The sequence below is a fragment of the Elgaria multicarinata genome, chromosome 4 (genome assembly GCF_023053635.1).
Source record: "Elgaria multicarinata webbii isolate HBS135686 ecotype San Diego chromosome 4, rElgMul1.1.pri, whole genome shotgun sequence".
NCBI classification, from domain to species: Eukaryota; Metazoa; Chordata; class Lepidosauria; order Squamata; family Anguidae; genus Elgaria; species Elgaria multicarinata.
In genome coordinates, this window is record NC_086174.1 from 7,713,337 (window position 1) to 7,785,425 (window position 72,089).

General features: G+C 45.7%; 1 protein-coding gene across 1 annotated transcript; it reads left to right on the forward strand.

The window, feature by feature from the left end:
• Nucleotides 1–12,075: 12,075 nt before the first annotated feature.
• On the forward strand, nt 12,076–59,520 carry LOC134398125 (golgin subfamily A member 6-like protein 22; the record flags this gene model as incomplete). Its single annotated transcript, XM_063125370.1, has 3 exons — nt 12,076–12,111; nt 57,709–59,028; nt 59,191–59,520. Coding segments are annotated over exons 1-3 (1,686 nt in total), but the record flags the coding sequence as incomplete, so codon positions are not given.
• Nucleotides 59,521–72,089: the final 12,569 nt, after the last annotated feature.

Consider the following 72,089-nt stretch of genomic DNA (forward strand, 5'->3'; position numbering starts at 1 on the left):
CACAACTTCCTTCACAGGACTTCTGTTGCCATGCTTTACCTGGAGAAGGGTTCATCTGCTTAAGAACAGGAGGGAGAGAGCCAGGTGAAGAATTGGAGGCTTCAGCTGACAGCCTTCCCTAGAACCACTAGAAGAGCAACCTGGCCCCCTCCAGTGCCATTCCTGAACTCCCCTAAATGCACAAATCAGAGCCCAGGATCATTCATACCTCTGAACGACGTGGGCTCAGATGCGTGCAAAAGGAGACCACAGTGTGGGCCTCTCTAAAAAAGCACACTGACTGAAGTAGCCAGCTTTGCTGATTAATGACGAGCTTTGCTGATTAACGACGAGCACAGCTGATGTGAGCTCTCTGCTGTAAACTACGGGTGTGCATGGACCTCCCCGATCCGCCCCACGGGCCGATCCGAAAATTTACCAGGCCCTGCCGCCGTCTCCACCCATGTGGCGACGGCACCAGAGCCCGGTAAGGGACCAAGGGGGAGGGGCCCTTACCTGCGTCCATCCACGGTCCCTCGGCTTCTTCAATTGAGCCCGCGGCTCAACCAGGAAGTCTGGGCCGCAGCCTAGACTTCCTGGTTGAGCCACGGGCTCAATTGAAGAAGCCGAGGGACCGCGGACGGACACAGGTAAGGGAGGGGAGGGGGGTTTACCGGGCCCTGCCGCTGTTGCCGCATGGGCAACAGCGACAGCGGCAGGGCCCAGTAAACCCCGCTTACCTTTCTGGCGGAGCTCTGGATCGAGGCGAAGGATTCGCCTTCACCTCAATCCTCTTCGCCACACTCCGCCGGCCCCCCAATCCTCTTTGCCTCTGCCTTAAGGGCAGGCGACGCCCCCCGCTCTGCTCCTGCTTCTCCGGTTCGAGGAGAAGCGGAGCACATCCCTGCTGTAAACAACAGCAACTTAACCTCTGTGATGTGGCTTGCTTTTCTGGGCCTTGCAGATTCCTAGACAATCACTGACCCACCTGGACTCCTCCTCCAACACCTTGCTGACCAACCTTGGTGCTCAGTATGACTTGACTCCTTTGGATTGAACTCTGGACCGCTCTGAACTCGCCTCTGCCTTCTTCTGTTAACCTTAGCTGGAGTCTCATGTATGACCCTGGTCTGGCCTGGTCAAGGCTCAGATAGTCCCAGGAATAACAAAGATATCTTTGTTATTCCTGGGACTACCTGAGCCTTGACCAGAGCACTTGCTGGTCTTGAAGCAGGACAGTTGTGAGGATCAAATAGAAGGACCTCATCTCTGTTGCTTTGAGCCTCTGCATCTCCTTGGAGTCAAGTAGAAGAAATGGATTCACTTCATTTCTTCCCAGCAGATTCTCAATTTCTCTCATTTTTCCTTCCCTTTGGGCATGATCCACTGTGGCACTTCTTCTCCTTGCTTCACACAAGCTACAATGGAGATGCAATCAACCAGTCAGACTTGCTGGCTGGGGAACACAGGACTGCTCAGTACTTCCAAGCAACCATTTCTCCCTTGTCATGTGAACAAGGGAACACATTCATCTATTGGTGCATTTGAGAATTTATTGTGAACCCCTTTCACTTTCATGGCCCCTGCCAGTAAAGGTGGGACTGGATTTTTATTTGTGATAATTATAAAAACCTTTCAGGTGAGATGCTATTCTCAGGTAGGCGGTTCAAAGCCTTTCAAATTTGTAAACCGCCCAGAGAGCTTTGGCTGTTGGGCGGTATAGAAATGCAATAAATGAAATAAAATAATAAATAATAATAAATACAACGTTTCATATACTAGTGTAGATCCCCTCCAGAAGGAAACCAAATTGGAAAAGACAGGTTGCTTCTGTTGGGTCCTGGAATGGATCCTGTTTTTTATCTTTTCCATTATTTCTACAATTTCTTGCAAGCCTGGAAGAAGTGAGGAGTCAGCAGAACATAATCACTTTGCAGGTGGACACTTATTGAATTATTGGATTATTGCATGGAGTCATTTTCTGAGATTGTTCAATTAGTGGTTGCATCATTTGTACAGGACTGTCTATATAAGAAACTGTGTTTGTGTCTTCATTATCTTCCTCATCTTACCCCAACTTGATGTGTGCTGTATTGATGTGATCGTCTGTGAGTATTTGTAACTTGTGCTCCCATAACTAAATTATAAATCTGTCAGTAAAGGATTTACTTTTAAAACTTACAAGGAATCCTTTGCCTTATTGGTCTTTGCTGCATCCTAACAAAGAGCCGTTGTTACTCTGCTATTCACTGGTTCAACCTGTAACTTCCAACACGTTAGAAGCCCAGTGATTATCCAACAGCTTCATTACAACCAGTTCTCATTTCAGAGGCAGAAGTGTCCGCATTCTCAAATTTTGCTAAACCGTCATTCAGCACTCGAAGTACCTCATGACTAGATAGGATGCAGCAATTAGAATATAGCTGTGCTGGCAAACTCCAGGTGCCGAGTGATTTCACTACCGGTATGACAGAATCATCAACAAGGAATTTCCAGGTTTGAAGGACTGCTATGTTGGGGAACAGAATAGTCCTGATTAAATTTTGCTCATGCTGTTCATTTAGACTATACTGGCTAGATGGCCCCTCTGAACAAGCGTTTGTTTTAGTTTGTCACTCACTAATATTTTTGATACAGTGGTATGCTCTGTAGCATTTATTCTTCAGCCCTCTGAAAAATGTGACACCGAGAGGAGAGGCTGGAGAAGGTGCCTAAAGATAAAAACAGAAGAGCTCCTCGACTCTGAAGTCAGTTGGGAGCACATTCCAGGGGGAGGGGACTATAGCGTTAAACCCCACGTCAGTTCCCTAATGTATGTCTAGGATTTGTAAGGCTGTAGCTGGACCTAAGGTTTGTCCCTGGATCGTCCGGGGGTCAAACCTATTAATCTAGGAGACACACAGGGGATCCAGGGCTCAGGCAGGGGTGAACCCTGGATGATCCCAGGATAAACCTTAGATCTAGCTGTGGCCAGAGTCGATTGTGTTTAGAATGTTGTCCTGATTGTGTAGAGATTGAATATCTTAGGAGCGGGGAGGAGGATATATAAGGGAATGACTGAGGTGATAGGGGGTGTTTTTAAAGTAATTTGGTTCAGGGGAGAATTAGAGATCAGGGTAAAGAGGATGGCCTTTTGAGTGTAGTGTGCAGATAGTCAGTTGGTGTCTATTAAACAATCCTGATAATAAAGAAAGTTCAAGAGTGGAGGTGCGAGAGAAAGGAAAGCGTGTATGAGAAGCGAGAAAGGATTGGATGAGAGGTTTTTAAAAAAGCTCTGAAAAGTTTTATTATGAAACAAAGTTTGTGAACATTGAAATAATTTTTTGTTCAGTTTTTTTTACTACCACAAAAATCCCATGCGTCTCCTTAGCATTTATCACCTGCGTTATATACATGTAACACCCGTTCTGACATTAATTCACCATCAGCACATATAATTCACAGCACATTATTTTATTCCTGAAATCATTCCTGTTTAACCCCGTTCTCCACATAGTTTGTAGAAAGGTGGTGTTTGTCCCTCGCCTCAGGCTCATAAAGTGGTGGCGCTTAGCTTGAGCAGGGAGTGTCCGTGGACAGGCCTGTTGTAAAGAGCCTGTGTCGTGGCAGGGATGCAATGCGAATGGCTCTATTACAGGTACTCTGGAGAACGCAGCACTGTCAGAAATACTTTGCCTTTTAAAAAGGTTTGCTTTTCATCTTTCGCTTCATTTGCATGACATGTAATGTCACTTTAATATGTGAACAGGATGTGTCCATTTTTAAAAGGTGTGTAGAATGCATTTCTGGCCAATAAATTTATTCCAAGAGTAATCATTGAGCCTGTTCAGATGACATGCCAATCCATGGTTAGGCTGCTAACCCCTTTGCAGCGAATGGTTAGTGAGTGTGTTTAAATTGTGGTTATGTAGCCACCACGGTTAGGAATGGTGCACATGGCACAGTAAGCCATAATGTCTAGATCAAAATGCCTAACCACTGGGGCTTAGCATGTTGTCTGAATAGGGTCATTATGTATATTCTGATTCTTCTGCATTCAATAAATTCCCTCTCTCTCTCTCTCTCTCTCTCTCTCTCTCTCTCTCTCTCTCTCTCTGTGTGTGTGTGTGTGTGTGTGTGTGTATGCATTATTGGCTGACCAGTGTGAAGTAGGGTATGCACAATAGGTCTTCTTCACCTCAAAATTCAAGCCAGAGCTTCATTGAGAAGATTCTCTGCCCCAATTTCAGAGGGGCTCCCCTTTCTGCCCTGTCAGATTACCTGTCAGAGAACCACCCCTTTTCGGATAACTGCTCTAATCAATAGAGATTAATCAAACACATGCAGCTCCCTCATTTTTAAAGATACAGAGAGAAAACATGGCACAGTGATATCACTTAAAGAGGGCTTTACCCCACCATGTTTGAATCAGATCGGTTCATGCTTTGATTTTTAGGAATTTTTAAAATGGAAATTAATAAAAATGCTTACATCTCCATAATTTTATAGGTAAAGAGATGAAACTTGGCAAGGTGATAGTAATTAAGGAGTGCTTTAGCCTTGCCAAGTTTGAATCAGATCCATTCATGCCTTGAATTTTTAGATTTTTTTTAAAAATTCCCCACTCCTGCCTTCTCCAACCTGATGCCCTCCAGAACTATTGAACAGACTCCCCCTCCTATACTCGAAGCCCAGCCATTGAAATAAAGAGCCTGCCTGTGCCTTACTCAGGTGTAGATGCTTTCTCACTCACCATGCCAGCCAGCCCAAAAGCACTTTCACACTGTGGAAATGTGGATGATTTACTTCTATGAGTCCAAGCAGAAACACGCTCCCTCTCCCCACCCTCACAGTCAGAATCAGGAGCCAGTTAGTGTTTCCCACTCCCTAAAGCACTGCGATTGGAGGAGAACACGGTCATGGACAGCACTGTGGCAATTCCTAATTGGTTAGTCACAGAAGTCAATATCAATGTTACCCCTCACCCCACACAACATCTTCCAAATATGGAGATATTCAATTTCAATACACACACACAGAGCAAGATATTTTTGGAGACTTTAGATGCTCCGCTCTGATATTAACTGATGGTTTTGGAAGTGGCCAATCTCCACTCTGGAAGATTGAATGTTCCACGAGTGTTTGTGGTTACCAGATAATTCTGGGGTGGGGTGCACACTACTACCGAATTTCTTCGATTCTAAGACGCCATTGATTGTAAGATGCACACTAATTTCAGTACCACCAACAGAAAAAAAAGCTTTGATTCTAAGAAGTAATAAACGCACCCGCGATTCTAAGATGCACCCCGTTTTTAGAGATGTTTATATGGGGAAAAAGTGCATCTTAAAGTTGAAGAAATACGGTAGTTCCAAGACATGCTAACTCCAAAGATCCCTAAGAAGGGTGTAACTCAGAAGCATGTGTACCTCAGAAACAGAAGCACGTGTGCATGGTTGTGCCTATGTCCAGAGAGGACATTTGGTGACAACCCCTTCTCACTTTATACGGGACCCCATGTATTTTCCACAGAAGATTCTACGCACATCCCTCCCAACGGTAAATATACAGCAACTTGGGGCCATCGCTTGTAGATCACTCCTTTAAATTTAATCCAATTTAATTTCAAAGGACTAGATTAAAATCTAATTAAGTTGCAGCTCATTTAAACTGGATCATAATTCTAGGGCCTCATCTACACTAAGCAGGGTATTTCACCATGAAAGTGGTATATAAAAGGCAGGAGCCACACTACTGCTTTATAGTGGTATTGAAGTGCACTGACAGCTGTTTGGCCCCATTGACACAGACCATATACCACTTTCTTACTGCTATATCCTGCTTGGTGTGGCTCCTGCCTTTTATATACCACTTTCATAGTGTGATACCCTGCTTGGTGTGGATGAGGCCTAGATTTGTACAACCTATGTTTAGTTCAGCATGTATTGTTGGCATTTACATGATCGGTTTAGCCTGTGGCCGTACAGCCGAGGAGCTACGTGGGCAAGTGAAAACCTCTGGCTACAAAGGGCTCATAGGATTAAGCAGACAGAACTCCAGGCAAATAGGACCTCTCGGGAGAGTTCTCTCACAACAGAATTGGGTCATCATTTGTAGCGCACACCTTAAAAATGCAGTTTCAATTTCATGTGCTTGATCCATGTTTAATTGGTTGATCAGTTGCCTACACTGATATTTCACTTCCTGATTTCATGCGAGGGTAGCTTTGCTTCACTTCCACAAGCAGAGCCCGGTGAGATATATCAAGAAATCCGGCTTAACAAACATGTTTGTCGATCCAAGCTGCTTGTCATTTTCACTCAGGCTTGCAGCGTCTGGAATGAACAAAACAGTTGGATGATGAATTTTCACCAGAAGGACCTGCCTCCTGTTCTGGAACGTGGCGGAAACCTCCTTACTTGGTCCAGGCAACTGTCGTTGTAGGTTTGTCTGTACAAAAGAAACGGAACATCATATCACACACCGATGGGCTATTGTCCTGCTGAGGAAGATGGCCACAGCTTTAGATAGACAGACATGGAGGCGAAAGACCTGATTTGGCTGAAAATCTGTTCCATACTGTTGCCTGTCCCAAGGCCTGAGTTACAAAAATCCGAGGAGCGCATGGTCTCATACTTCCAGAGAACATCCTGAAGTCCTGCCTCTGATGCAAGTTAAGAAGATCAGACCAAGAGCTTATCAAGCTGAGCATCCAGGAGGGGATCTACACTATTCATTACACCGTTGTTTAAGTGCATTGTTGCGTCCTTCCTTGCTACGTTACGAAATGCAACTTGAGCCCAGTCAACCGAAATACCTTTTCTTCTATCGTTTTACCCCGGCACACTCTTCTTTAGAACGTTCTTCATTATGCTCATACCGGCTCTGAAGTAAACCTCCTCCTTCCTGTGACTCTGAGCTTTGCTAGACCTGCCGGGATAAGCCGGCAGGGAGGCGGGGCGACGCGTAGGGACGAGGGAAGCCCTGCAGCGTCTTAAAGGGGCCACATGCGCCCCGAAAGATAAGTGGTTTTTTTAAAAAATTAAGCCTCTGTCCCCTCTTTCACCGCCCTCCCTCCCCCTCCCTCTCGTCGCGTTGTGCCAGCTCTCCCTCCCTCTAGCAAAGCCCTCACTTGAAAGACTTTGAAAGACGGTGTTGAAAACAACAAAAGGTTGGGGCACATTGTTAGTATTAAAACGATTTTAATGGAAAGTGGAACGGTTTTAAAAGTCAGAAGAAACGTAACAACAACAGCATCACGTGACTGCTGACGTCATCTCTGCCAACTTGTTACGTTTCATCTAGACAAGCGTAGATTCCCTCCAGGACTGGCAAACACATTTTGTGGGGGAAGATTACAAATATTCTGAGATGAGGGAGATATCCCTTTTATCAGGATTAGTAACTGGACGGTACACATTAAGAAAGGTTCAGATAACTGGAACTAGCTCAGAGAAGGGCAACCGAGATCATCAGGAGACTAGAAACTAATTCCTAAGAGAAAAGATTGCTTAGGTTGCAGGAAAAGAACAGGGTTAAGTTGCAGGAAGGCAGATTTTGTCGGAGCAGTGTGGCAATGGAACCAGCTGCGTACAGAGGTGGTGCGTTGTCAAGAAATCTATGTACTTTTTGAGATTTTACTGCTGGGAACAAGCATTTGGAGACATGCATTTGTTCAAACTACCTTCAATCTTGATCATAAGGTTTTCTAGGAAGTGAGGCAGATGGCTACTAGGAGGAGGGCCTTCTCCGCTGTGGCACCCCGGCTGTGGAACGAGCTCCCCAGAGAGGTCTGCCTGGCGCCTACACTGTACTCTTTTCATCGCCAGCTGAAGACTGTTTTTATTCTCTCAGTATTTTAACACTTAATTTTAACTTAAATTTAAATTTTACTGTTCTAACTCTGTATTTTAATCTTATATCAATTTTGCTGCATGGTTTTATCCTGGTTGTGCTTTTGATACTGTATTTTGTATTTGTGTTTTTAACTTGTTGGTTATTTTATTATGGTTTTAATTTTTGTGAATCGCCCAGAGAGCTTCGGCTATTGGGTGATATAAAAATTAAATAAATAAATAAATAAATAAATAAATAAATAAATTCTAGTCTCCAGGCTTTCAGAGCAGATTTTTTGCTGAAATTAGACAGGCTGATTTCAGCTGGGTTGCAGGGAGAGCTTTTCACTTTCCCCTCCCCTCCTAGAAGCCAAAGTAGTTATCCAGCCTGACAGTCATTGGCTATGGAAGCTCATCTCACACATCTCAAAGGCCTGGGGATGACAGCATAAAGCTAGGAAGCTCACTGTTGCCACTTGATCTTCACGCAGATCTTCACTTTCTTCTTCATCTTTGAATCTGGTCTTCAATCCCGTTTTCGTTTCGATTTTCAGTCTTTGTCTGATAACTGGCTTTGGGGCCTGGAACTTTTGGATCCTGTCCTAAAGGAAGACCCTTACTTTGGTAACACATAGGGTGGGAAAGGTAGCATTTTATTGTTTGGCCTGCAGCATTGCTACAAAGGGTTACTCTATTGTTTACTTATTTTTTCCTGCTTGCCTTGAGTTTCGTGGATTCCCTCTGATATTAGTACATGTTTTGTCTTATTGCTTTCCCTCTTCCTTATTGCTAATAAATTCCACGTCTATTTCAATGTTCAACTCCATGATCCTATGAAAGCACTGGGTCAGAACAGCCCATCCAAGTTAACAGCCCCAATAATCCAACTGGGAGGCTATCAGAGCATGGAGAATTGAAAGAAGGCTATTTCGCTCTAGTTAGCATCCTCACCTAAGCTGATAAAAGCTGCCCTGGGCCACTGAGGCCACCTGTGCCTCATGAGACAGTGCTGGATCTAAGAGCAGCTCCAACCTATGACTGGATCCCAGTCATAGTTTGGTGATGAATATGAGCCAACACTGTGACGTGGCTGCAAAAAAGCAAATGCCATTTTGGGATGCATTAATAGAAGTATAGCTTCCAAATTGTGTGAGCTACTGGTTCCTTTCTATTCAGCCATGGTTAGGCCTCATCTTGAGTATTGCATCCAGTTCTGGGCACCACACTTCAAGAAGGACGCAGACAAGCTGGGGCATGGTCAAAAGAGGGCAACCAGGATGATCAGGGGTTTGGAAACAAAGCCCTACGAAGAGAGGCTGAAATAACTTGTCACAGAGGAGGGCCAGGATCTCTTGTCGGTCCTCCCAGAGTGCAGGACACGGAATAATGGGCTCAAGTTACAGGAAGCCAAATTCCAGCTGGACATCAGGAAAAACTTCCTGACTGTTAGAGCAGTACGACAATGGAACCAATGACCTAGGGAAGTTGTGGTCTCTCCCACACTAGAGGCCTTCAAAAGGCAGCTGGACAACCATCTGTCAGGGATGCTTTGATGCCTTCATTGAGCAGGGGGTTGGACTTGATGGCCTTATAGGACCCTTCCAACTCTACTATTCTACGATTCTATAGAAACAGTTGACACCCCCCTCTTTCTCTTTTCTGAGTCTGAGTCTCACTTTCCAAACAGAAGAACTCCTATTGTGTCATCTGGGTTTGAAAATATTCTGGATTTGAGCATTGCATTGCCATCACTTACTTGCACAGCAGAGTGACCTATATCTACATATGGCTGAGAGGGTTCCGTACGGGCATCTCAAAAGTCCTGGAGGCTGGCAGAATCCTCCCAGCTCTTTGCAGTAATCGGGTTGGCCTGGGTGCAAAAGAAACATTAAATGTGTTATTTGAGAAGAAACGGAGCCGAAAGACTGATTTGATCGACAACATCTTGCCAACACATTTAAAAGAGTAATATTAATGTCGTATAGCACTATCAAGTATTCGAAGTGCTTCACATATATTATCTAGTTGCATATTATTATTCCAATATTATTATTCCACAGACTGCAGATGGAGGGGGCAGGCTGAGAAAGTGTGACTCAAAGAAGTTCATAGCAGGGGGAGATTTAAACTTGGCACTTCCTGATTTATTTATTTATTTATTCATTTCATTTCTACGGCCCTTTCTACACCTAAGGGTTATCCCAGGGAAATGGAAGGATCATCCCTGCCTGCTCCAGGGATCCCCTGTGTGTCATTTGGATGCACAAGGACGATCCCGGGACAATCCTGGGATATAGGGCTGGTGCAGACATGCCCTAAGTCTCTGACAGTCGAAGCTCTCTGGGTGGCTCACAAAAATCAAAAACATTAAGTACAGCATAAAATATAATACGAAAGCTTAAAACCACAATATAAAACCACAATACAAAAGTACAAGGAGAACATTTATTTATTTATTTATTTATTTATTACATTTCTATACCGCCCAATAACCGAAGCTCTCTGGGCGATTCACAAAAATTAAAACCATCATAAAACTACCAACAAGTTAAAAACACAAATACAAAATACAGTATCAAAAGCACAACCAGGATAAAACCATGCAGCAAAATTGATATAAGATTAAAATACAGAGTTAGAACAGTAAAATTAAAATTAAAATTAAAATTAAGTGTTAAAATACTGAGAGAATAAAAAGGTCTTCAGCTGGCTACGAAAGGAGTACAGTGTAGATGCCAGGCGGACCTCTCTGGGGAGCTCATTCCACAGCCGGGGTGCCACAGCAGAGAAGGCCCTCCTCCTGGTAGCCACCTGCCTCACTTCCTTTGGCAGGGGCTCATGGAGAAGGACCCCTGTAGATGATCTTAAGGTTCGGGCAGGTACATACGGGAGGACGCGTTCCTTCAAATAACCAGGCCCCAAACCATTTAGGGCTTTGAATGTCAATACCAGCACTTTGAATCGGGCCTGGACCTGGACTGGCAGCCAATGAAGTTGTAAAAGGACTGGCGTAATAAAATCAAGCAACAATGCAGAGATTAAAATAGAGATTTAAAATGCAGATTTAAAACTAGGGATCTGATCCGCTTCTCTTCGGTTCAGAGAAGCAGGAGCGAGGCGGCCTAATTCGCCTCCGGAAAAGGTGGAGGCGAAGAGAGTCAGGGGGGCTGCGGATCGAGGCGAAGAGGATCGCCTCAATCCGGAGCTTCACCTGCAGGTAAGTGGGGGGGGGGAGGGGGTCTCATCTGGCGCTGCCGGCACCACCATCCATATGGCGGTGGGGGTGCCAGGTAAGGGAGCAGGGAGGAGGGATGCTTACCTGCGTCCATTGCGGGCTTCAATTGAGGCCCCGGTTGAAGGCGGAAGTGAAGGCCGAGGCCTCTTCCAGCTTCAACCGGGGCCTCAATTGAAGCCCATGACAGATGCAGGTAAGGGGACGGGGTGGTGGTGGCTTATCTTGCGCCGCCACCGCTGCCGCCGTCCATGTAGCGATGGTGGCGAAGCCAGATCTCGCTCCGCAGAGCAGAGCGTGAGACGGGCGGAGCGGCACGAAGAGAATCGGGCCCGATCCAGATTTTCCGGATCGGGCCACGAGGCAGATTGGGGGGTCCGTGCACACCCCTATTTAAAACAGCAGGAGTTAGGCAAGTAAATTGCTCAAACAATGGGAAATCAAAAAGGTCTTCACCTGGTGTCGGAAAGAGTATAACGTAGGTGCCAGGTGAACCTTTCTAGGGAGCTCATTCCTCAGCCAGGGTGCCACAACAGGAAGGCCTTCCTCCTGGTAGCCCCCAGACTTACTTCCTTTGTCAGGGACTGATGGAGAAGGACTTTTCAAGATGATCTTTGGTTACAGGCAGGTACATATGGGAGGATGGAATCCTTCAGATAATACAGTCTCAAGTCATGTGAGTCAGAGCATAGTCTGACTTTGGCAATCATCATCATCATCATCATCATCCAGCACCACCTGTCCAAGTGCTCAATGAAGTACACTGTCTGGGGCCTCTGGAAAGTGTGCAATTCCCCCGGCACGTCATTAGCTCCGGAAAGTGCACGTTGCCTTCCTCCTGCCTCTTCCCCCTGTGCCAATCATGGCCTTAAAAGCGTTCTTAATCCAAGGTCCATCTTAATCCAAGGCCATGATCAGCATGGGAGGGGGGAATGCAATTTCCTCAAGGCGGGGGAAATTGCTCATTTTCTCCTCCCATCTAGTGGAGGGAGAAAATATGCAATTTCCCCAATGCTAGGGAAATGATGTATTTCTCCCATTGCGTTAGCGATGGCTGCCATTAACACAGTGAAGGAAAAGGACAAGGTACGTGACAGCCCATGTGGATTCTCGCCCCATCGCTACTGCTCAGCTGTGAAGTTGACTGAATAATGTGCTCAAGTGACAGGAAGCCAGATTCCAGCTGGACATCAGAAAAAACTTCCTGACTGTTAGAGCAGTGTGACAATGGAATCAGTTACCTAGGGAGGTTGTGGGCTCTCCCACACTAGAGGCCTTCAAGAGGCAGCTGGACAACCCTCTGTCAGGGATGCTTTAGGGTGGATTCCTGCATTGAGCAGGGGGTTGGACTACATGGCCTTAGAGGACCCTTCCCACTTTACTATTCTATGATTCTATGACTGTGTGAGTTTGGGCCAGTCACTGACTCTCAGCTAACCTACCACACAGGATTGTTGTTGTGAGGATAAAAGGGGAGGAGGAGGATCAAGTATGCCACCTTGGGCTGCGTGGAGGAAAGACAGGATAGAAAAGTAAAAGATAAAAAGATGAATAGATTGCTAGATAAGAGCTGGCTTAAAAAAACCATAATTCTCTAAATAAATAAGTAAGAATATTATGTATCACAATCATTCAGTTTTATTTTTAAGTTCTCTGACTACACTCACACACAAGCATGCACTCACACACACCTTTCTATTGACACTTTCCCAGTCCAATTTGCCTTCCTACCTGTGGCAACGTGGAAGGCGAGAATGACCAGAGCCAAGAGTAGGTTAAGGAACTTCATGGTCAAAGCTTCCTCTGAGGTCTTTCCAACTACTGGAGGGAAGCAGAGCTAAGACAGAAGGAAGGTGTCTCTGCATAACACTCAGACATTCCCTCTGTTTATAGGAATGTAGAGCCAAGGGCATGTTGAAATATACTTCTGTGTATCAGAATTATTGCAAGCAGGTATTTCTGGTCACTCTCCTTTGAAACATCTCCGTTTTCATCATCTCCCTCCAAGCACTTTCCTCTAAACTCAGTATATCAAATTGGTTTTGCTTGCGGGGCATTCTTTACAACTGCCTAGCGTGGCACTGCAAAAATACTGAGAGGGCACCGAGTTCACTTCCTCACGCAAGTGCATTGTGAAACTACGGGAATTGCTGCCACAAGACGTAATGTTGGCCACCAATGTGGATGGCTTTAAAAGAGGGGTTGGAGAAATTCATGGAGGAGAAGGCCATCAAGGGCTACTAGTCCTGATGACTATGTGCTACTTCCAGTACCAAAAGTCCAACTAGTCCAGCCACAAGCAGGACATGGTGCAACAGCACCCATCCACCCATGTTCCCCATCAACTGGTTCACATAGGGATACTGCATTTGCCACTGGAGGTAGCACATAGCTATCAGGATTAGTAGCTATTCTTGATTTGGTGATGTCTGTCTCATTATATCATTGGTTAGAGGTTGGGCATGAAGTAGCTGTGTTCCATTGCTATATTACACAATTAATAAGGCATCCTGCATGAAAGGCAGTATAGACAGATTTCATTGGTAATGAGAATTTGCATTGGTGACCTCTAACTGAGCACATGGTCTTCATGCTGGACAGGTTGCTGTTACGAGAGCTAGGGGAACTCCCCTGTGCTTTCTGCTGGAGCTGGGGATAGAATTAGGGTATTTTTTGACCCAAAGCAAGCAGACATGAGTCACATAATTCAGTTAAGTATGGGCAGAAAGAGGTAATTATGAGACGTTCTGCTGAGTGCTGGTTGTGACACATTCAAACTGCCAATTTCAAGAAGCTCTTTTGCAAATCCCCCTACTTCCTTGCTCGTACTTGATGGCACAATCCCTTTCTCCTCCTGTAAAGGATAAGCAAGGTGCAATACTTGCCAATTATTCCCAGTCCTCAGTTTCTCAGCTAGAAGTTTAATTTTATTCTTATGCTGCCATTTCCACAGCTAATAGTTAGGAAAAGCAAGGAACACATCATATTATATGATCCTACATTTGTGGATAGAGAAAGAAGCTCAGAAATAATAATAGAATCATAGAATAGCAAAGTTGGAAGGGGCCTACAAGGCCATCGAGTCCAACCCCCTGCTCAATGCAGGAATCCACCCTAAAGCATCCCTGACAGAGGGTTGTCCAGCTGCCTCTTGAAGGCCTCTAGTGTGGGAGAGCCCACAACCTCCCTAGGGAACTGATTCCATTGTCGTACTGCTCTAACAGTCAGGAAGTTTTTCCTGATGTCCAGCCGGAATCTGGCTTCCTTTAACTTCAGCCCATTATTCCGTGTCCTGCACTCTGGGAGGATCGAGAAGAGATCCTGGCCCTCCTCTGTGCGACAGCCTTTGAAGGATTTGAAGAGTGCTCTCATGTCTCCCCTCAATCTGCTCTTCTCCAGGCTAAACATGCCCAGTTCTTTCAGTCTCTCTTCATAGGGCTTTGTTTCCAGACCCCTGCTCATCCTGGTTGCCCTCCTCTGAACACGCTGCAGCTTGTCTGACACAGACACCAGAGGTTGGGATAACTAGGGCCTCTTTATTTAATTGGGAAAATCACCCCTCCCTGGAGCTGCATGTGAGAGTGCGGGAAACTAATTAATCCTTTCTCCAGGCAACTACCCTGCCATTATGGGTGAGACATGCGGCCAAGCCAGAAATTGGGTAAAAATTGCAGCTGCTCAATTCCAATTATTTTATTTATTTATTTATTATTGCATTTATATCCCACCTTTTTTTCCGCCAAGGAACCCAAGGTGACGTACATAATCCTCCTCCTCCTCCTCTCCATTTGATCCTCACAACAACAACCCAAAGGAAGTCAGGCAGGTGGCTACTAGGTAGGGTGACCATATGAAAAGGAGGACAGGGCTCCTGTATCTTTAACAGTTGTATTGAAAAGGGAATTTCAGCAGGTGTCATTTGTATATATGGAGAACCTGGTGAACTTTCCTCTTCGTCGCAACAGTTAAAGCTGCAGGTGCCCTGCCCTCTTTTAAATCTGGTCATAGTATAGCTGCAGTATAGCTCCTACAGCTTTAACTGTTGTGATGAAGAGGAAATTTCACCAGGTGAGACATGCATACAAATGACACCTGCTGAAATTCCCTTTTATATGCAACTGTTAAAGATACAGGAGCCCGGTCCTCCTTTTCATATGGTCACCCTACTACTAGGAGGAGGGCTTTCTCTGCTGTGGAACCCCGGCTGTGGAATGAGCTCCCCAGAGAGGTCTGCCTGGCGCCTACACTGAATTCTTTTTGTCGCCAGCTGAAGACCTTTTTATTCTCTCAGTATTTTAACACCTAAATTTAAGCTGTTTAAATTCTGCAATCCTATATCAATTTCTGCTGTGTGGTTTTATCCTGGTTGTGCTTTTAATATTGTATTTTGAGATTGTTGGATGTTTTATTATGTTCTTAATGGTTTTAATTTTTGTGAACTGCCCAGAGAGATTCGGCTATTGGGTGGTATAAAAATGTAATAAATAAATAAATAAACGCTGTGAGGTGCATTGGGCTGAGAGTGTGTGACTCTCAGTTGTTTAACAGTGGTATTGAAAAGGGAAGTTCAGCAGATGTCATTTGTATATATGGAGAACCTGGGGAAAATTAGTCTTTATCACAACAGTTAAAGCTGCAGGTGCCCTGCCCTCTTTTAAATCTGGTCACTCTAGTATAGCTCCTGCAGCTTTAACTGTGATGAAGAGGGGATTTCACCAGGTTCTCTATATATTCAAATGACACCTGCTGAAATTCCCTTTTCTATGCAACTGTTAAAGATACAGGAGCCCTGTCCTCCTTTCCTTAGGGTCACCCTAATAAAATGCCAACGAGTGGTCACCAAACCTTGTCTGATATCCTAAGATTACTGCCCAACTTTCAGATCCTGCAGGGAAATATCATTAACTGCATTAGTCAGGTGAACCCGTCTGCCCTATAAGGTTCCCCTCTGGATAACCAAAATTTTGGACTGCAGATCACACATCCCTGCCAATCCTTAGAGACAGACAAATTTATCTTATGTCATTGCCCGATTTAAAGTAAGGGCTTCTCCACCCTCTGGCCTCTGGCACTGAGGGAGCAAGTTTGATTGCACAGTACAAATATCTGGCCATCCAGATATCCTCCAGGTCTGCCTTAGACTGTAACGTTGGGGACTTCCATTCCAGGAACCCCATCGTAAACACACACACACACACACCCCAAGTAGGCACCACACCTGTGCAGGGCCGGCGCCAGACTATATTGCGCCCTAGGCAGGTGCGTTCAGAAGCCTCCGCCCCACCCACCCCCTGTGCGTGCGTGCGCCCGCCCACTCCCGGCTTTGAAGCCAGGACGCTGGGGTTGGGGGGTGGGGTGGAGGCTTTGAAGTGGTGCGCCCGGCCAGAAGTGGCTTCCTGGTGCGCCATACTGAAGCCTCCGCCCCGCTCCCACTCCCGGCTTCAAAACCAGGATGCTGGGGTTGGGGGGTGGGGTGGAGGCTTCAAAGTGGCGCGCCAGGAAGTGGCTTCCTGGTGCGCCATACTGAAGCCTCTAACCCCCGCCTGCTCCTGGCTTTGAAGCCAGGGCACTGGGGTTGGGGGGCGGGGCAGGGGCTTCGAAGCAGCGCGCCTGGAAGTGGCTTCCTGGTGCGCCATTCTGAAGCCTCTGCCTCCAACCCCAGCATCCTGGCTTCGAAGCCAGGAGCGGCTTCCAGCCGGGCGCTGACTTTGAAGCCAGGACGCTGGGGTTGTGGGGAAGCCAGGGCGGCGGCTTTGGAACAGAGCGCCCGGAAGCCGCTCTAGGAGAGTGGCTTCCAAATGTGCCGTTCGGCGCCCTCGTTGGCTTGACGCTCTAGGCCGCCGCCGGAGTTGCCTCTATGGCAGCGCCGGGCCTGCACCTGTGGTGGGGCAAAACCAGCTCACCGAAATTCTCCAAATGTCACTGTGAAGCTTGGTTCAGCTTGTTCCCATTTTCATTTACTATCTGCCTTTTTTTAGTTCATTTGAAAAGGAAAAGTACAAATTTTGAAAGGGAAAAGGGGTGTGTGTGTCTTTCCCCCATTGACTAAAGTGCAAAAATGCTCTCTTTTTTCAATGCATTAAAATAATGCGCATTTAAAGAACAAACATGCACCACAATTTTCTGTGGTGATTGCAAGTTCAGGAACGTGCAAAACATACTCCTGTTCACTTTCATGCTTACGTTTTATGAATAGGGGAAGTTTGAATGTTTTGCAAATTGAAAGAAAATTCCGCCTACATCTCTGTGATGTAGCTGTAGACTAGGTGAGGGAGACACCTGGTGGGCAGATAGAGGAACAGCACACTTGGTGTTCGGTGTTTGTGTGTGTTTTGATCCCGATCCGGGGCCCACGTGCTTATACAGCGTTAAAAAGAAAAGTGAGAATCTTCTGCATATTACACCTTCAATAAAGCACATTTGAAAGCGACCCTTGGTTAGGGATGGATTGTGGTTATGACTGGGCATGAACTGGGCATGTTTAGCCTGGAGAAGAGAAGATTGAGGGGAGACATGAGAGCACTCTTCAAATATTTAAAAGGTTGTCACACAGAGGAGGGCCAGGATCTCTTCTCGATCCTCCCAGAGTGCAGGACACGGAATAATGGGCTCAAGTTAAAGGAAGCCAGATTCCGGCTGGACATCAGGAAAAACTTCCTGACTGTTAGAGCAGTACGACAATGGAATCAGTTCCCTAGGGAGGTTGTGGGCTCTCCCACACTAGAGGCCTTCAAGAGGCAGCTGGACAACCATCTGTCAGGGATGCTTTAGGGTGGATTCCTGCATTGAGCAGGGGGTTGGACTCAATGGCCTTATAGGCCCTGTCGAGGTAGCTAAGTTTCTCTTGTTAGAGAGAAGACAGCTGGAAGATTTAATGTGCAGAGACACAGCCAAAGACAGCGAAGATAACCAGAAACCACAGAAGGCTTGAATTCTTCAATAACATTTACTGAGGTTTTAACTTAGGTTGATAAAAATATATTTACAGCATACATGGCACATAACACAATACTCACAGCAACAGCGCATACACAGAAGAGAAGTAAGGCACATTCAAACACTGGACATATATATACAACAGATTATCTGTACAACCAATTTAGCCACTAATTGGCAATCAAGTCACCCCACAATTTAACAATCTTCTGCAATATCTTCTTCTGTGGGTGAACCTAAAACTGTGGATAATGGAAATCCAATCCTGTCAGGCCCCTTCCAACTCGACTATTCTATGATCCTAGGGCCATAGTTAGACCTAAGCTTTATCCCTGGATCGTCCAGGGGTCAAACCTGTTCATCTAGGTGACACACAGGGGATCCAGTGCTCAGGCAGGGGCGAACCCTGGATGATCTCAGGATAAAGCTTAGGTCTAGCTGTGGCCTAGGTGATCACAGAGACTTACATAGAATATGAGGTTAGACCATTGAGCTCACAAACCTGAACACACACATCTTTTCTAGGGTGAAGTGATGTTGGGAAGATTTAATTTGAAACAAACAAGTGGTGTCCTGGAAAAGGGCATTTAATGCTTCCTCTTCCAACTTCTTTTGAATTACCACACTATATGACCGAACTCATCAAGTGTTTTTTATGTTTTTTTAAATTGTGCATTTTGCTTTTAATATTTTAATCTTTATAAACCCTTCAGAGAGCTTTGGCAATGGGGTGGTACAAAAATGAAATCAACCTATAAAGAATAGAAGAATCCTACGTTGACCCATGGCTGTCTATCATCTACATCAGTAGCTGGCAAGGGAAGATGAGTCTTAATGAACCAATATCAGTGGGCAAAGGATGAATGTCCCCTTCAACCACCCACACTAGGGACCGATCTGTATGGTGCAGACACTGTGAGGTTACAATCCATCAGAAAAAGAATAGCATGCACATAGCATTTATGAGACTGAAAATGTGGGAGTGCTGGGCCATTGCTAGACCAGGGTCCAGATGACGCGCAGTGGATCCCGGGGTCAGGCAGGGGTAACCCTCCCTTGCCCTGGGGTATTTGGCTACAGTTGTAGCCCAGTATTTCCCACGGTCGCGAGATCACGAGCATGTCTGCCACTTTTCCTGGCTACCACAATTACTCGTGAGAAGCTGGGAAAAGGAGCGCTGCGGCCATCAGGGCAGGGCAGGGAGATCGGAGCTGGGGGTGGCCAGGGAGAACAGACCCGGGGGGGGGCAGGGAGATCAGAGCCAGGGGGGAGGTCGGGGCAGGGGGGGAGCAAAGACTTACCTTTGTTGCTGGTGCGCTCCTGCACACCCGGCCCTTTAAGAAAAAAAATGGCAGACACAACGGGGCTTTCCTTTAGCCTGTCATGTCTGACATTTACATTGGGGCGACAGCCCGCGCTTCTTGAATCACAGGCTCGTCCCTCCTTCCGCATGGATTTTAAAGTAGGTCTAGCGAAGGCCTTGGTTTCCTTGCCTCCTCTGCATAGACCAGGTGTGGGCAAGCTCCAGTCTTCCATCACCCTCCAAACACCTGATACGGCTGTTCTCCGGCTGCCTGACAAGCCTGGCTAACCCTGGTTGCTCTACAAATGTCCTCAGCCTTGGGCTCCTTCCACCACAGTCCTCAGTCTAGATGCTGAGTGGATCATTGGATCTAATTTCCAAACCACTCCAAACACGGAATAACGGGCTCAAGTTAAAAGAAGCCAGATTCCAGCTGGACATCAGGAAAAACTTCATGACTGTTAGAGCAGTACAACAATGGAACCAATTACCTAGGGAGGTCGTGGGCTCTCCCACACTAGAGGCCTTCAGGAGGCAGCTGGACAACCATCTGTCAGGGATGTTTTAGGGTGGATTCCTGCACTGAGCAGGGGGTTGGACTCGATGGCCTTGTAGGCCCCTTCCAGCTCTGCTATTCTATGATTCTATGATTCTATACTCTGGGCCACGGAGTCCACCTGGGCCTCCAGTGACAAGGATGGATCTAGGAGTGCTCCCAAGCTATGCTCCTTCGAGGGGAGTGCAAACCTATCCAGAACAGGTCACTTACCCCATTCCCAGACTCAGGAATTCCCAGTCTCCAAACAGCTTCAATCTTATCAGGCTTCAGCTTCCGTTTATTGGCCCTTATCCAGCCCATGATAGCCTCCAGGCACTTGAATTCTGCATTTTAAGAACAAAATGACTATGGTGAGGAAACGGGACGAAGAAGTGGTGGGAAACACAAGAGGGTTACGAATGGAAGGCGATGACATCCAGTCCACCTGTAAAATTCCATGAATGACGCAAAGCGGCAGCACAATAAAAGCCTCATTTCACACTACCTCTAGGACTTCGTTGTAGTGCTGCTGCGAACTGACATTTTTGTTTAATACCATGTGTTATGTGGAGGGAAATTCAGGGACATTTGGGGAGGATACTGAAAAATCCATATATTTACCATTGACACGACAGCAGAAAACAGTACGGGTCATGAGGATACAACATACAAATGGGTGTATGAGACAAATCCTATGAGGAATATCCAGCCAAACCATTAGATATGCTTAATATCCCTTTTAACCATTTAAAAAGAAAATTATACAGGAACTGCCTGACTACACTTTGTATGTGTGCCAATATGAGGCATTATTTTCCTTGTCAATATTCACCAAACCTCTATAAATACTGGGAACCTTCCAGCTTTTGCATATCCGTCATCCCTCGGAACAGTTTCCTCGTAGCAGCGCTGGGATATCAGAGAAAGCGTTTGACATGAAGCTTCTGTACCTTCTCGTTGCTCTGGTTCTCCTGTTCTTCCCCGTTCCTACACGTGAGCAAAGTTAAAGTTGGGAATTGTAAAAAAGAAAGAGATTTCAGGGATTTAGTTGAATGAGAAAGTGTGCGCTTGATTTTGCTTTTGCATTGGCCTGTTGTGATTCTAAGCGTAGTTCCTGAAAGGAGGTTCTGTCAAAATCAGTGACATTTACAGACAGAGCAGACAGTATTTTAAATCCATATCTAGCAGCTATGTCTTGTTCTTATTTTTATTCCAGAGGAGGTGCAGATTGCAAGATAGATTGGGGCCTTAGCATGGGCTGGGTGTATGGGGCTTTAATCATCTCCTGGCTAATTCAGCCTAAGTATGGAAACAACCAAATATTGCTTCCTTGAAACTACTTTGTTCTTTTCATTCATTTTTTTATTTTTTATTATTTTTTTATTATTGCATTTATATCCTGCCATTTTTCCTCCAAGGAACCCAAGTACATAATCTTCCTCCTCTCTATTTTATCTTCACAACAACAGCCCTGTGAGGTAGGCTGGGCTGAGAGTCTGTGACTGGCCCAAAGTCACCCAGTGGGTTTCCCTGGCCAAGTGAGGACTAGAACTCGGATCTCCTGACTCCTAGTCCAACACTTCAGCCACTCCACCACACTCGCTCTCTATTTTGTGTTGGTTTTTAGCTAAGCCTTTAGGGCATGAAACTTGTCTTATTGTACTCTGTGAGCAGTGAATCCACATAAATCGAAATGCAATTGAATGGGCAACGTGTGCGTGATTCTTCAAATTTGCCCAGCTTTCTTCATAGACTAAAGCAGGGTTGATTCACTCCCTGGGGTAAATTTACGCAAATTAGGAAATTTGCACAAATTGAATTGGGAATCAGAGATGAACATGAGTGTGCGTGCTTCATAAAAATCTGACTAGATCTGGGAGGCCAACAGAGGCCCTGCCTCTGGGCTCCGGACCCAGTGGGGTGCCCCCAGCTCCCGAACACTTGCCTTAGATGCCCCATTGACGCAAGGGCTGAATGCACAATTTCCCAAGGGTCTGGAAATTATGCACTTCCCCCCTAAGGGCGGCACCATTGGCATAGAAGAGGGAATTATACAATTTCTGGAGCCTCCAGAAACGGGGAATTCCCTCTTTTGCATTCATCATGGCCACCGCTAATGCAAAGGGGGAATTTCTGGAGCCTTGATGCATCAATTGTGCGTTTCCCCGTTTCATGCCAACGGCAGCCACTATTAAAGCGCATAGGGGAAGTGCGTGATTTTGGCATAGGCTTGGGTGTTTGCCAAGCACTTATCAGGCCAAGATGGGCTTCGGAAGAGTCTCATGTGGCCTGGAGTACACTCCCAGATGGCAGCAGCAATGGGGTGAGCACCCCCCCCCCCGATCCTGGCACGGATGAATTGGCACACCCTTAAATATGGAATGTTTCCTGTGGAAAAGAACGAATTATTACAGAAGGTCCAGGGAAATGTCACAATCTTGATCAGAATGTCAGAGCAGATCTACACTGCGTACTGAAGGTGCTCGCGTGCACCTGCAGTGCGCCTCCAAAGCGAATGTGCAGATCCTAGAAGGAAGAGGCGGAGGAAGAGGCAGCTGGGGAATCCGGCCGCGTCCTTGCCGCCGCCCACCTCTCTGCCGGCCTCTTGCTGCCAGCGAAAGAGCCACCTGGGTCGGAGAGCTTCTTCTGCTCTCCGCCCCGCCTTCTTCCACCGAGTGGCTCTTTCGCTGGCAGCAGGAAGCCGTCAGGGAGGTGGGCGGCGGCGGTGGCAGTGGCGGCAAGGACGCGGCCGGATTCCCCAGCCGCCTCTTCCTCCGCCTCTTCCTTCTAGGATCTACACATTCGCTTTGGAGGAGCACTGCAGGCGCACGCGAGCACCTTCAGTACGCAGTGTAGCTCTGCTCTCAGTTAAATCAGAACTTTTCTTTTGAGGTCCACACTTCTAAACCTGGGGCCATTTTTATTTTTTCCTCCCGTTTCAGGATAAGTTCCCACTAACAGGAAAAAAAACCCCTCTGTTCCTTTCATGCAGATCAATCTGTGAAGTACTGTAAAAAGTTGGGAGGCAGCTGCATTCCAGAAGCTGTAAACTGCTCCAATGCTATTATTCCGACCCATTGTGCTTCTCGCCAGAAATGCTGCAAGCAAAATTAATGATGCTCAGAACCACATGAGCGGGAGTAACCTGCACTTCCCGATAAAAGAGACCCTTGCTTGAGGAAACAAACTGGTCTGGACTTGTGCTAAAATAAACTGGAACCGAGTAATGCAACCCACTCATTAAATGCAAGTTAATGAGGTGCATTTGAAATCCTATTTTTAAGCTGTCATCTCTGAAATGTCATTCTTGGGTAGTCTGGGTCTGAACTGTCACGAAGCTTGTCAATTTAAATACTCCTTTTCAGGGGCAAGCAGGCAGGAAGAAGGCTACTAGGAGGAGGGCCTTCTCCGCTGTGGCACCCCTGTTAGCATAACCATCTCCATTTTTAACAGGAAACTGTATAGTATCCATTGCACACCAGGCGAAATGTCACATACCAGGGCGTCTTCAAGGGTGTCTTCATGTCTCTTTCTTATCTAATATAAACAAGAATCCTGGCTCCAGCTGTCTCCAAGTGCTGCTGTGTCGAAGTTAACTTCTATAACTTGCAGTAACTTACTGTCAGGCCAAAGGTATTGTTTACAGGACTGTTTAGCATAATTAGCTATGCCTCAGTGTTATGTTCTGATTGGTTAATGCTGCTACTGGGCCCTGCCCCTTGAAAGCTCAAATACTGTACCATATTCCCTATGTCTTTTGTCTGATTGCTCCCTTTGAAGAGACCAGGCCTTGATTACTAATCAATAAAGCGCTTTTGAACCCTCTGTCGCTGGAATGGTGGAGTCGTGCTTAAGGGCTGTTTGGATCTCGTCCTTGGGTGAAAAGAACATTGATCTAACACCCCGGCTGTGGAACGAGCTCCCCAGAGAGGTCTGCCTGGCGCCTACACTGTACTCTTTTCATCGCCAGCTGAAGACCTTTTTATTCTCTCAGTATTTTAACACTTATTTTAACTTAAATTTAAATTTTACTGTTCTGACTCTGTATTTTAATCTTATATCAATTTTGCTGAGTGGTTTTTAACCTGTTGTTTGTTTTATTATGGTTTTAATTTTTGTGAACCACCCAGAGAGCTTTGGCTATTGGGCGGTATAAAAATGTAATAAATAAATAAATAAAATAAGTAGTGCCAAATGGGAATGGAACTATCGGTAGAACAGGGGCCCTTTGCAGTCCTTGGGGCAATGGGACATGCCCAACCCTGTCCATCTCATTGTCTGGTTAATGAATTTCTGGGTTTACCTCCAAGTCCTTTAATACACCTTTCAAAAACCAAGATTTGCCCATTTTAGCATAGTAGAACTTGCACAATTGTCCCTAAACAAAACAGGCAGTATCCAATGTCGGCAACCCATCAAAACCCATTAGGTGGCATTGGTGAGAATGGGACAAGTCAGCAGAGTTCCCTTCCGTGAGCTCCACTGGAAATGCTAGTTTCGGATAGTTTACAGTTACTGTAGGAAGTTCCATCTTCCTATTTCCCTGGTGCTCATTCCTAACAGTCCAAAGGCATGATTAGATACAGCCCAACAGGCCCAAAGTGATGCCCCCTCTCAAATCTTCATTTTGTGTGTTAGGTCATCATCATCATAAGTTTATTGTGCTAGCCGAAGGCCATGACAAATACATCCATAGAAAAGCATACAACTATAAAAGTACACAATAGTTTTAAACAACCAAGAGAACCATACAGACAACCTTAAATTTACTGTGACTAAAGCTCTCATTTCGCTCAGCACTCTGAGGCCACAGCTAGACCTGAGGTTTATCCTGGGATCATCCAGGGTTCACCCCTGCCTGAGCACTGGATCCCCTGTGTGGTACCTAGATGAACAGGTTTGACCCCTGGACGATCCAGGGATAAACCTTAGGTCTAGCTATGGCCTGAGTCTCCGTGGCAGTTTATAGCAATTCTATCTCGTTCTCTCTTCCTATTCTTTTTCGCTGCCAGTGCAAACAAGGCCACTTTATGAGTGACATAACTGTTGGCATCGCTAAGGAGGAAGAGAACTGTTTCTGCTTGGGCATTCATGCCTCCATATGTCAGCAGCGGTTTCAAGAGTCTCTCTCTTGGGTCCCTATACAGAGGGCAAGTTAACATATAGTGTGCTGTGTCTTCCATTTGTTGTTGACCACAGATACATAATCTCGATTCAAATGGTACCTTGTGGTAGCGTCCATCCAGCACTGCAGTTGGCATCACTTGAAACCTCAATTCAATGAAAGCATTTCTCAGGGGCAGGGGCCTCAATTTGGACAGATAACATAAAATCATAGAATCATAGAATAGCAGAGTTGGAAGGGGCCTACAAGGCCATTGAGTCCAACACCCTGCTCAATGCAGGAATCCACCCTAAAGCATCCCTGACAGAGGGTTGTCCAGCTGCCTCTTGAAGGCCTCTAGTGTGGGAGAGGCCACAACCTCCCTAGGTAACTGGTTCCATTGTCGTACTGCTCTAACAGTCAGGAAATTTTTCCTGATGTCCAGCTGGAATCTGGCTTTCTTTAACTTGAGCCTGTTATTCCATGCTCTATAGTGTTCTGTTTTTAGAAGAGGGAACCACTGAGAGAATTTAGAATTTTTAATAAGTTGCAGGTGCCTCCTGGAATCTATCCAAAAACACCAATCCCTTAGATTGTGTGTTAGATTTTGGTTTTAAAACACTATAAAAATAGCCCTGCCAATGCAATATTGTAATAGAAATACAACTGGGTTGGGTGAGGTTAGGGTACCTGGCTGAGAAAAGGGGCTTATGGTAGTTCTGCAATGCACACCACTATTATTCCTGTGTTGTTGATTTGTTACATTTCTATATTGCTCAAGGACCTTACACAAGAATAGAGCATTTGCCACTGGCTTATAATTATTTGTTGGTCTAGGAAGGATGTCTTCAGAAGTAGCCTCACCATGCCCTCTTTCAGGTGGCCAGGAACCACTCCCTCTCACAGAGACAACACAACCAATTTCCTGCCCAGCCAGCTATGTCCTCCCTGCTAGTTGGACTGGTCCATGCAACCACCTCCATATTGGATCCTTGCCAATATGGAGGTGGTTGCATGGACCAGTCCAAGCTGTACCAACTGGAACTCATCCAAGAAAATTGGACAAGGCTGCAATCTGGGAACTTCACCTGATTTGTCTTCTGTATCACTGGAATCAATGGCCTAATCTACACCAAGCAGGATATTGCATTATGAAAGCGGTATATAAAAGGCAGGAGCCACACGACTGCTTTAGAGCGGTGTGATGTGCGCTGACAACTGTTGCCCCCCCCTCCAAGGACACATACCACATACTACTTTCGTACCACTATACCCTGCCTTTCATACCGCTTTCATAGTGCAATATCCTGCTTGGTGTAGATGAGGCCTAAATCCCAGTGGATACAAGAGATTTTATTTATTATTATTATTATTATTATTATTATTATTATTATTATTTATTTATTTATATAGCACCATCAATGTACATGGTGCTGTACAGAGTAAAACAGTAAATAGCAAGGCCCTGCCGCATAGGCTTACAATCTAATAATTTATCCTGGAATTGCCTAGCATGAATATTACAGCAGGTCAATAATGTTCTTTGGGCCAGCATGTAGAAGACCTCAGATGACCCTAAAGTAGGGTGACCATATTTGGGAAACCAAAAAAGAGGACACCTAGTGTGTGTGTGGGGAAGCAGCTTTCTGAGTCCTGCAGAAAGTACGTTATTCCCCCGCCACCTTAAAGAAACCTATTGGAGTGGAGGAGGGGAAAGGATTTCATTCTGCACCGCCACCATCCACTCCAATTGGGGCCTTTTCTATAATGTCCATGAATGACCCACTTTCCCCTTTAAGACCTCAATTGGAGCTCGGGGTTGGGGAATGATGTGCCTCAAGAAAGCATGTCATTCCCTCCTGCCATGCTAATGGCAGCCTTAAAGGGGAAGGTGTGTCATTCCAGGACATTATTGAAAATTATAGAAAATCCCCCCTGACACCATGGAAAGAACAAAAACCAGGACAAATCCGGGGAAATCCTGACAGTTGGTCACCCTACCTAAAGTGCTTCATTGCAGGGCATATGGAAAATTGAATAGATGCAGTGAAATGTTGTTTCCTTGATACCTTCACTGCACATGAATCTACCCGACCATAGGTATATATCAGTGTTTGATTGCATCCACTCCATCTACACTCCAGTTGTCTTCTATTCCCCCCTCAAAATTTCTCTCACCTCTGGGGAATTCAACGAAGCAGTATGAGCTCTACAACAGAGAGGGCACCCAAGAGCGATGGTGTCAACCATCAGGATCACTTCCTCATTCCACAGGTCAAGCAGGCTTTTGAGAGGAGCACCCAGAATCAACAGTGTGGGTGATTTCAGCAGTACACCTAAGAATACCTCTGTTAGCTTGTTTCACAATTTACTACTGTATGTGATGTTCTTTTGCATTTACTTTTCTTTATAAACTATTCATATGTTATGACTTCTAGTGTGGCATGTTTTCATTTCTTTAACAAGTCCAAAGGATATTCACTATTTTCCTGCTTACGTATTCAATGAGAATACAGCCAATACTCCATACACCATCCCAAGGCCAAATAACTTCAGGAGTAGCTGGTTGTTGAGGGGGCTTCCTCCTATTTTTTTTAGTTTTTAAAAACAAAAACACACACACAAAAGCAATTCCTTCCCTCAGAATTTGAAGGAGCCCAGCATAGAATCATGGAATAGTAGTGTTGGGAGGGGCCTATAAGGCCATCGAGTCCAACCTCCTGCTCAATGCAGGAATCCACCCTAAAGCATCCCTGACAGATGGTTGTCCAGCTGCCGCTTGAAGGCATCTAGTGTGGGAGAGCCCACAACCTCCCTAGGGAATTGGTTCCATTGTCGTACTGCTCTAACAGTCAGGATGTTTTTCCTGATGTCCAGCCGGAATCTGGCTTCCTGTAACTTGAGCCCATTATTCCGTGTCCTGCACTCTGGGAGGATCGAGAAGAGATCCTGGCCTTCCTCTATTGGAGAACATGTGACTCCATCCTCTGCAATAAGCACCCAGGATGGTCTCCAATAAGTGTAGAACTTTAAGGGTCAAACTTTCACAAATTGGTGGACAGGATGAGAAACAATACAAAAGTATTCAGATGGGCACTTGGCACAGCTATCAAATAATCAGTAAAAGAAGGCAATTCCTGCCTGCAGGCTTATTATTTATTTATTTATTTATTTATATAGCACCATCAGTGTACATGGTGCTGTACAGAGTAAAACAATAAAATAGCAAAAACCTGCTACACAGGCTTACATTCTAATAGAATCGTAATAAAACAATAAGAAGGGGAAGAGAATGCACCAAACAGGCACAGGGTAGAGTAAAACTAACAGTATAAAAGTAAGATCAAAATCAAGTTTTAAAAGCTTTAGAAAGAAGATTTTTTTTTAGCTGTGCTTTAAAAACTGCGATTGAACTTGTAGTTTGCAAATGTTCTGGAAGAGCGTTCCAAGCGTAAGGGGCAGCGGAAGAAAATGGACGAAGCCGAGCAAGGGAAGTAGAGGCCCTTGGGCAGGTTAGAAACATGGCATCAGAGGAGCAAAGAGCATGAGCGGGGCAATAGTGAGAGTTGAGAGAGGAAAGATAGGAAGGAGCTAGACTGTAAAAAGCTTTGTAGGTCAACAGGAGAAGTTTATATTACAGTAAAAACAAAACAAAACAAACAAACAAAAACAGCATACAAGGAAAAAGAATAGGGAGGGATGAGGAAAAACTTAAGTCAGCACCCTTTGTCTTTCATTAGGGTTGATAGAATGGTCTTGCTTCCTCCTCTTATCTGGGGAGAGGAGGTAATTATTACCTCAGATATTTAGACCTTGCTGGCGATGCTTGCCTATAAGGGTGTTTCCCCCGCACCCTTTTGTTTGTTATTTTACTGTGCTGTGCATTTCTGAGGAGCTTTGTAGGGTTGGGGAGACAGGGAAACGCAGACATCTTCCATTTGCTCATGTCCACCTCCGCTCCTTCCCCAATCTCTGCTCCCCACTTCTTCAAAATTCGCTAAAACAAGATGTTGTGCTGGACACCAGTTTGAACATTGATCATTGTGCTGTTTGCACACTCCAGACACCTGCCTACAGCCAATGAGAAGCATATTTCAATCTTTTGCATGTATTCCTGAGGCATGTGTTCCCGTGCTATCTCCAGTATTCGAGGCAGTAAGCAATCCTTTGTTTGAGGGCATCAGCGATATTAAGTAGGGTGACCATATGGAAAGGATGACAGGGCTCCTGTATCTTTAACAGTTGCATAGAAAAGGGAATTTCAGCAGGTTTCATTTGTTTGCATATCTCACCCGGTGAAATTTCCTCTTCATCACATCAGTTAAAGCTGCAGAAGCTGTACTGCAGCTATACTGTGACCAGATTTAAAAAAGGGCAGGGCACCTGCAGCTTTAACTGTTGTGATGAAGAGGGAATTTCACCAGGTTCTCCATATATACAAATGACACCTGCTGAAATTTCCTTTTCAATACAACTGTTAAAGATACAGGAGCCCTGTCCTCCTTTCCATATGGTCACTCTATTTTAAGGGTTGACCAATTCAACACTTGTTTAAAAAAACAAAGAACTATCAGGTGGGAGAGCAGAAGACTTAAAGTTGTCCACACACAGTCCTTAGCTAGACCTACTTTGTAATCCAGGACGGAGGAGGGAAGATCTCGTGTTGTGTTTAATACGAGATCCCTCCGCCATTTACACGTGAGGTGTGATGACCTCAGGAAGAGAGGTGTCGTGGCCGCCATTTTTTTAAAAGGAGAAGCAGCGCACGAGGGTAAGGGTGTTTTTTTTAAAAATAATAATTTAGTTTCCCCACTCCTCCCATCCTAACCCCGATGGGCTCTCAGCTCACACGCTTAATCAAACCGCGGCAATGGGCCACACGTTCCACGGTCTAGGGCTCAGCCCGGGACCGTGGAAAAAGCGGGCCCAAAGGGGAGGGTTCTATCCTGGGACAAGAGAGGGATCAGCCCTCCCTGACCCTACGATCCCCTGTGCATCATGTGGAAGCACAGGGACGATCCCAGGGTTCGCCCCGTGGTAAAGCTAAGGCCACAGTTAGCAGCACCTGGACAACAGCTGACTGGACAGTGAAGCTCAACTGGTCCCAGTGTTCCCCACTACATACAGCAGGGAAGATATAGTAATTATTTATGTTATTGTAATTATTTCTAAATTTGCATCTATACATATAAATCAGCAGTAGATCTGTCTTCTCCTTGGCCAGCTTTTTGGCAATGTATGACTGGTGTTTTTTCCTCCAGTGCTTAGCTCAAGCTGGCCTCCCCCGCCACCTTCACAACAGTCCTAGGAAGTAGGCTGGGCTAAGAGAATATCGCTGGCCCAAGGTCTCCCTGGTATTAGTGTAACCACTCTAACCACTGGACAACACTCTCAGAGCTGTGAAGACTTAATGCATCAATCTATCTGTCAAGAGTGTCTTCTGAATCCCATGAGTGCCACTTCTGGTTTTGAAAGTTTAACCAGTCCGGAATGGTAGAGAGAACATTGTGGCCATTGCAGGGAAAGGACTGAAAATCTACCCATTTCAGAAAGGGAGGCAAATAATATGATTTCAAAATTCACGCAGAAGGAAAAGGAAAGGAAAGGAACCTCTCGTGCAAGCACTGAGTCATTACTGACTCTTGGAGGGACGCCAGCTTTCGCTGACGTTTTCTTGGCAGGCCTTATAGCGGGGTGGTTTGCCGTTGCCTTCCCCGGCCGTGATTACCTTTCCCCCAGCTAACTGGGTACTCATTTTACCGACCTCAGATCGATGGAAGGCTGAGTCGACCCGAGCTGGCTGCCTGAAACCAGCTTCCACTGGGATCGAACTCAGGCCGTGGGGAGAGTTTCGGCTGCAGAAACTGCTGCTTTGCCGCTCTGCGCCACACGAGGCAATATTCACGCAGAACACAACATATAAATAAATAAATGATTTGGAGGAGGCAATCAGGACTGGCAGGACATATGCAATCAGGTTTAAGCCCTCCTCAATCACACTTGGTAAAATTTCCCCCTTTCCCCAGTGTGGTAATTAGTATTTGGGGGGGGGGGAATTCTCGTTAGTACCCACTGTTATTTAATTTTAAAAATCATATAATGTGATTGCTAATCAGGTAGGTAACTTCACTTATACTTAGGCCTACCAGAGGAGGGCCTTCTCTGCTGTGGCACCCCGGCTGTGGAATGAGCTCCCTAAGGAGGTTCGCTTGGCACCTACATTATATGCTTTTAGACGCCAGGTGAAGACCTTTTTATTCTCCCAATATTTTAACAGTCTATAAATTTTAAATAACATGGTTTTAAATTTGTAATTTTGCATTGCTGCTGTTTTGTTTTTATCTGGTGGAGCTTTTATATTGTATTTTATATTATGGTTTTATACTGTTGTTTTATATTTTGAATGGTTTTAATTTTTGTGAACCGCCCAGAGAGCTCTGGCTATTGGGCGGTATAGAAATGTAATAAATAAATAAATAAATAAGTAAATAATAGGCGCTCAGACATTGAGCCCAAAAGGTAATTTCTATCACTCCCACTTATTCTTTCTTGTTTTGTACCTGTTCTGGAATATTGGTGCACCTGGGTCATTAGATCTTGCAGTCTATCACTCTTGGATCATGGTGTCCATTTCAGTACTGCCTTAAGGTACAGGCCTCCCGAGGTGGTACAGAATGGCTATCACTTAAGTGATAAGAGAGCATGATTCCCCCTTGGTTGCACACTGTGCAGAACATTGAAAAGAACAAGAGAAAGAAGTCCCTTTTTACAAACTTAAGCTCTTAGCTTAGGCTATAAGTCTAGATGAGGCCTAACCAGGGCCGAATAGAGAGGAACCAGTACCTCACGTGATTTAGCTTCCAAATCACATGAGGTCCTGGTTCCTCTCTATTCGGCCCTGGTTAGGCCTCATCTAGAGTATTGTGTCCAGTTCTGGGCTTCACAATTCAAGAAGGATGCAGACAAGCTGGAGCGTGTTAAGAGGAGGGCAACCAGGATGATCAGGGGTCTAGAAACAAAGCCCTATGAAGAGAGACTGAAAGAACTGGGCATGTTTAGCCTGGAGAAGAGAAGATTGAGGGGAGACATGAGAGCACTCTTTAAATACTTAAAAGGTTGTCACACAGAGGAGGGCCAGGATCTCTTCTCGATCCTCCCAGAGTGCAGGACACGGAATAACGGGCTCAAGTTAAAGGAAGCCAGATTCCGGCTGGACATCAGGAAAAACTTCCTGACTGTTAGAGTAGTGCGACGGTGGAATCAGTTACCTAGGGAAGTGGTGGGCTCTCCCACACTAGAGGCGTTCAAGAGGCAGCTGGACAACCATCTGTCAGGGATGCTTCAGGGTGGATTCCTGCATTGAGCAGGGGGTTGGACTCGATGGCCTTGTGAGCCCCTTCCAATTCTGCTATTCTATGATTCTATGATTCTATGAAAGGGGAGAAGGGATTTGCTGTCATTCAGTCCACTGGAACTCAGGGTCTTCTTTGGCATGGCTTCAGTGATATTAGCACATAGTCAAATCTGATCTGCTACGTTATTTCATAATATTGTCATATTCATAATGGGATCCCTGACTGGATAGGACCACTCTGAGAAAGAAAAGGAAGTCCTGACAATGGAGCAGTAGAAAGGCGGAAATGGGACTGCACAGAATTTAGATAAAGGGGACATTCTTATAGATGACGAGGTGTTTTGTTCTTTTTATATTTGGTTGGAAAATACTAGGGCTGTGCAGGGACCCCCTGATCTGCCTCGGAGGCCGACCTGCAGACCCTGAAGCAGCCCCGATCCGCCTCAGGGGTGCATCGGGGGTTCCTGACCTGCCTCAGCGCTGAAGCCAAGGCAAAATTCAGACACACTGAGGCAACTATGGAGTTTTCTGGGTGCCGGCTGCACAGCCAGCACCCAGAAAACTCTCCCCACTTACCTGGTGCCTCCGCCGTCAACCGCTGCGGATGGCGAAGGCACCAGGTAAGCCCCCCTCCCCCTGGTTACCTACTCCGCCATCTGCTGCTGCTTCTGTCTTTATGTCTGACAGCTTCCACTGCTGCTGATGCATAAGACTGGAAGTAGGCTGGGCGGCCTACTTCCTGTCTTATGAGTCGGTGGCAGTGGAAACCGCCGAACGCAAAGACAGTGGTGGCGGAGCAGGTAAGCCCCCTCCCCCTTACCTGCCTCTGCTGCCTGCTGCTGCCACTGCTGCCCTTGCCTCCGGCGGTTTCCACTGCCACCGACACATAAGACTGGAAGTAGGCCACGTGGCCTACTTCCTGTCTTATGCGTCAGCAGCAGTGGAAGCCACCGGAGGCAAGGGCGGCAGACACCGGCAGATGGCGGAGGCAGGTAAAAAGACTGGTCAGGGGGTAGAGGGGTGGGTCCACCTCTGAAGCACCAAGGCAGCCTGAAGCTTCAAAGCCAATTGGCTTCGGGCAGCCTCAGACTTCATCTGAACCAGTTTGGATCCGGTTTGGGAGGGTCCGAATCACCCCGATCTGCTTCGGATTCGTGATTCAAACCCGAGGCGGTGTACAGCCCTAGAAAATACCCTGCTTTTGGGCCCAATCCACCACACAGAATAAGTAAGTGGTCAGGGCAAGCAGAGGCAGGTTGATATCGCAATAAAAGGCTAATTTCTAACCACCTCTAGGACTTTATTGTGATGCTGCTGCTACCTGACATTTTTCTTTAATTCTACTTTTTTAGGCAGAGGGAAATTGAAAGCCATTCAGGGAGGTTGCTGAAAAATCCATGTATTTACCACTGACACATCAGCAGAAAACAGTACAGGTCACGAGGCTACAAGATGAGACAAGTCCTTCCAGAAATATCCAGCCAAATGTTTAGATATGCATAATGTTCCCTTTACATGGTTAAAAGGAAAGTTAAAGGAACCGCCTGACTTCACTTTGCATGTGTGCCAAACTGACACATTATTTTCCTTGTCAATGTCCACCAAACCTCTATAAATACTGGAAACCTTCCTATTTTATCCATATTCTTCATCCCTTTCCCTTAGAGCAGTTTCCTCTCAGCAGCCTTGGGATCTCCGAGAAAGCATCCGTCATGAAGCTTCTGTACCTTCTCGTTGCTGTGCTTCTCCTGTTCTTCCCTGTTCATTCAGGTAAGCAAGTAGCTTAAGTTGGGAATTGTAAACAAGGGTGTATTCCTGCATTGAGCAGGGGGTTGGACTCGATGGCCTTGTAGGCCCCTTCCAACTCTGCTATTCTATGATTCTACGAAAGAGAGATTTCTGGAATTTTAGTGAATGAGAAAGAGTGTGCTTCTACATTTGCATCATCCAGGTGAGATCCCAAGCATAATTCCTGAAAGGAGATTCTATTGAAATCAGTCATTTATTTATTTATTTATTACATTTTTATACTGCCCAATAGCCGAAGCTCTCTGGGCGGTTCACAAAAATTAAAACCATAATAAAACAATCAACAGGTTAAAAGCACAAATACAAAATACAGTATAAAAAGCACAACCAGGATAAAACCACACAGCAAAATTGATATAAGATTAAAATTTAAATTTAAGTTAAAATTAAATGTTAAAATACTGAGAGAATAAAAAGGTCTTCAGCTGGCGACGAAAGGAGTACAGTGTAGGTGCCAGGCGGACCTCTCTGGGGAGCTCGTTCCACAACTGGGGTGCCACAGCGGAGAAAGCCCTCCTCCCAGTAGCCACCTTTGACAGCCAAAGCAGATATTATTTTATATCCGTATCTAGCAGCTTGATCTTGTTCTATTTTTTTTACTCTAGAGTAGGTGCAAGACCCCCAACTGGATAGGGAGCCTATCATGGGGGACAGGAGGCCTTAACAGTCCTCCTGCTAATTCAGTATGGAACAACTACGTATCGCTTTCCAAGCTCATCCTTATCTCCACTTTTGTCCTGTTCTTTCGTGCCCCTTCCCACATTGAATTTTGGACTGCAAGTTCCTTTATTTATTTATTTATTTATTTAATTTCTATACCGCCCAATAGCCGGAACTCTCTGGGCGGTTCCTTGGGGCAGGGAACCTGTCCTCTTATTTATTTATTTTATTTATTTATTACATTCTTATACCGCCCAATAGCCGAAGCTCTCTGGGCGGTTCACAAAAATTAAAACCATCATAAAACAATCAACAGGTTAAAAGCACAAATACAAAATACAGTATAAAAAGCACAACCAGGATAAAACCACTCAGCAAAATTGATATAAGATCAAAATACAGAGTTAAAACAGTAAAATTTAAATTTAAGTTAAAATTAAGTGTTAAAATACTGAGTGAATAAAAAGGTCTTCAGCTGGTGATGAAAGGAGTACAGTGTAGGCGCCAGGTGGACCTCTCTGGGGAGCTCGTTCCGGGGTGGAATGAGCACATGAGCACTCTTATACTCTGCAAAGGAGGGCTGGGCAAACGAGTGCTGTTCAAGATTGCCAGGATGATCCAAACATCGTCCCACCTCTCATCTTGTGCCCGATTCACATTTCCGGTGGCTGTTTGCCCTGCGCAAATCGGTAAATGGCGCAAATGGAGCAGTAATTGGATGGGGAAAGTTGTGCAATAGGCCCCAAACTTGTGGGGATCTCTCCATTTGCACAACTTTTCCCCCCATTGACTAACGTGGGTCTGATTCAATCTACTGGGAGTAAAGTTGCGCAAACCAGGAAACTGACGCAAATCAAATTGGGAATTAGGGATGAGACCAACATGATCACAGGTTCGGCGATTTAGACACATTTCCAGCAGACATGTGCTCATGCTCACGACCACTTTGAACATGGCATGCTCACATGCTTTGGCCACAGCTAGACCTAAGGTTTATCCTGGGATCCTCCAGGGTTCGCCCCTGCCTGAGCACTGGAACCCCTGTGTGTCACCTAGTTGAACAGGTTTGACCTCTGGACGATCCAGGGATAAACCTCAGGTCTAGCTATGGCCCCAGTTAGCAAAAACAAAATTGACACACTACCCTAATATAAAGCATAAGGTGCAGTTATGGTACTTTATTAAAAAATAATAATGAACAATGCCTCTGATGATATACCCTCACTAGGGTGTCCTCACTAGGGTTCGAAATCTCTTCCGTTTAAGCCCAATTGACTTCCACAGTGCTTCTGATTCTGCAAGCAGGAGCAGACTGTGGCAGAATTCCCCCCTCCAACTCTGGGAAAATTTTGCACAAAAGACAGCCTCATGCAAATTGTCAGGTTTATCCTCACCTCATATTTAGCTCAACCAAGTCCTATTCTGATTATGGGGAAGTGAAACTACTAAGGATATTTACAAGGGGGGAACGTGCCTATGTGGGTCTAAATAGGCAGACCCACAACCATGCACATTTAAACAAATATATATATATATATATATATATATATATATATATATATATATGAGACAACTTTCACACACATTTCAAGACCACACCTTTATTTTTATTTTTTGCGCAAATATCAGTTTGCACGAGGCTGCCTTTCACACAAATAACATGCTTTTTGCACAAATTTCTGTCATTAACCCACCCACCCCCGGCCCGTAAATTCACAAATTGTTTCAAGGTGATACAGAACTAGCCGGTGCCACCAGAGGGGATCAAAATGAAATCTGGGGTAAGCGCCAGGGAAAATCTTTGAACCTCTTACATGCATCTCCCTTTTCTTTCACAACTCTCTCTCCCCCCCATCTCTCTGTTTCTCTCTGAGATACTTTCCTTACTTCCTCTCCTGTATCCCAGCCTTCTCTTCTTCCCTTAATTCTTCTAGACCAAGGATGGCCAAATTTGGCAAGTTGGGAGGGAGATTTTGCCAGTCAGAGATGTCCCAGTGGTGTCCTCATGGTCCATTCTCAGCAACCAGCGGAAAGCATCTCCATAGCAAATATTGCCAAGGGACAGAGCTCAGAGCACATGGTTTGATTGTTAAATTCCCGGATTCAGTCCCTGGCATCTCCAGGTGAGTCTGAGAAAGCCCACGGTCTGAAACCACGGCCTGACACTCCTCAGCTGGATGGACCTAACGGCTGCGCGGGTAAAAGGAAACTTCTTAAGTGTTGCTATAATACGGAATGTGCCTGGGGGGAAAGCAAGAATATTACAGAAGGTCGAATAAACAGGGGACAATATTGTTCAGATGGTCATTGAAATCAGAACTTTCCCCTCTGTGTACATCATTCTAAGCATGCGTCCAGTGTCACCCACCACCCCTACACTTCAGGAGAAGATCCCAATTCACAACCGAAATCTCTGTTTCTTTTATGCAGATGTAAATCACAATTGTGAAATGAAAGGAGGCACCTGCATTGCAAATGGCAAAGTCTGCCCCAGCAAAATCTTCCTTACGGCCCGGTGTCCTCGAGGACATGCATGTTGCATGAATCGTTAGCAAGGCTCGGATCCATATGAGCACGAATATCCTGGATTTCCCGATGAAAGAGATGCACTTTCAACTTTGCTGGAGGAAGGAAAGTGGGCTGTACTTGTGCTAAGATAAACAGGCATCAAGCAGGGTGACCCGCTTGTTAAATGCAGGTTGAAAATAGGCGTTTTTAAGCTGTCTTGCTTCAAAGGCAATTGTTTTCTTTGTGTCTTCTACTCAGGTCTGAAGTCACACACACACCCATATGCTTCCAATTCAACTTGTAGTTAAAATACAGCCAGGGTGAGGGAGAGGTGTTTGCTGGGGAAAAGTGGCTTCTGAATTTTCCTGCTTTTTGGTGTTGGGTTGAAAGGTGTAGAACCTTGACATTGCTTTGTAAACCACAGGTTTTGTTTGTTTGTTTGATGAATAAATGCATTAGGAATTTGCAATCATATACACCAGAGATGGAGAATCTTTTGCAGTCCACGGGTTGAATTTCAATCTGGGAAAGGTCTCGGGGCTACATCCTCTATGTGCATAGGTAGGGTGACCATATGAAAAGGAGGACAGGGCTCCTGTATCTTTAACAGTAAAGTGGAAAAGGGAATTTCAGCAGGTGTCAATTAAAGAGAGTGAAATTCCCTCTTCATCACAGCAGTTAAAGTTACACTAGCTATAGTAGAGTGGCCAGATACAAAAGAGGGCAGGGCTTCTGCAGCTTTAACTGTTGTGATGAAGAGGGAATTTCACCCTCTTCAATTGACACCTGCTGAAATTCCCTTTTCTATATTACTGTTAAAGATACAGGAGCCCTGTCCTCCTTTTCATATGGTCACCCTATGCATAGGACCAAAGGAAAAGTGGATGTACCCTGAAGTAAGGACAAGTGAATCATTCAGCAACACTTTCAAATACCACCCCAAATACCCAATCTCTACATGTCTACTTAGAAGTAAGCATGAGCAGCATGTCTATTGACAAGTAAGCAGGACCAGCATTTGCAGATGTCCTTGGAAATAAGAGGGACTGAGCTTCCACCTCAGCCCTGCCCTCTCTTCCCAGCTGGGAAAGAACAGAAGAGCTATGCTGGAACAGACCAAAGGTCGACCTAATCCAGCCCTCTGTTCACACGGTGGCTAACTAGTTGTCGACAGACTGTTAGAGCAGTACGACAATGGAATCAGTTCCCTAGGGAGGTTTTGGGCTCTCCCACACTAGAGGCCTTCAAGAGGCAGCTGGACAACCATCTGTCAGGGATGCTTTAGGATGGATTCCTGCACTGAGCAGGGGTTGGACTCGATGGCCTTATAGGCCCCTTCCAACTTTCCTATTCTATGATTCTATGACCCTTAAGTCCCATCGATTTCAGTGCAGCGAGATTCAAAAACATAAACAAAGCCCTATGATGAGAGACTGAAAGGACTGGGCATGTTTAGCCTGGAGAAGAAAAGATTGAGGGGAGACCTGATAGCTCTATTCAAGGACTTGAAAGGTTGTCACACAGAGGAGGGCCAGGATCTCTTCTCGATCCTCCCAGAGTGCAGGACACAGAATAACGGGCTCAAGTTAAAGGAAGCCAGATTCTAGCTGGACATCAGGTAAAACTTCCTGACTGTTAGAGCCGTATGACAATGGAACCAGTTACCTAGGGAGGTGGTGGTCTCTCCCACACTAGAGGCCTTCAAAAGGCAGCTGGACAACCATCTGTCAGGAATGGTTTCGGGTGGATTCCTGCATTGAGCAAGGGGTTGGACTCCATGGCCTTAGAGGCCCCTTCCAATTTTACTATTCTATGATTCTATGTGGGTGGTTGTGGAGGGGGCATGGAGTGTGTGAGGCATGGGGATGGGTTTGTGTGAAACAATAATAATAATAATAATAATAATAATAATAATAATAATAATAATATATTTCTTACCCGCCTCTCCACTTGGATCGAGACAGGGGACAACAGTGAATATAAAACACATAAAAACTGATTAAAAACACAGTATACATGATTAAAACATCCTTAAAACATTCTCAAATTCCACTGGATAGGCCTGCCGGAAGAGATCAGTTTTTATTGCTTTTTTAAATGCTAAAAGACTGTCAAGTTGCCGAATCTCCTCCTGCAGGCCATTCCACAGTCTGGGAGCAGCAGAAGAGAAGGTCCTCTGGGTAATACTTGTCAGCCTAGTTTTGTCTGACTTAAGTAGATTCTTCCCAGAGGACCTGAGTGTGCGGGGCGGATTATATGGGAGGAGGCGATCCTGCAGGTAACCTGGACCCAAACCATGTCGGGCTGTGAAGGTGATAACCAACACTTTATACTTCACCCGGAAACTAATTGGCAGCCAGTGAAGAGATTTCAAAACTGGTGTTTTAACTGACTCTTCAGCAGGCAGTGGCGGGTGTGGTGGGGGGCATGTGGACAGAATTGTGTGGAAAGCCACATGTTTACTAAAATGACTGTTTAGGGGTTGGGGACAAGATGGGGTGAGGGTGGTGGTGTGGGGGCGGGAGAGGCAGGAGGGGGTATGGGGGAACAAGGTGTGTGGCTGGGGAGCAGGGGCTGAGGGGGGTTGGTGAGGGGTGGTGGAGGAGGGGGCATGGAGTGTATGGGGGCAACAGGGGCAGGGGGACAGGGTGGGGGAGAGTTAGAGTTCAGGGTTGTGGGGCAGGGAGTGGGGGTAGGGTAATGGTGGGGGGGTGAGAGGGGAGGTTGGCAGCACCTGCTTAGTTTGCATGAGAAACCACATGCTTAAAAATGGCTTCTCGGAGTTGGAAACGTGGTTGAGGGAACCATAGATGCTGAACAAGTCAGAATTTAGCACAGGACGTAAAGCGTGCATTCTATGAGTGGACTCAACAGCGAAAGCCCACAAACAAATGCTGCCTTCCTTCTCAGAAGCAACACACTACAGTTCACAGCCCCCACCCCATCCTTTGCTCCCTCCCACCCCCAGAGGCAGTACACAGAACCATTTTAAAAAGCGTCCTGAATAAGCAACTGTGAATCAACTGCGACCCCTTTCAAAACATGAAAAGCACAGCCCGGAGATGATACACTGTTGCCCCCTTCCTCTTCTCCCCACAGCAGAAGCACCAAATACAACATTACAACAGGCATTGAACACCTTTGCTTAGTGTTTGTGTGTGTGGGGGGGGGGGGGGAGAGAGAGAGAGAGAGAGATGCTGAGATCTGAAATGTTTAAAAGGAAAGTTACAGGAACCGCCTACCTACACCCTGTGTCATAATGTGCCAATATGACACATTATTTCCCTTGCCAATATTCACCAAGCCTCTATAAATACTGGGAATCTTCCTGCTTTATCCATCGCTTTGCCTGAGTGGTTTCTTCTCAGCAGCCTCGGGATCTTAGAGAAAGCATCTGCTATGAAGTTTCTTTACTTTCTCTTTGCTCTGGTGGGCCTGCTGTTTCGTCTTTCTGCACGTAAGCAAGTAGTTTAAGTGGGCGGTTGTAAAAACAACACACACACACGCACGCACAGAGAGAGCAGGGATTTTAATGAACAACAAAGTATTGATTTTGCTTCTGCATTATTGTGCTCTGATCCTAAGCATACTTCACCCAGAAGCTAATTGGCAGCCAGTGAAGTGATTTTAGAAATTAATATGGTCACCCCTAGGTGTGCCGGTGACCAACCTGGCTGCCATATTTTGAACGAGTTGAAGTTCCCGGACTAGGTACAATGGTAGCCCTATGTAGAGCGCATTGCAGAAGTCAAGCCTCAACGTTACTAGCGCATGCAAATGTGTTTGTGATTCAGGTGTCATTCATAATTGTGAATGATGCTTTTAAAATGTTCAACATGGGGTTTGGGTGACACATGCTGCTCTGGAGCAGCTCATAGGCTGGGTGTCCTGCTTTCGTCAGGGAGTCAGAGTCAGTCACTCTTGGGTTTGCCCTTTATTCATATTTGGCTGCTGATTTCAAAACCAGCCCGCAAGTAAAATTAACAATGTGCAACTGAAACAAGACCATATTGCTTCCCTGCTCACCCTTTCCGCCATTTCCCTCTACTTTGTTCATTTCTCTGTCCCTTGTGCTGAATTTAAAACTCAAACTTTCCCTCTTCTGGTCTATAAAGTGCTGTATAGTGCACTATAAAACATGCCACTGATTATGAATTCACACTGGCTCTTGCATTCCTCAGAGCCTTGTATGGCGCAGAGCGGTAAAGCAGCAGTTTCTGCAGCCGAAACTCTCCCCACGGCCTGAGTTCGATCCCAGCGGAAGCTGGTTCTCAGGCAGCCGGCTCAGGTTGACTCAGCCTTCCATCCTTCTGAAGTCGGTAAAATGAGTACCCAGCTAGCTGGAGGAAAGGTAACAGCGACTGGGGAAGGCAACAGCAAACCACCCCGCTACAAAGTCTGCCAAGAAAACGTCAGCGAAAGCAGGTGTCCCTCTAGGAGTCAGTAATTACTCAAGTGCTTGCACGAGAGGTTCCTTTCCTTTCCTTTCCTTTTCTTGCATTCCTCCCCCCTTCTCTCTCTCTCTCTCTCTCTCTCTCTCTCTCTCTCTCTCTCTCTCTGTGTTTCTTTCCTTTCATGTATGGCCAAATTAGTCAAGTTGGGAGGGAGATTTTGCCCAGTCAAGTGGCTTAAACTAAGAGACCACCTGCTTGTGGGTTCCTAGTCGACAGCTGGCTGGCCACTAGATGGACCCATGGTCTTTTCCAGCAGGGCTCTTCTCAAGTTCTTATGATGCCCTCAAGGGGCTCCTTCAGACAGAGGAAAATCTCATTTCTTTACTGTGGCTCTTCTTCCTGCTTCTCTTCCGCATTTGCAACGAGCTGACATTATACGAGGCCAGCGACCACATAGCCCACACAGTTTAATGGGAACAATGCCCTCTAGTGGGCATTTTATTGTGCAACTTTGCCTGCACCTGGCTTGAAATCCTGACAAATCCCAACTTATTTCAGAAAACTCAGGTTTTCTGTGGCTCAATTTATAACACTAAACCCGGGAAACGGAGTGGGAGACGCACAGGAGACTCATGAACATCTGTGAGTGTCCAGTCATGAGTGTGCTATAAAATGTTCATTTAAAGAAGCTCACGGTCCCTCTAAGCAGCCAATGAGAGCATCTCCATAGCAGATTATGGTGAAGGTCATAGTTCAGAGCACATGGTTTGCATGCTAATTAGTAACTGCTGGGAGTTCCATTTCCAAATCCAGGATTCCCCCCCCCCTTTCTTTCTTTTCTCCTTTAGTAAACATATTTACAGAAGGAAAAAGAAAATCAAACAAGTTGCTGCCTCCACCACCACTGCACAACTGCCCTCCCTCCCTCCCTCTCTGCCTTTCTGCCAGAGCCAACTATGCCAGAGAGAGATGGATGGTAGTTGTGTGGCAGCAGCATGGTGGCAGAAGTGGGATGGTGAGAGAGGAGCATCATGGGCCATATCGCTCTCATTTCACCCTCCGCTGCTGCCATGGAAAGTGGAAAATCCAGCAGCTGGCCTGACTCAGGGTGAACTGAGTTGGGCCAGCTGGCCGATGTCATGTGGGAGTCCAGGGGCAGGGGGTGAGCCGGCAAAAGCTCACTGAGCAAACACTTCCCCTCAATGGATTCCATTGGCATCCATAGTTGAAGGCAGCTACCAATGCTTCTGCCCCTGACTGCCACCCTGGATAGATGCTGCTAGTCAAAGAGCCGCTAATAAAATGAGCTAGATCAGGAGTGCCAAACCTCAGGCTCGTGGGGGCCAAATCCGTCCTGCCAGTCTTCCCTGGGGGGCAGGAGCCCTTCGCCTGCCCCTCCAACCCAATCATTTGGTGGATCCCCAATCTTTATTATTTATTTATTTACTGCATTTCTATACTGCCCAATAGCCGAAGCTCTCTGGGCGGTTCGCAAAAATTCAAACCATAAAATACAACTTCAGTATAAAAAAATATACCACAATATAAAAGTACAACCAGAATACCACTGAACAGCAATGCAGGGATTTAAAATATAGGTTTACAACAGCGTCGTAGGATGGTAAAATGTTAAAATCCTGGGAAAATAATAAAAAAAGGTCCTCAACTGCCGTCAGAAAGAGTATAATGTAGGTGCCAGGTGAACCTCTCTAGGGAGGTCATTTCACAGCTGGGGTGCCACAGCAGAAAAGGCCCTCCTCCTGGTAGCCCCCTGCCTCACTTCCTTTAGCAGGGACTCATGGAGAAGGACCCCCAACCTTGTACATTTCCCTTCCATAGTATAAGGCTGAAATACTTCTCCTAAGCCTTAGTTACTGGCAATAAAAGTTTGCTGGGTTTTAAGGGTGTGTGTGTAAGTTTCTTTGATCTTTGCCTTCAGCTTTGCCCAACACTGGAAATCTGGCCACCGATACCTTTGCCAAAATTGAATCTGACCCTTTTACCGAATGAGGTTTGACACCTCTTAGCTAGATGGACACAATTCTGTTGTGTCAGAGGCAAGCTTCTTACGTGTTGCTGTAATATCGAGTGTTTCTGGAGAAAGAAAAAGAAGAGATTATTACAGAAGGTCCAATGAAAGATGCGATCATGTTGACCAGTCAAATCAGAACTTTTCATTCACTGTACATTCCTCCCCTTCTTTCCAGGACAACGTTTCACTAACCACCAACTTCTCGGTACCTTTCATGCAGTCCGAGCTGAGCTTTGTCGGAAGGTGGGAGGCTACTGCATTTCGCGATTTTCAGACTGCCCCTCCAACGAAATCATTCTGATCAAGTGTCACTCTGGTCTAAAATGCTGTAAGCGTTAGCGATTCCTACATCAATATGAATGAATGTTTATGATTAAGTTGGACTTCTGATGAACGAGACGGAACTTCAGCCATGCTTGAGGCTGCACTTTTGCTAAGGGAGGCATGGATAAAGTAGTGTGATAGACACATCCATTAAAAATACACACCTCAAATCCTACTTTTATGCTGTCTGTTTCAAAATATGATTCAGTTCTGGTGACAGTGTTGGATATTCTTCACGTTCTCTGCTCAGGATTGAAGTTCTACCACTTTTGGGCAAGATTCCCCATGATGCTGCATTTTTAAAAAGTCGGGCATTTACCCCAACTTTTCCAAATGGAGCCACTTCTGCCACGTGATGTAGCTCAATCTGGGGTCAACCTGGGGGTGGTGCCTGATGGAAGGTGACCAGTGATTGGTCACCTTCAACCAGGAAGAGGGCAGAGGCAGCTCCGGTACATGGATGGCTGCCCAGAAACCCCACGCTCCAACCTTGGTGTTGGGAGTACCCAATGCCACCCCAGGAGAGGGAAGTGTAGGGTTGAAGAGGGGTGTGGCATCAACCCAGTGCCATGAAGACAGGCCCCCACATTGTGTTCTCTAAAGCCTTAAATGGGTTGAGTCAAGGATTCTTGAAGGACAGCCTCACCCGTACCAAGTTGCCAACATCCTGAGATCAACACAGGAGCTCTGTGTCTGTGCCCACCTGTATGAGCAATTATTATTATTATTATTATTATTATTATTATTATTATTATTATTATTATTTAGAATATTTATATACCGCTCCCCATTGAAAAATTTCGGAGCGGTGTGCAAGGTAAAATGAAATAAAAACAGAATAAAACAGTTAAAACAAAATTTAAAAGAAGCAATAACAGTAATCCAAGGCTGCATGTTAAAGAAAGGCTTCTTGGAATAAAGATGTTTTCAGGAGGCGCCGAAAGGAGTACAAGGTTGGCGCCTCCCTGACCTCCAGAGGCAGAGAGTTCCACAGGAGGGGGGCCACCACGCTGAAGGCTCTTCCCCTGGTGGATTCCAATCAGAGGATGGGTCTATGTGGAACCACCAGGAGCAGGCCCTCAGATGGCTTCAGTGACCGGGCAGGTTGGTAAGGGAGAAGGCGCTCTCTCAGGTATCCTGGTCCCAAGTTGTTTAGGGCTTTGTACACAAGTACAAGAACTTTAAACCTGGCCCGGTAGCGAATAGGAAGCCAGTGCAGTTCCCTCACCCTAAGTAAGCCTTTCTGGGGTGTGGGCCTCTGGGCAGGTGCCCAACCATGCTTCCCTTTGATGTTAGCTCTGACAACTCTCCTCTACACCAGCTAGCATGGTGATGGTCAGGGGTTATGGGAGTTGTAGTCCAGAACATACCCCTGCCTTAACCAATGAAGGGGAGGATTGAGAACAAGCCAATAACTGAAGAGTAGGCAAAGAGCATTTCAAAACTCATGGAAATTTGGTTTCTTTTGTCTTAGGCTGTTTCTACACCTGCCTTTTTTCTAGGGATCATCCAGGGATCATCCCTGTGCATCCAAATGACACATAGGGGATCCCGGGAGCAGGCAGGGATGATCCCTCCATTTTCTTGGGATAATCCTTAGGTGTAGAAAGTAGGATGACCATATGAAAAGGAGGACAGGGCTCCTGTATCTTTAACAGTTGTATTGAAAAGGGAATTTCAGCAGGTGTCATTTGTATATATGGGGAACCTGGTGAAATTCCCTCTTCATCACCACAGTTAAAGCTGCAGGTGCCCTGCCCTCTTTTAAATCTGGTCACTCTAGTATAGCTCCTGCAGCTTTAACTGTGGTGATGAAGAGGGAATTTCAACAGGTTCCCCATGAAATTCCCTTTTCTATGCAACTGTTAAAGATACAGGAGCCCTTTCCTCTTTTTCATATGGTCACCCTAGTAGAAAGGGCCCAGGTGGCACCTAGAAAAATCTAGGCATGGCTTCTAACACAGGAAATTGAACCTAAACCCAGACACATTCAGATGTCTAATGACAAACAAAGAGGAAACCTTATGGCCTTAGAGGAGAGGGAGCTGGTCAAGTAGAACAAATTTTAGAAAACTGGTCAATACAAGTCTTTGTTATCCTATCCACCCACTCTTGCCTCCTTATGACCTGCTGTTGAATGTTGGTGGTTCTGGCTGTGGATTTTTTTCCAGTTCAGATAAACCATTAAAATAGGAACATAAGAAGAGTCATGCTGGCTGGCCACTATGTAAACAGAGTGTTGGACTCGATGGACCCTTGGTCTGATCCAGCATTAGGGCTCTTCTGATGTTCATATGAGAGATGGGCAGAGAATCCTGTATATTTATGCATAACACAAAGACAACACTCGTGCCACAGTTTTAAGTAGACCTGAGCTGGGCCAAGGCAGCTGAAATCTTTCAACGCTGATGAAAGCTTCTCCCAGATTGCAGTACACCCCACAACAAGTTTTGCTGACCTAAACATTTATCTATGTGTATTTGGCATTTGAAAGGCTATATTGCGTTACAGCCACTTTAATGGCAAAATGTTGCCTTGTGGATCTGGTTTGGCCAGTTGAGATAAGAAAGAGAAGTACCTTTGCATTATGTTTGTCTTAACGTCTAATGAAACATAGTTGATATAAACGTGTGTGTTTTCATGGCTGAAAAACGTGCCTTTTTATATGTTTAAACTTTAAAGAGATAAGAACTGACGACAAAGAAGAAATTCCTATCTGGGGTGCAGCAGTTTGGAGGGGGTGAGAGTGGAACGTGAGTGGCTTTCACACAAACTTGGTGAAATCTTCTCCTCTCCTTCATCCAAGACAAATGAGGACCATCAAATTGGCCGATGGCACCAATCTGGGAGGGGAGGCTCATACCTTAAATTAGGGTGACCATATGAAAAGGAGGACAGGGCTCCTGTATCTTTAACAGTTGTATTGAAAAGGAAATTTCAGCAGGTGTCATTTGTATATATGGGGAACCTGGTGAAATTTCCTCTTCATCACACCAGTTAAAGCTGCAGGTGCCCTGCCCTCTTTTAAATCTGGTCGCTCTAGTATAGCTCCTGCACCTTTAACTGTGATGAAGAGGGAATTCCCTTTTCTATGCAACTGTTAAAGATACAGGAGCCCTGTCCTCCTTTTCATATGGTCACCCTACTTAAATGATAGAAATAGGATTCAAGAAGGTCTTAACAGGATGAAGGACTTACAAAGTGAATTTCAACAGAGATCAATGTAAAGTTCTGCATTGAGGTAGGAAAGATCAGATGCATCTGGGGTGGGTCAAGTCTGGCTTGACAGCAGTACATGCAGTAAAGACCGAGGGATCTTAGTAGAACACAGGATAAACATTAGGGGTGTTCACTCTGCTCTGGAATTATCTGGTGAAGCATTTGATTTTCCAGAGAAGAGATTGGCTGCTTCCAAACCCATCGAATACTCTCAGAGGAGAAGATGCATGGTTGAAATGTTGGGAACTTACCCTAACTTTTCCAGGCAGAGCGAGGTCACTCCAGGGGCATTCCTAGGAGGAAGGCAACCTCCTATTGGTTGCCAGAAGCTGAACGAAGAGGAGGGATGAGCTTGGCATGCCTTATGGCTGATGGAAAACCCATGATGCCTCCCCTCATTAGAGCAACTTGCCGCGAACGTGCACCAAGGATAGTGCGGGCTTTGGCAGTGGAGTGACACCAACCCAGCGCCATGAAGACAGACCCATGGAGAACGGAAGACTAAGAGGGCACAGGTAGGAAGGGGGAAATAATGCCATGCTAGCACTCTTCAAAGACCTACAGAACGGTCACAGAGAAGAGGGCAAAGACTTGCTTTCTACTGCTCAAGAAGGACTAGATTGAATGGGCTGAAGTCACAGGATGGTTGAATATCAGGAGAAACATCTTAATGGTAAGAACTGTTCAACTCGATCCTCCCAGAGTGCAGGACACGGAATAACGGGCTCAAGTTAAAGGAAGCCAGATTCCAGCTGGACATCAGGAAAAACTTCCTGACTGTTAGAACAGTACGACAATGGAACCAGTGACCTAGGGAAGTTGTGGGCTCTCCCACACTAGAGGCCTTCAAGAGGCAGCTGGACAACCCTCTGTCAGGGATGCTTTAGGGTGGATTCCTGCATTGAGCAGGGGGTTGGACTTGATGGCCTTGCAAGCCCCTTCCAACTCTGCTATTCTATGATTCTATGAATGGAACCAATTGCCTGGGGGAGTGGTAGGCTGTCCCTCATGGAGAGGCTATAGCTCTATGTTACAGCCCCTGCTTTGCATGCAGAAAGGTCCCAGGTTCAATCCCTGACATCTCCAAACAGGGCTGGAAAAATTCCTGCCTACAATCCTGGAGACACAATGCTGCCAGTCAGTGTATTCAGTACTGGGCTAGATGGACCCAGGGTCTGGCTCAGTATAAGGCAGCTTCCTGTGTTCCCACTAGAAGTCTGATACAACTCTGGATTTTCTGCATCAAGGAAGGAGGTGGAGATCAGGGCCTCACAAGCCCCCTTTGAACTTCAGGATGCTATGACTCTACCCCAATTTGCATGCAGAGAAGAAATAACTGTAAAAGAGCACAGGTAGGCATCTCCTGCAAGAGATGGGAGACATCCTTAGAATTTGCAGAAGACACAAGATTGGGTGGGATAGTTAATACCTTGGAAGACAGAAACAAACTTCAAAGTGATCTTGATAGGCTGGAGTGATAGGCTCTTGATAGGCTGGAGTGCTGGGTTGAAACCAACAGAATGAAATTTCATAGGGATAAATGCCAAGTTCTACATTTAGGAAATAGAAACCAAAGGCACAGTTGTAAGATGGGGGATACTTGGCTCAGCAATACTACAAACGAGAAGGAGCTTGGAATTGTTGTAGATCGCAAGCTGAATATGAGCCAACAGTGCGATATGGCTGCAAGAAAGGCAAATGCTATTTTGGGCTGCATTAATAGAAGTATAGCTTCCAAATCACGTGAGGTACTGGTTCCCCTCTATTTGGCATCTAGAGTATTGCGTCCAGTTCTGGGCTCCACAATTGAAGAAGGACGCAGACAAGCTGGAGCGTGTTCAGAGGAGGGCAACCAGGATGATCAGGGGTCTGGAAACAAAGCCCTATGAAGAGAGACTGAAACAACTGGGCGTGTTTAGCCTGGAGAAGAGAACATTGAGGAGAGACATGATAGCACTCTTCAAATACTTAAAAGATTGTCACACAGAGGAGGGCCAGGATCTCTTCTCCATCCTCCCAGAGTGCAGGACACGGAATAACGGGCTCAAGTTAAAGGAAGCCAGATTCCGGCTGGACATCAGGAAAAACTTCCTGACTCTTAGAGCAGTATGACAATGGAATCAGTTACCTAGGGAGGTTGTGGGCTCTCCCACACTAGAGGCCTTCAAGAGGCAGCTGGACAAGCATCTGTCAGGGATGCTTTAGGGTGGATTCCTGCACTGAGCAGGGGGTTGGACTCGATGGCCTTGTAGGCCCCTTCCAACTCTGCTATTCTATGATTCTATGATTCTATGAGCCTTGGAGGAATATTCAGCTAAATTAATTGTTGATACATTAAATCCAGGGGAAAGGGCTGATAGGGAGATGTGGAGAGTTCAGCTACATGAAACTGGTGCTAACCAGAAACCACGTCCTATAATTTGCATATGCACCCCTCCGAAGCACAGACCTATATTTCAACATTCCACTGTCTCCATAACCCCTTAAATAGAAGGAATTTCCTGGATTGATCTTGCATTCTCCTCTCTCTGCTTTATTGCTCTATCCAGAGCAAACCAGAGCGCTCAGAGAAAACTTCAGCCATGAAGTGTTACCTTCTCTTTGTTCTAATCTTCTTCTTTTCCCAAGGTACCACAGGTAAGACGACAGCTCAGATTCGTATGTACACACACACACACACACACACACACACACACACACACCACTTTTGAACCTATATGCAAACTGTAATTCAGTAATCTTTCAAAATTTGTACATCTCTCAATTTTGTGATGGATTTCCCCCACCCCCCACTCAAAAACATACAAAATTGTGCATTCTTGTGAAAATAATGTTTAAAATGCGTTATTGCATGGGAAGTTGCTTGTAAAAACGTGTCTATTAGACAAAATTGTATACAAAACTGCAAACATTTTTTTAGTGTGTGAAATTGAACCTTTTTAAAAAATCAAGGTAATGTGGAAATGGGGTGAACTGAATTTAAGATTGGAAAAATGAGAACGTGAAAGAAACTGAAATTGACAGATTCCTTCATCCCTTATATATCTATATCTGTCTCTCTATATCAAAATCTATCTATTTCAGTTACTTTAGTCACAGTGAAATGGGTTGTTTCTATTGATAGGCTTTTCAATGAAATGGAATAAAATGAATCATCTGGCAAAACCCCAAACTCCTTTGTTTTCCATAGTGGTAGGTCTGCCAGTGTCTATTTTTCTTTTAAAGATGATCTAGAATTTGTGGCCTTTCTTACAACTAAGAATAGATGATTCCTGGTCCAGAAACTTCAGGAAGCCAGATAGAATTTTAGGAAGAAATGCCACTATTTCTTTTGTGTGAACCATTCTTATCTTCTTCCTGCCCCTCAGATTAAAAAAACAACACCCCTGTAAACCTTTATCTCTTTTTAAAAAATCTGGATTCATTATTTATTGTTAGAAGTTTATGTCTAGGGTGACCCTATGAAAAGGAGGGCAGGGCTCCTGTATCTTTAACGGTTGTATTGAAAAGGGAATTTCAGCAGGTGTCATTTGTATATATGGAGAACCTGGTGAAATTTCCTCTTCATTACAACAGTTAAAGCTGCAGCTGCCCTGCCCTCTTTTAAATCTGGTCACTCTAGTATAGCTGCTGCAGCTTTAACTGTTGTGCTGAAGAGGGAACTGTAGCCTAGCTACAGTGATCCATGCTCTGATAACCTCTCGTTTGGATTACTGCAATGCGTTATACGTGGGGCTGCCTTTGAAAATGGTCCGGAAGCTTCAGCTGGTACAAAACAGGGCAGCCCGTTTATTAACAGGGACTGGCTGATGAGACCACATTACGCCAGTCCTTCTACAACTTCATTGACTACCAGTCCAGGCCCGATTCAAAGTGCTGGTATTGACATTCAAAGCCCTAAACGGTTTGGGGCCAGGTTATTTGAAGGAACACCTCCTCCCATATGTACCTGCCCAGACTTTCAGATCATCTACAAAGGCCCTTCTCCGTGAGCCCCTGCCAAAGGAAGTGAGGCAGGTGGCTACCAGGAGCAGGGCCTTCTCTGCTGTGGCACCCCGGCTGTGGAATGAGCTCCCTAAGGAGGTTCGCTTGGCACCTACGTTGTATGCCTTTAGACGCCAGGTGAAGACCTTTTTATTCTCCCAGCATTTTAACAGTCTATAAATAAATTTTAACTTGGTGATTTGCATTGCTGCTGTTTTTATCTAGTTGAGCTTTTATATTGTATTTTATAGTATGGTTTTATACTGTTGTTTTATACTTTGAATGGTTTTAATTTTTGTGAACCGCCCAGAGAGCTCCGGCTATTGGGTGGTATAGAAATGCAATAAATAAATAAATAAATAAATCAGGTTCTCCATATATACAAATGACACCTGCTGAAATTCCCTTTTCTATGCAACTGTTAAAGATACAGGAGACCTGTCCTCCTTTCCATATGGTCACCCTTTTTATGTCTAAAGGCTTAATTTTAGAGCTGTGCACAAGGAGCCTCTCAAAATTCTCCACCCTTTTTGCAGGTGGAGAAATGGGGGGGGGGAATTCACCTTTTTTGTACAGGGGGAGGAGAAATTCTCCAACCATTTTTCACAGGTAAGGGTTGTAGAACAGCTTCTTTCTTTTTTCCCCTACAGGTTTTTCTTTGGGGTGGGGTGGGGTGGGGTGGGGGTTGCCCTGCCAGTGCAAGTGGAAACAGCATCAACTGTGCTGCCAGCCTGCCCCCCATTTTGCATCCTCCACAGTGCCCCATAAACATAGCATCACTCCAGGGCATTGAGGGGAGGCAATGATGCCACCACAAAAAATAACGGTGAAGAAAATGTGGAGAAAGTTCCGAAAAGTGTCTTTTTATTTCTAGAAGGAAAGGAAAGAAAAATTTCAGAAATTTCTTGAAAGTTTTCTTTCCCCATGAAAGGGGCATCCATTTTTCTGCCTCATTCTTGGGCCATTTTATAATTTATTTTGAATGTTTGTGGGTGGTGTTCCTGACCTTACCTAATCACTGTGAAGTGGCTAAGGGGACTGTCTATATTTTCTTTCTATTAAACATCTCTCCGTTGTTCTACAATCTTCAGGGCTGCCTGCACTTCCTGATCTCAAAAGGCCCTAGGGGAGGAATTAAATTCATGATGTCTTCCCGTTTGGCAGTGCAGGAAGCTAAGGAGGCTACAGGCTGTGTGAGAGATGGTTGTACATTTAAAGACAGGATGCTTACACACACTCCTCAGTCATCTCATAAGTACAGTAAGCACAAGAAGGAAAGGAAAGGAATCTCTCGTGCAAGCACTTGAGTCATTCCTGACTCCTAGAGGGACGCCTGCTTTCGCTGACGTTTTCTTGGCAGACTTTGTAGTGGGGTGGTTTGCCATTGCCTGCCCCAGTCATGGTTACCTTTCCCCCAACTAGCTGGGTACTCATTTTACCGAACTCGGAAGGATGGAAGGGTGAGTCGACCTGAGCTGGCTGCCTGAGAACCAGCTTCCGCTGGGATCGAACTCAGGCCGTGGGGAGAGTTTCGGCTGCAGTAACTGCCCCTTACCACTCTGCGCCACACGAGGCTCAGAAGCACAAGAACCCTGATCCAAACCCAATTCTCCCTTGAATTACTTTTCGAAAGGAATTTCTTTTCTATCAAATTGAATGAGAATGGTCAAAATTTTCATGGGAGAAATATTTGGCACAACACTAGTTAATTTCACCCTTCAGCCCTACGCATTCCATGCCTGATCCATGTTACAAAGTATTTGGAACCTTCCCAGTGTTTGTGAATATAACCTGTTTATATAAGATCATAGAATCATAGAATAGCAGAATTGGAAGGGGCCTACAAGGCCATCGGGTCCAACCCCCTGCTCAATGCAGGAATCCACCCTAAAGCATCCCTGACAGATGGTTGTCCAGCTGCCTCTTGAAGGTCTCTAGTGCGGGAGAGCCATCAACCCCCCTAGTTAACTGATTCCATTGTTGTACTGCTCTAAGAGTCAGGAAGTTTTTCCTGATGTCCAGCTGGAATCTGGCTTCCTTTAGCTTGAGCCCATTATTCCGTGTTCTGCACTCTGGAAAGATCGAGAAGAGATCCTGGCCCTCCTCTGTGTGACAACCTTTTAAGTATTTGATTTCCTGCCAGCTTTAGTTTCATTGGAAAGTGGTGGCAGCCAATTAAATTTGGACAGTGCTTGGTGCCGCCCAACAGGAGGAGGGCTTTCTCCGCTGTGGCACCCCGGTTGTGGAATGAGCTCCCCAGAGAGGTCCGCCTGGCGCCTACACTGTACTCCTTTCGTTGCCAGTTGAAGACCTTTTTATTCTCTCAGTATTTTAACACTTAATTTTAACTTAAATTTAAATCTTACTGTTTTAACTCTGTATTTTAATCTTATATCAATTTTGCTGCGTGGTTTTATCCTGGTTGTGCTTTTTAGTTTGTATTTTGTATTTGTGCTTTTAACCTGTTGGTTGTTTTATTATGGTTTTAATTTTTGTGAACCGCCCAGAGAGCTTCGGCTATTGAGCGGTATAAAAATGTAATAAATAATTAAATAAATAAATAGAGACAAGGAGTGGGCGGGGATCTTGCAACCACAGGTGGCTCCATTTTCCACACCAAGGTTTCTGCACATGCTCAGTCTCCTCTACTCTGGTTTTCCTTTCTTCTTTTCATTCTGCTAAAGAAAGCTTGTCAATATCTTCAGCTCGATTTGTATCTTAGGTTCTCCCAAATCATACAGGATGGGGTTGAGTAGTTCACAGCAGTTCGCACAGCCCAGCCACACCAGTTTTTCTTGTAAAATTGTGACACCCCCGCCCCCCCTGACAATAGGACCCTGCTGGCAAGCACACTGTTCCAACATTAGGAAATGGATAGTCTAGGGTCTGAGGATTGAGTTAGCTGGTTTAAAAGCAGTACTGTGAATCCTTTCTCTCTCTGCTCAATCTCTTTCCTAGTTTCCCCTCTCCTTCTTTCAGTCTCTTGGGCCGGATCTACACTACTGCTTTAAAGTGCTTTATAACAGTTATAAAGCGCTTTAACTGCTTTGAAGCACTATAGAACTATTATAAAGCGCTTTAAAGCAATAGTGTAGATCCAGCCTTGGGCTCTCACATTCTCTTATCCGCTCTGTGCCTTTGGATCAAGGATGGCCAGCTTTTCAAATCTCAGAGTAGATTCTCCTCAGTCTATCCAGGGTCATGATAACAGCAACATCATAGCCAAGCTTCTGTACCTTTGAGGGAGAGTCTCTGGTCCTACAGGCTGATGAATCTGTTGGGCTGCCTTTCCTGTTAGAAGGCAAGCTTGCTCCAATCAGGACATAGGACATTGTCCTAGAGGTACCGGCATCCGTTCAGGACACACTGGGCCACGTTGCCTTCGGGAAATCTGCCAGACAATCATGCTTCTTGCTCTGATCGTCTATCACTAATCTCCTCACCCTGAGGACCAGACTGGTTTCAATGCAGAGCACATGCCTCCATGCACATCCATTGGGAAGTCATAGAATCGTAGAATAGCAGAGTTGGAAGGGGCCTACAAGGCCATTGAGTTCAACCCCCTGCTCAATGCAGAAATCCACCCTAAAGCATCCCTGACAGTCATCCATTTGATGAACAAGATATTACCCTAAAGACCTCTGCCAAGACACAGGGGCTTCAAGGACAATCTGTTTGTTGGGAGGGAGAAGCGTGTGCAACTGTCTCTCAGTATTATTGTCCAGTTGAGAGTAGGGGTGTGCTCGGACCCCCCGCTCCGCTTCACTTGCAGATCCGCCATTTTCCGGATCGGGCCGCTCCGCCCCGCCCCCGCTCCGCCCACTTCCGCTCCGCTCCGCCCGGAGCTCCGGATCCGTTTCCCCCCCCCATAGGCTTGCATTGAAAGCTAAAAAATTATACAACTTTTTTTCTGTTCAAGTTAGAAACCTCATGTTTGGCACCATGACACCTCATGGGGATATACACACACATGCCAAGTTTCAAAGCAATCCCATCATCCCCTGATTTTTGGGGATTTTTTGAAAATCGGGCACCCCACACACAACATCCCTGCGAGGTGGGCAGGGGAGGAGGGAGGGAAGGCAGGCAGGCAGGCATGCAGCTGGCATTTCTGGGGGCATAAGGAAGTGAGCCAAGGATAAGCCAGTAATGCATATAAAATGGAATAAATCAATCAATAAACAAAGGAGGGGTGGAATTAAAAGCAGCAGTGTTGCTCAATAAACAGCAAGAAGAATTTTTTTAAAAAGGCTATATCTGTCTTTTACCAGCAATAGGGGGACGTGCCCGGGGGAGGGGGAAGTAGCTGCCAGTTCAAGACACTGACAGCCACCAACAGCTCCAAGAAGAAGTAAAACGCTCACTTCGACTCAGAACAGGCATTGCTCTACCACTGAAAAGTGACCATTCACTTCAACTCATGATAGGCATTGCTCCACCGTTTTACTCTCTTTGGAAGGCTCTATGGCCTTCCAGTGCAGGAGAGAGTGGGGGCACGTCCACGATGAGATGCCCTAGGGGAGCTCATCCCCTTGCACCACATCGATTCAGTTGTTCACCAAGGTTAGGGTGGGGAGCAGTGCTGTGTTTCTATCTCTTATTCTTGGCTTAGTATATGATTTCAGGTTGTGTTTGTGCATTTGGTGGGGCTACTGTGTTAAAAAACACGGGGAAAAGCCCGTTCAGATGAAGAAAGAGAAGTTTCCCAGAATCCCAAGTTACCTGTTTTGCCTATGCCCTCCTCCAACTTTGGGATCATCATGACCGGGAGCTGACTCTGCCCCTCAGCCCTTTGAAAAAGGTATTTTTCCCGCCGATTTTTTAAAAACTTCTAGCCCGCGACCCGTACGATGCAGAAAGTTGAGAGTGGTCTCAAAATGACCCCCATCCACGACTCTCTGTGCACAAGAATTTTCAGAATGATAGCTTAAACCCCCCCCCCCAGTTATCCCCGATTCTTTCCCTCAATGCAATCCTATGGGCGAAAAGCCGAAAACGCAGTTTGAGCCGTGCGGTTGACCCGATTTTCACAAAAACATTGCACGTGAACCACAGCACGCAGAAAGTTGCGAGTAGTCTCAAAATGACCCCCATCCACGACTCTCTGTGCACAAGAATTTTCAGAACGATAGCTCAAACCCCCCCCCCCCCAGTTATCCCCGATTCTTTCCCTCAATGCAATCCTATGGGCGAAAAGCCGAAACGCAGTTTGAGCCGCGCGGTTGACCCGATTTTCACAAAAATATAGCACGCGACACGGACAACGCAGAGAGGTGAGAGTGGTCTCAAAATGACCCCCATCCACGACTCTCTGAGCACAAGAATTTCCAGAGCGATAGCTTCAAAAACAACGTAGTTATGCGCGATTATTTGCCGCAATGCAATCCTATGGCGAAATGTTTTCAAGATGGCGACCGGAGCGCTCCGCCTGAACTCGGAGCTCCGAAAAATGGTCGCTTCTCTTCGCCTTGCTTCTAGGGGGTCCACGGTCCGCTCCTACTCCGCCTCTGGGTAAGGCGGAGCAGGCCAATCCGCTACTGCTTCTACGCTCCTAATCGGAGCGGAGCACATCCCTAGTTGAGAGCAATGCACAATCGCATGAGAATAGCATATAGGCAGAAAGCCAGTTGCTGAGGATCATGGGTGGGAGGGCGCTGCTGCACCGGGACCTGCTTGTGGTTCCCTGGTTGATAGCTGGCTGGCCACTGGGTGCACAGAGTGCTGGATTAGATGGACCCTTTGTCTGATCCAGCATGGCTCTTCTTATATTCTTAAGGCATGTAGGCCAAAATCAGCTCATGAAGTGTAGCTTCTAACCCAGCAGGTACTCCTTGGGAAAAAAATGAACTAGAGGCTATCTCTCAGTTCTCTCTTATAGGGGTGCCTGCTCTCTTGTATGGATGCCTGCTAGGTGAGATGTGATAACTTGCAAGAACAGATTCACCTGGGAGGGGGCCTGAGACCAGAAAAAAAAATGGAATTAGAAACTGAATGTAGGCAGTAGTTTATTAGTTGGCCAACAGACTTTCTAGGTCACTCTGTTGACCTAAGCTGCTTCCAGATGGAGGTCTCCTAGGCCTAATCTACACCTGCCAGTTACCCTGGGGTCAGCTCGAGGTCATCCCTGTGCATTCAAAGGACATACAGGGCATCCCAGGGTCAACCGGGGATGACCTCTCAGTTGTCCTGGGATAACTGGGACCGCAATTTTCCTGATTTTTTCTGCAGTCCCGGGACAACCCCAAGAACCACAGGCAGTGTGGCACAGGTTCCCATGTCCTCCCTCCCTCCTCCCCACAAGTAGCCGGGCTCTTCAAATGGGAATGGAGCTGCATGGGGTGACTCTGTGCCCATCCCGGGGGGGGGGGGGAGAACAATTTCGCCATCACTGAGATGGCAGCCAGTACTTTTCGGTGCAGAGTTTTTAGGCTTATTTTTTACTTACTTTTTGTGCAGGATCAGGGCAACAGGAACCAGAACCTGAAGTTCAAGTGACTGCATCTCCTCCTTCACAACAGGAACAAGAGGAAGAGAAAGAACAGGAACAAGAACCTGGAGTTCAAGTGACTGCATCTCCTCCTTCTCAACAGGAACAGGAACAAGAGGAAGAGAAAGAACAGGAACAAGAACCTGAAGTTCAAGTGACTGCATCTCCTCCTTCACAACAGGAACAAGAGGAAGAGAAAGAGAAAGAACAGGAACAAGAACCTGAAGTTCAAGTGACTGCATCTCCTCCTTCACAACAGGAACAAGATACAGAGAAGGAACAGGAACAAGAACCTGAAGTTCAAGTGACTGCATCTCCTCCTTCACAACAGGAACAGAAACAAAAACAGGAAAATGAACAGGAACAAGAACCTGGAGTTCAAGTGACTGCATCTCCTCCTTCACAACAGGAACAAGAACAGCAAGAACAACAGGAACAAGAACAGGAAAATGAACAGGAACAAGAACCTGAAGTTCAAGTGACTGCATCTCCTCCTTCACAACAGGAACAGGAACAAGAACAGGAAAATGAACAGGAACAAGAACCTGGAGTTCAAGTGACTGCATCTCCTCCTTCACAACAGGAACAAGAACAGCAAGAACAACAGGAACAAGAACAGGAAAATGAACAGGAACAAGAACCTGAAGTTCAAGTGACTGCATCTCCTCCTTCACAACAGGAACAGGAACAAGAGGAAGAGAAAGAACAGGAACAAGAACCTGGAGTTCAAGTGACTGCATCTCCTCCTTCACAACAGGAACAGGAACAAGAGGAAGAGAAAGAACAGGAACAAGAACCTGAAGTTCAAGTGACTGCATCTCCTCCTTCACAACAGGAACAAGAGAAAGAGAAAGAACAGGAACAAGAACCTGAAGTTCAAGTGACTGCATCTCCTCCTTCACAACAGGAACAAGAGAAAGAGAAAGAACAGGAACAAGAACCTGAAGTTCAAGTGACTGCATCTCCTCCTTCACAACAGGAACAAGAACAGCAAGAACAACAGGAACAAGAACAGGAAAATGAACAGGAACAAGAACCTGGAGGTCAAATGACTGCATCTCCTCCTTCACAACAGGAACAGGAACAAGAGAAGGAGAAAGAACAGGAACAAGAACCTGAAATTCAAGTGACTGCATCTCCTCCTTCACAACAGGAACAAGAGGAAGAGAAAGAACAGGAACAAGAACCTGAAGTTCAAATGACTGCATCTCCTCCTTCACAACAGGAACAAGAGAAAGAACAGGAACAAGAACCTGAAGTTCAAGTGACTGCATCTCCTCCTTCACAACAGGAACAAGAGAAAGAACAAGAGGAAGAGGAGAAGAAGGAGAAGGAGAAGGAGAAGGAACAAGTGACTGCATCTCCTCCTACACAACAGGAACAAGAGAAAGAACAAGAGGAAGAGACGGAGAAGGAGAAGGAGAAGGAGAAGGAGGAGAAGGAGAAGGAGGAGAAGGAGAGGGAGAAGGAGAAGGAGAAGGAGGAGAAGGAGAAGGAGAAGGAGGAGGAGGAGAAGGAGAAGAAGAAGGAGAAGGAGGAGAAGGAGAAGAAGAAGGAGGAGAAGGAGAAGGAGAAGGAGGAAAAGGAGAAGGAGAAGAAGGAGAAGGAGAAGAAGGAGAAGGAGAAGGAGGAGGAAGAGGAGGAGAAGGAGGAGGAGGAGGAGAAGGAGAAAGAGAAGGAGGAGAAGGAGGAGAAGGAGAAGGAGAAGGAGAAGGAGGAAAAGGAGAAGGAGAAGGAGAAGGAGAAGGAGGAGAAGGAGAAAGAGGAAAAGGAGAAGGAGGAGAAGGAGAAGGAGAAGGAGGAGGAGGAGAAGGAGAAGAAGAAGGAGAAGGAGGAGAAGGAGAAGAAGAAGGAGGAGAAGGAGAAGGAGAAGGAGGAAAAGGAGAAGGAGAAGAAGGAGAAGGAGAAGAAGGAGAAGGAGAAGGAGGAGGAAGAGGAGGAGAAGGAGGAGGAGGAGGAGAAGGAGAAAGAGAAGGAGGAGAAGGAGGAGAAGGAGAAGGAGAAGGAGAAGGAGGAGAAGGAGAAGGAGAAGGAGAAGGAGAAGGAGAAGGAGAAGGAGAAGGAACAAGAACCTCAAGTTCAAGTGACTGCAATTCCTGCTTCTCAACAGGAACAAAAACCAGAAGTTCATGTGACTGCATCACGTCCTTCAGGTGAGGAAGTATTTGTATTGCATGAAGGCAATGAATTTGGCCTTTCTGAAGGGGGTGCTGATGTAGAGGATGTAAATGCTCAGTTTTCCTGGCACAGTGTCTTCCACTATCCCAGAGCAGGAACTCTCTGGTCCTGTAGGTGAAGATATTTAAACTTGCTATTCCACATAGGCCCAACGTCCTGGACCAGCATGTGCCCTACAATTTTTTCAGTCGTTGAGATCATGAGGCATCACTATTATTTTGTTCTTCAGAGCCACGCAAGTGAACATCACTTCTGCGTGCTGGGGGCTGTCTTCATGGGTTTTTTCTCACAGCTTGGGTACATTGTCAGTTCCTTTTCAGCAGAGGACGTCATGGCCAGCACACACTTAACTAGCCTCCTCCTCAAAAAAACCACCTATTGCAGAGTCATTTCACATCATTCTTTCAGTTGAAGTGCCTCTTCTGCACGTGCTCTGCAATATGCCCCCATTCCTCCACATTAAATTCTGTCCATGCTTGTGACGTGGTCAAGAGTTGGGATTGCCACTTCCCCTTTTTTCTGTTCCAATGATTGCCATAATTAGATGCTTCCTTATTGCTGCCTTACTGCTAGTCCTGGCTATATGCTCTCTCCAGTTCCAAGAAGCAGTATGCCTACGTATACCCTTTAATGGGGACCCTGGGTGTGGAGGGTGCTGTTGCACCTGTGTCCTGCTTGTGGGTCCCCGGCCGATGGCTGGTTGGCCGCTGTGTGAACAGAGCGCTGGACTGGGTGGACCCTTGGTCTGATCCTGCATGGCACTTCTTATGTTCTTAAGGTAGCACCAGGTCTAAGTGGTCACCAGCATGGTTAACTAGCAGTGCCAAGGAAGCTATTATAGAAAAGAGGGCTTCCTTCAGAAAATGGAAGTCTTGCCCAAGCGAGGAAAATAAAAGGCAACACAAGCTTGCACAAAGGAGATGCAAGCAGGCAATAAGAGATGCAAAAAAGCATTTTGAAGAGCACATTGCTAACATTGTTATGTGCTACCTCCAGTATCAGAGGCAGTAAGCCTGTGTGCACCAGTTGCTAGAGAACATGGGTGGGAGGTGGCTGTCGCACTGTGTCCCGCTTTGTTGGTCCCTGGCTGACGGCTGGTTGGCCACTGTGTGAACAGAGTGCTGGACTAAATGGACCCTTGGTCTGATCCAGAATCAGGGTGTTAGACAAACACACCACTTCACTGGAAGCCATTCCACTTCTCCACAATTCAAGAAGGACACAGACAAGGTGGAGCGTGTTCAGAGGAGTGCAATCAGGATGGTCAGGGGTCTGGAAACAAAGCCCTATGAAGAGAGACTGAAAGAACTGGGCATGTTTAGCCTGGAGAAGAGAAGATGGAGGGGAGACATGAGAGCACTCTTCAAACACTTAAAAGGTGGTCACACAGAGGAGGGCCAGGATCTCTTCTCGATCCTCCCCGAGTGCAGGACACGGAATAACGGGCTCAAGTTAAAGGAAGCCAGATTCCAGCTGGACATCAGGAAAAACTTCCTGACTGTTAGAGCAGTACGACAATGGAATCAGTTCCCTAGGGAGGTGGTGGGCTCTCCCTCACTAGAGGCCTTCAAGAGGCAGCTGGACAACCATCTGTCAGGGATGCTTTAGGGTGGATCCCTGCATTGAGCAGGGGGTTGGACTCGATGGCCTTGTAGGCCCCTTCCAACTCTGCTATTCTATGATTCTATGATTCTAAGTCTGTAAACCCTCTTCTCTTTTGCCTCATGCCCTTTCATCTAGTTTCAAAGGTCCTGCTAAGCTTGCAGAGAAGGAATAGCTGACATTAACCCAACCACAAACTGCTTCACCAGCAGATTTAGCCTAATTGCCAAAAGTCACCAGATGCCTGGAAAACAACTGATTAAGAATCTGCTGCCCCTGTCCCTAATCTTGCCCAGAACAGGGAACTTGGGTGTGAAGTAATCGTGTGCTACCATGCTCTAAACTATGTATGTGTCAAACCACACTCTGGGTGTGTATCCAAGACAATGTATAACCGAAATCATAGAATCATAGAATAGCAGAGTTGGAAGGGGGCCTACAAGGCCATCGAGTCCAACCCCCTGCTCAATGCAGGAATCCACCCTAAAGCATCCCTGACAGATGGTTGTCCAGCTGCCTCTTGAATGCCTCCAGTGTGGGAGAGCCCACCAAGGGTGCTTCAGAGAGATGTTAGAGGCAACTTTTATGGAATGGAGAGCACTGACAATTGGGGAGGTGTAATTTCTTTTCACTCTTACATTGGCTTGGAAAATGATGCCAATTCTTTCTAAATTTGGGAATTTAGGGGGAATTTGAGGTGAGTGGGAAAGAATTCATAATACAGCTTTTTATTTATTGGTATGTCTCTAAGACCAGGGAAAATAAATTATTGCATTTTGTTTTGCTTTTTGCAGGACGCTTTCGTGTATGGCCTATATTGTGTCAAAAGATGGGAGGCACCTGTAAGCCACTACGAGAAAAATGCAAATTTAGGGTTCCGATTCCAGTGTTTTGTGGCCTTGGCTGGCTATGCTGCTCTCGTCAGCGATATGGCAAGTAGCGCATACCCGCAAACGGGAATGTGGCATTAATCCTGACACCAAAATAAGAGGAAGGGAAACAGGGCTGTGCTCCTGCAAAAGAAGACAGAGACAACCCACGGGGACCGACTCATTAAATTCATGTTTAAATAAAAAGTGGTGTTGGAATCTTATTTTTAGAGTGTCTGTTGCAAAATATGATTTGGCCATGATGGCGTTGGTTCTTGTCCTTCGGAGGCCTCTCTTGATCCGAGTCCTTTTTGCGTGAAGTTTGTGAGCCAATTGCAAGCACGGTTTTCATCAGACCATGGGGGATTCTACACGTCGTACTGAGGGCGCCTGCATGCGCGCCCAGTGCGCCCCCAAAGCGATCGTGTAGCTTGCCTGTTCGAAGAGACGAGGAAGAGGCGTCCTTGCTGCCGCCGCCGCCGCTGCCGCCCACCTCCCCGCCGGCCTCCTGCTGCCGGTGAAAGAGCCAACAGGGTCGGAGAGCTTCTTCCGCTCTCCGCCCCGCCTTCTTCCGCCTTCTTCTGCCGAGCTCTCCGACCCGGCCGGTGAGGAGGTAGGTGGATGGCGGCGGCGGCAAGGACGGCTCTTCCTCGTCTCTTCGAACAGGCAAGCTACACGATCGCTTTGGGGGCGCACTGGGCACGCATGCAGGCGCCCTCAGTATGACGTGTAGAATCCCCCCAGTTGATATTCAGCTGTACCACCACTAGGGAGGCACGAGAAGCTCGTTTTCTGTTCACAAATAATCAGAACATGTCTCATTTGCAAACCTGAACGTGAATGCAAAAAAGAGGAAGGGCAAATTATGGTGTGATGGCATGATGAAGCAAAACAGGTGTAGGCCTGGTCAGTTTCTGGAAGGGTGAGTACCTGGGAACCCCATGTACATTGTTTCCTGCACTGAGCAGAGGGTTGGACTTGATGGCCTTGTAGGCCCCTTCCAACTCTACTATTCTATGATTCTATGTTTTCAAAGGAAAACCTTCCATATTCCCAAATATGAGATTGTGGTCGATTTTATTTTTTAATGGGTGGGGCAAAACTACCTCCCAAATACCAGCATATTTCAGCTTAAAGCTCTTATTGCCAGTAATTAAGCCACTTCAACCTTTGAGAATTGCGGGGGAAACTGCAAAAGCCAGGAAATGCTTGGTGATTGGGGAAATGGTGACTTGGAATGCTAGAGGCAGTGCTGGCTCCAGGTTTTGGGTAGGATGCTCTCAATGGGTCCCCTCTGTCTGTGAATCTGCCTTACCACCAACACTGCCATCAGCTGCTATTGTTCTTCACCTTCATCCTCATAATTGCTACTGAGACAGAAGACCCAGGCCAAGGGATGGGTGAATTCACCTCAGCATGGGTCACACACTGCTCACCAGACCCCCACGGGCCTCTTGAACCTGCTTGCTTGCCAAGCACAGTGAACTACTGGGTTGTCTACGGGCGCATGAAGAGTGGTGCCACTTCCTACCCCCCCACTGAGTCACAGTTATCTTATTTATTTTTGCATTTATATCCCACCTTTTTTCCTGAAAGGAACCAAGGTGTCATACATAATCCTCCTCCTCTCCACGTTATCCTCACAACAATCCTGTGAGGTGAGCTGGGCTCGGAGTCTGTGACTGGCCCAAAGTCACCTCACCCAGTGGGTTTCCATGGCCAAGTGGGGACTAGAACCCAGATCTCCCGACTCCCAGTCCGACATTCTAGCCACTACACGACACTGGCGGCTCAGCATTTTTTGTAAAGGGCCATTTGTTAAGTTGGCCTATGAAAAGGAGGACAGGGCTCCTTTCTCTAACAGTTGTGTAGAAAAGGGAATTTCAGCTGGTGTCATTTGTATGCATGCAGCACCTGGTGAAATTCCCTCTTCGTCACAACAGTTAAAGCTGCAAGAGCTATACCACAGTGATCAGAAACAAAAGAGGACAGGGCTTCTGCAGCTTTAACTGTTGTGATGAAGAGGGCATTTCACCGGGTGCTGCATTCATACAAATGACACCAGCTGAAATATCCTTTTCTACACAACTGTTAAAAGATACAGGAGCCTTGTCCTCCTTTTCATATGGTCATCCTGCATTTGTGCAAATGGTGGCTGTAAAGGGGCCATTTACGCAAAAAATCAGACACAAATGGTCCTGTGTAGTAAATAACTGGCAAGGAGTCCAACTGCATGAAGGGGAGGCATCCCAAACAGGTGGCCCCGTCTTGGTTTTTATTAAGAACTAAGTGGTTACATTTCTTGTATACAAGCTATGATTGGTTGTTAAGTACAGCATGTTAAATGCATGATTACCTCGTGCACAGGGGGTGCACAAGAGGTGTTGGTTAGTGTGTGTTCAGCATGAATATACCATATAAGGGTTAAGGAAATACGTGATCACAGCATAGTGTCTTCAATACTGTATTGTATTCTGTGGCTCTTGAGTCAGTGCGTCAGCACATTCCAAGGCATTGGCCAGCAAGTACCAAGATGTTACTTAGCAAGGCTTTATCTTAAAAGTGTTATCCTGTGTTCTAGCACATCTCAGCATGGTATGCCAATACTGAAAGTGTGCCAAAGAGAGGGATAACAATTTCCCCTACATCTCCCCTTTTATTCTTTTAATTGTAAAGCTTTGTAAGCATAATAAATTTGGCGTTTGCTTGGTTTTGAAGCCTTGGGACGGCAAGAGGGAACACACCATGACAGTAATCCTGGGATACATTGTATGAAACAGCAGAAGGTGATTAATAAAAATACAATCAATACAGCATATTGAAATATAGTTTTGAACCATCCTGTTGGAAACCAGGACCACAAAAACTTCCACCATTCAGGTGCAATATCTTGTTTAACTGCATGTGCATATTTTTTGAGTAAGTCCAGTTGGTGTTGAATTTGGTTACTATTGTCTGTGAGATTGAAACAGCACATATTTTCCACAGCTTTGCAGCCAAGATGTCTTTGTAACAACAAAAAGTCTATTGCAGCTCGATTGTCCAGTATAGCATGCCTTAAATCTTGTTGTTCTTGAATCAAAAGTCCAATAGCAATGGAAGTACTATTAATTGTCTTTGCTAGTAAACATGCCAGATGCCCAAGTTGTTTGGCATTTCCCACAGCCAATCCAGGAACCCCGACAAGGCTCATAGCCAGGGAGATATATTCTGCTGGACTCAAAACAGTAACATTTCCATCACAAACTGCATTCATAGTCTCAGTCTCTCTTTTCTGTCGAGTGCTTTTAGTAGGCCGGGGTGGTAGAAACACTGTCAAGCGACTAAGACAACATTGTGCTAATGTTATATTAGCTGGTACATAATTATAAGTACGAGACCCACATGTGAAAAACCATCCAATTGGCAATATAATGTGTCCATAGTTACTTGTTACATTTTCTATCTTTGAACAATTCCACAAAGAAGGCCCTGGGGACAAACAACCTTTTAGTGGACGGTGAATAGAGCAATTTACCATTCTAGCACATGTGTTATTCTTGTGGTTTACAACATATGGGGTGTATAACTGTATAGCATCTTGGGGCAACTGGTATGTAGCAATTCCCCATTGGGCCATGGTATGATAATGAATTTCACTAAAGTTCAGAAATTTACTCAACCCAGTAACATTACCAAGAGAACCATGAGCTTTGCATATGGGAATGAGACATTTATTTATTTATTTATTTATTTATTACATTTTTATACCGCCCAATAGCCGAAGCTCTCTGGGCGGTTCACAAAAATTAAAACCACAGTAAAACACCCAACAGTTTAAAACACAATTACGAAATACAGTATAAAAAGCGCAACCAGGATAAAACCACACAGCAAAGTTGATATAGGATTAAAATACAGAGTTAAAACAGTAAAATTTAAATTTAAGTTAAAATTAAGTGTTAAAATACTGAGTGAATAAAAAGGTCTTCAGCTGGCGACGAAAGCAGTACAGTGTAGGCGCCAAGCGGACCTCTCTGGGGAGCTCGTTCCACAACCGGGGTGCCACAGCGGAGAAAGCCCTCCTCCTAGTAGCCACCTGCCTCACTTCCTTTGGCAGGGGCTCACGGAGAAGGGCCCCTGTAGATGATCTTAAGGTCCGGGTAGGTACATATGGGAGGAGGCATTCCTTCAGATAACCTGGCCCCAAACCATTTAGGGCTTTAAATGTTAATACCAGCACTTTGAATTGGGCCCGGACCTGGACTGGCAGCCAATGAAGTTGTAAAAGGACTGGCGTAATGTGATCTCGCCGGCCATTCCCTGTTAATAACCTTGCTGCCCTGTTTTGCACCAGTTGAAGTTTCCGGACCGTTTTCAAAGGCAGCCCCACGTATAACGTATTGCAGTAATCCAGATTACTTAGACATGTACTAAGTAATCCATGCATATCTGGAGCATCAGTAAGACAGAAATCAGTGGTGTTTACTATTTTTGCTAACTTTATCCATACATTGTACTGCATTCTATCATGTAGTGGAGTGCTTATAACTGGACAAGTTATACAGCTAAATAACAGAATTATTGTCAGCAAAGAATTAGCATTTAAGCAAGCAAATGTAGCAACTAGAAAATTCTCAGGAGTTGGATCAACGTGCTGTTGCTCCAATCATTTTTGAGCTTGGAAAGATAACGCCTTTATCTCTCCCCATGTTGGTTTATGTTTTTGGACGGGCACCCTGCCACGTGCTTTCAGGGGGTCCTCCTGAAGTTGTAGGGAGAATTCTGGAATCGGGTTGGTCAATCCTTGATGCCACGACATGCTCTTTCCAGGGTTTCACACACCGTGCTGGAACCCACACTGGTCCTGTTGGAGTAAGTACAGCAGCATAACCTCGACCCCAAGTGATCAAGGGACAGGGCCGTGCCAGACAGGATTAGGTAGCTGCCGGTACGTGACCAGCGGCTGCGGCAAAGGGGTATGCATTTGGAAATGTTGTTGTAATCGGGTAGTATTAGTTGGTAGGAGAACATTCAAATGGTTAATAGTGAACAACACTTTTGCCAGCCATTCCTGGCAGGAGCCCAAACCAATGGGGACCCCTGCTTTTTGTTTTTGTTTGTGTAAATGCTCTTTCAAGGTGCAGTTGGTGCGTTCCACAATAGCTTGACCAGTGGAATTATATGGAATGCCAAAAGTATGTGTAACCTGCCAGGTTTCACAAAACTGTGCAAAAGAAGTACTGCAATAAGCAGGTCCATTATCTGTTTTTAAGGCAGAAGGTATTCCCATTACTGAAAAACTTCTAATGCAATGATTAATAACATGTTTTGTTTTTTCTCCTTTTTGACATGTGACCCAAATATATCCTGAGTAAGTGTCAACTGACACATGAAGGTATTTCCATGGAGTGAAAGGACTAAAATGCGTAACATCCATTTGCCATAGCTCATTGGCAACTGTGCCACGAGGATTGACACCTATATCAGGGGCTGAATGTACCCTTGTGCACTGTGGGCATGATTGGATAATGGCGCGTGCCTGATCTAATGGCAGCTGAAACTGTTTTACTAAAGCTTTAGCATTTTGATGATGAAACGCATGGCTTTCCCATGGAGTTAGTTTTTGCACAGCTAGAGCTCGAAGGGATTGATCAGCCACTTGATTACCAGTGGAGATCTCGCCGGGGAAGGGTTGATGACTACGGATGTGAGCAATAAAATATTCATTGGTGCGATGAGCCAACAGAGTCTGCAAGGTTATAAAGAGACCTAAAAGGTTCTTATCTATGACTGGGGTTACATAACTTCCTGGAAGACCACGTACTACATTGTTAACATATAAACTGTCTGTTATTAGGTTTAGTGCTTGAGGAAATGTGCAGAAGGCCAAAATAACTGCAGCTAGTTCAGCTCTTTGAGGTGATTTCTGGGGCAGTGTGAACATGGTTCTCCACTGATCTTCCTGTTTCCAGGCTACTACTCCTCTCTTTGGGCTTCCATCAGTGTAAACAGTAAGGGCTTCCTTAATAGGGAAGTCATTTTGTAAAGGCTTGATTTTAACAGACAATTGACTTAAACATTGCAGTCGAGGATCAGAAGGAATATGATATGTAACTTGTCCTACAAAGCCTGCTAAGGCAGCTTGCAATTCTTCAGAAAATGACACTGATCGTTCCCACATCTGAAGAGGCATGGGAACTATCAAAGTTTCTGGATCTTGGGCTAAAAGTGCTCTTGTGCGTTCTCGAGCTTTAATAATCAGATTGGCATACATAATTGATTTTGTAGAGATGGTACAGCTAGGGCTATGACTGAGATACAGCCATTCAAGTATGTGTGTGTGACGATTGCAGGTCTTAGTGTTGCAAGATCTACTCCTGAACTGAGTGTCACAGGTTTCAATGCGTGTCTGTGTAATAACTGCATATGGTTGACTTAACCCTGTAAGTATAAGAACTTGACAAGGTTGATCTAACACTTGGCGATCTACCCAAATTTCTTTTAAACGTTCATTTACTAAGGACAAAACTTGCAATTGATTAGTGGTTAAAGAAATTTTATCAGCTGGGTGTTTGCCTTGTTTTAGGGCGGCAAACAAAGGTGAAAGTTCATCAGTTGTGAGCTTGCAGTAAGGTCTGAGCCAATTAATAGCTCTTCATTGTCAATTTGTCTCTGCAAGGCTTCCTTTAACCTGTCTATAAATTGATGGTAAGGCTCACTAGGTCCTTGGCGTGTGATAGTAAAGGATTTTGAGGGTTTTCCAGACACTGGCACCCTTTGAAATGCTTTTAGGATGCAGCGGTTAATGGCCTGAAAGGTAGGCATAGGTAGTTGCGCCTGCGCCTCTATCCCTGCAAACTGTCCACTGCCATACAACTGCTCTGCTGTTATCACTCCATTAGAGCTTAGGGCTATATGGAGCGACTCTTTTCTGTATTCACTGTCCCAAACTACATATTGGGCTGGACTTAGGATCATGCGAAATAAATCTTTCCAATCCTGAGGAAGCATAGTGCATCCATTGCCAATACTCTCCACCATGCCTTGGGCATAAGTAGAGCGTATGCCTGTCTCTTGAATAGCTTTATTCAATTCTCTAAGTACTGAATAAGGCAATGATGTCCAATTGACAACTACTTGTCCTTGGTCATTTTGATGTGAGGTTATAGGATAAGCTGAAGGAAAGTTGTTAAGACCTTCAAACAGCTCATCCGAGGTTAATGTTCCTTTCCTCTTTTCCTCTTCAAAAGCCTCACGGACTTTGCTAAGTTTTGGCAACACTTCACTATTTGCTTCTTCTCCTCTCAGCTGTGAAGCTGATGCAGGAGGCACTAACTGGGGATATGGGAGTGATGTTTGAGAAATGGGAGCGATAAAAGATAATGAGCTGGAGGATGCCTCGGTTCCTACTTTCTCCAGCGCATCTTTGCATCGCTGCCACAGCAACAAGTGCTGTATGGGAGCTCGTGGTTCAGTGTATAGGTGTGTACCTATTTTCACCCAATCTGTGAGCTGAAGTGTCCCTGCCTCGGGATACCAAGGGCATTGCAACCCTATTTCATTTACTAGGTCACTTACATGACTGAGGGATACAGTTGTACAACCTTGCTCTTTTAAAATTTTATGTAGCTCTTGTGCATGAAGCTTCTGCGGAGCTGACAATTCCCCCCCCATACTCACGATAAGGGAGCGTTGTAACGCTGAGGTGCACCAAGGCTATTCCAGCCGATGAGCAGGGGGTTTCCTGGATCCGATCACGTCGGGGTCACCAGATGTAGTAAATAACTGGCAAGGAGTCCAACTGCATGAAGGGGAGGCATCCCAAACAGGCGGCCCCGTCTTGGTTTTTATTAAGAACTAAGTGGTTACATTTCTTGTATACAAGCTATGATTGGTTGTTAAGTACAGCATGTTAAATGCATGATTACCTCGTGCACAGGGGGTGCACAAGAGGTGTTGGTTAGTGTGTGTTCAGCATGAATATACCATATAAGGGTTAAGGAAATACGTGATCACAGCATAGTGTCTTCAATACTGTATTGTATTCTGTGGCTCTTGAGTCAGTGCGTCAGCACATTCCAAGGCATTGGCCAGCAAGTACCAAGATGTTACTTAGCAAGGCTTTATCTTAAAATTGTTATCCTGTGTTCTAGCACATCTCAGCATGGTATGCCAATACTGAAAGTGTGCCAAAGAGAGGGATAACAATTTCCCCTACAAACAAGGTCATGCCCCTATTTTTACAGAAAATGGTGGCTATGAGAGGAAAGGAAACTGACAGGCCTCAAGCCTCAGCTGGACACCCACTACAGCCCTACCTATTCCTGCTCCATCTGACTACCTTGATTCTCTTTCCTGAACAGGTGTGTCAATGACTCACCTGACCAAGAGAGAAAACGGGGGCTGTATGGGCAGACTCCATTCAGCAACAGATGCATGAATCTCAGCCAAGTATTCTGGGCTTTGAAAATTAAGTAATAAAGCTAAAGTGGTGCCACAAAATATATATGTAGTGCTTAAACAGTATTAAAGATTAACAAAGCTCTGCAATGAGAAAATGATTAGGGTGATTAGAAACATAATAAAAAGAGTGGCTACCATACAGTATTTCTAGTTAACAATCAACCTCTGTTCCTCTCAACCAACAAAGTAGTCCTCATTAAGGTCTTTTAATTAACTTCTTGGCAAGCGTGGTTGGCAGAGCTTAGATGACCATGCTTGGTTGGCTTCTCATTCTTCCAGGATCCTTCTAGTCAATCATGTGAAAATTTCACTAGTTATAATGTATTACCAAGCAATAGCTCTACCTCCTTTATCTTACTCTCATCTATGCACCTTGACTGTTTGAACTTTGTCATAGCTACTACTCATGACCTCAGGTGGGCCTCAACCTAACACAGCTAGGGTTACACTTTATTTCAGAAGCATCCTCACGAAGGCCTTTCTCCTCATCAGGTAAGGAGCTCTTTACGTCTAAGAATTAACCAACTCACCTATGACAAGCTTTTTGCCCTAGTTCCAAGAACTAAGTGGGTGTTGTTGCATCCATGTCCTGCTTGTTGGTTACTGGTCAACAGCTGGTTGATTCCTGTGAGCTCAGAGTGCTGGTCTTCATGGACTCTCAGGCCATAGCTAGACAGGGCAATATCCTGGGGATCACCCTGGGATTGTCCCTGTGCATTCACATGATGCACAGGGGATCCCGGGAGCAGGGAGGGATGGTCCCTCCCTTTCCCCGCGATATCGCCCTACACTTCTAGCCCACTTTTTCCGCAGTCTCGGGATGATCCTGAGACCATGGAACGTGTGGGCGGGCGTTGTGGTTTGTCCCGGGGCACAGAGCTCCTCAGGAGCTCTGTGCCCATTGGGGGTGGGGTGGGGGGAGGGCAAGGCTTTTTGTTTTGTTTTTAAACTCACCATTTGTGCCCGAGCGCCCGTGCAATCCTTCTCCTTTAACAAACAAACAAACTTATGAAAAGGAGGACAGGGCTAAGATACGGCAATATTGTGTTTGAGCAGAGGTTGTTGGAGATACTTTGTATGGGCTTCGTGCGAATGATTGGTAAATTAGGGTGACCAACTGTCAGGATTTCCCCGTATTTGTCCTGGTTTTTGTTCTTTCCATGGTGTCAGGGGGGATTTTCTATAATTTTCAATAATGTCCTGGAATGACACACCTTCCTCTTTAAGGGTGCCATTAGCATGGCAGGAGGGAATGACATGCTTTCTTGAGGCACATCATTCCCCCACCCCGAGCTCCAATTGAGGTCTTAAAGAGGAA